The sequence below is a fragment of the Carex rostrata genome, chromosome 33 (genome assembly GCF_964058835.1).
Source record: "Carex rostrata chromosome 33, lpCarRost1.2, whole genome shotgun sequence".
NCBI classification, from domain to species: domain Eukaryota; kingdom Viridiplantae; phylum Streptophyta; class Magnoliopsida; order Poales; family Cyperaceae; genus Carex; species Carex rostrata.
Window position 1 is genome coordinate 5,311,555 of NC_135950.1, and position 70,161 is coordinate 5,381,715.

The window sequence follows — 70,161 nt, forward strand, 5'->3', positions numbered from 1 at the left end:
AATTGCCACATCAGCAAATAAATTACAAGAGAAAAGAATTTCAGCGAATTATTTGGCCACGTCAGAGTTTATAAACGGTTTCTTATTAAGAAACTTTGGAGCAAAGTTGCTAAATAAGAAACCCATCTGCATCCCTAAAACTGGTTTAGAAACTGCCACATAAGATTAGAAACTCAAAGAGTTTCAGGGATGTAGATGCTCTTGTATTAAACTTAGCAGTCCGGTATAGGGTATCGCCTCTATCTAATTCCTTATCTCAATTAATTTTTACTACCTTGTAATTTTTTATTTGTATTACTGTTTTCACTAACATTATATATTTTTAAATTGCATAGTACTTTCAAAATGCACTATAGGGCATGTCATTTTAAATAACAATTTCAATTTGAAGATGCATATGCTTACATGTTTTTCACATTATTTATTTTTCCCCAACGATATCAAACAAAGACACTTATTTTGTCTATCGGAGAAGAAACAATGGACGACAAGACAAAGTTCGTGGTTCGTTCTTAGATAATGGATGAGTGGTTCCTTATAACCCACATTTGCTTATGCGATATAATTGTCATATCAATGTTGAAGTTTGCTCGAGCATTCAAGCTGTTAGATATATTTTCAAATACATTTACAAGGGATATGATCGTGCAGCCGTGGCTGTTAAACCAGGAACTGAAGAGAACAAAGTTAATGCAATAGATGCAGAGATTATTGTTGGACAACATGCTGGGAAAATAATTTTTCTACCGAGAATTTTGATGTGTCCATCTGATGATGAGATGTTTCCTTTCAAGTTTACACAAAAGCAATTCCCTATTCGTCTGAGTTTTGCCATGACAATCAATAAAGCACAAGGACAAACAATTGCTAACGTCGATATCTATTTACCCGAGAATATTTTTTCGCATGGCTAGTTATATGTCGCATTGTCAAGATGTACATCACAACGTACAACAAAAGTCATGCTGAAATGGAAAGAGGAAATTGATGCTCCAAGAGTGTTTACAAAAAATATAGTTTATCGAGAGGTCTTGAGTGAGGAATAAGATATGAACCATATTAATTTAATATTTCTAATTTTATTATATGTTTTCAATTTGAGCAATTATAATATATTTTTCATATTTTATTTGTTCATTTTTAGAAATGTTGGACTACATAAAAAAAGATCATACTGGCAATGATACTTCAAAATTTTTGTTCATGTTATATTTAATCCGACGTTTTATTTGTTATTATTTCTTTTCATTATTATTATTTATTACTTGATCTTCGTTTTTTGATGTTATACTTCAAATTTTTTTTTACTTTACTTCCCTCCCAATTTGTTTTGCCAAATCATATGATATCTAGCTAGGGTTTTCATTTCCCGCCCAAATTACTTCCCTCTGAACGTCTTCCTCTCGAATATGGATCCCCTAAAATAACCCAAATTTGATTTTGTATCCGGACCGTCCATTCTGGTCTCACACGAATATTGAAGGGATCGGATTCTGATCGGACAGTCCAGATAAAAAGTCAAAATTTGGGTTACTTTCAAATTCTCCTTCCCTCTTTTCTCTTTTCTCTTTCAACTCCACCACCAAATACAAATCCCCCGTTCTGTTCTGTTCTCTCTCTCCCGAACGGACCGAGAAAACCACGAGCACCTCCTCCTCCTCCTCTCTACCTCTATCCGCCATACACCGCATTTTCCCCTTTTTTTCCTCGTCCAAACCTAACCCTAATCCTAATTTCACGGTAAGAGCTCCATTTTTTAGGATTTCATAAATTTTGTCAATTTTTCTCTGATTCAAACTGCAATTCTTTTGCAGTTCTCGTCTGTGAAAGACAAATTAGTTCTATAAAAGGAAGGCAGAACAGAGAAGACAACGTGTGGCTGCTGACAAGAGCAAGAGCAAGAGCAAGAGCAAGAGCTAACCATAGATTTGAATACCCCCTTCCTGGTACTGAATTTTCCTCCTTTTAATTTGTTTGGTTTCAGCCATTCATGTCTAGAAAACCACAAGCACAAGTAGAAGCTGATGTCCAGGAACCCAATCGGATAGCCCCACTTGGCTCAAACGACGACGAACTTGAGCGTGCTCAGGCGAGAGCCGCTGCCCGCCGACGCCGGTCTTCCCTCTCCGTATTGTACGCGCAAGCCGCGGCTGCTTGTCAAGCCAACGGAGAAGAGAATGCTAAGTCGGATGTGATGGATAGAGAGCAAATCTTGGACTTGTATCAGAACTGCATCCGATTAGCTTCAGAGAATGTTCGTACTCTCTCTCCCTCTCTCTCTCTTCAGAGAGAAAATACCTTCCCCAACTGTACTGTGCTATTTTTCTAGGAATCCTTTAAATTCTTTCGCTTTACCCATAAATTCCTGCAAATTCATCCTTTTTCTAGGAATCCTTTAAATTTTTGAAATTAACAAAGGAACTATACAATGAACGGGGATGAGGTTCTAAAGTTGTATGACCGTTGCCTGAAGCTTTACTCAGATAATGTCTGTACAGTTTCTCTTCTTCCCTATTACATTTTTCTTATTTTCTGGTTGGTTTTTTATTTTCTCTATCTTATACAGAAAATTAACCAAAAGAATACATGGGAACTTGGTCTAATCGACCACTTAAGCGAGGTTATCAAAGCAGATACAGAGCAAGATACTGAAACCAACTTTCAGAAGGTAACTTCTATTCTCTTAACTGTTCATTTCAAACTACATAGTGATCTTATACCATTTTTGCCAAAGAGATTCCAACATTTCTATATGTGGAACTGAGACTTGACATTTTCTGGGATGTTCTCAAATAACAGAAAACTGTTGAAATTTAAGTTAAATTCAAACAATATTAAAGTTGCCACTAGTTTCTTCATCTTTTTGTCAATAAAATTGCTTTCTAAAAGTACAGACTAAACATCTCAAAATAAATTTACTCTTTTTTCTAAAATTTGATTTATGGTACAACTGTGTTATAAGTAGGGGCAAAGAAGTCACCATTTTTTCAATAAATTGTTCCTTGTTACTCATCTAATTATTGGGTCTTACTTGCAAGAACTTCCAGAAATTTGTATCTCAGTTGCTAATGTCACAGTTCTGGTGCAACTTTTATAAGGGCCTTTATCATTTTTATTAGGCCCAATTGAGTTCAGAAGAACCAAAGTGAGAATAGCATATTCTATTCTAAGAAGTCATTTTATATTTTTTTGTTGTTTTTTTACTGCCCCTTGGACTGTGAGTTGTAAAATATAGAGACCAAAGATGGTATGAGTTGATTAAATGTGCATGTCATGTGAAGGCAAGCTGTACACTGGAGGCAGGCGTGAAGATATATTCATTAAGAGTTGATTCAGTTCATGCTGAGGCCTATAAGGTGCTTGGTGGCATCAATCGTGCAGGCAGAGATGATGACAAAGGTTAGAGTTTTACCTTGAACCTTAACACAAAGTAAAATTAAAGTTTAAAAAAATAAAGAATAACAAACATAAAAAAAAAAAATTAAACTTCAGGTTTGGACCAAAGAGGTCATTTAAAACCTTAATACTACGCTCGCATTGTTATTGAAACAAGAGCGAAACCAAATTACACCCTGGAGAAGATCCAACACTGATAATCATGGATTTTTAATCTGTTGTGATGTTTCGTAGGAAAATCTATGTATATATGAAAACCCTTTTTGGTTCTATTTTTGTGGATATGATTTTTTTTTTTTGACGGATTACACCAATTGAGATTTATTTTAGATCTGAAAGCAAATGAAGATAATGCTCCAACAGCAGGGGAAGAGGGTCCCTCAAAGAAGGAGACCGATAGGAAGGTATGCACTCCATGTATAGATAAATGAATGTACCCTAAACATTTCAATTTTCACTTGTACTTAATTCAATTTTTGGAAATTCCCATATTAGCCGCTAAGTTCCAAAAATTGACTATAATTGCGCAATTAGAATGCTCAGTAATCCTCAATTGTGCCTGTGCACCATCTAAGACCAAGTTAACCTCAATTTGACTTAGTCTAAGTTTGTGCCGATTTGTGCAGTCAGGTGTAGATAATCAGCAACAAACAATGGTGTTAGATATATATTTGTGTATCTACAAACAAGTTACATAATTATTTCATATCAAAGCAGGCATCTCCCATGTCAACTCTAGAGTCTTCATTTGAGGCCCTTAATGTGAAGAAATTTGATGGTACATTAACCTCATCCTTCTTGTATTTTGTTATCAATTTTATCTACAATTGTCCTGACTATGAAAAAATGATATCTGGGAAACACATATTGAGATTATTTGAATAATATTGTATGAGTGAGTCTATGGTACTATGCATATTACGATTTGTTACTGTGCTACAGCTCTATATTCGAGTTTTCAAATCCTAACGGTCGATCCGAACCGTTCATCTTGTTCTCCATATTAATGTGTTTGGAGACCAAATTTTACATTTTTTGAAATTCTTTTACTATTTTTTTAGATTTATTGAAAATCACTGTTTTTGGATGGTCCAGAATTTTCAGATCAAGTGATTTTCTAAATATCTAAAAAAATAGTAAAAAATTTTCAAAAAATGTAAAATTTGGTCTCCAAACACATATTAATATGGAGAACAAGATGAACGGTTCGGATCGACCGTTAGAATTTGAAAACTCGAATATAGAGCCGTAGCACGGTAACAACCCGTGATATGCATAGTACCATAGACTCACTCATATTGTATTATTCTCTGAAGATGTTAACCATATGTTCTCTAAACTTATTACTCTACTATCATTTTAATCATTATTTGTCTAATCTGTAACCCTAGTTGCATTCACGGTGGACCCGCTATACCACCAGACGACAGCTAAGTTTGATGAAGGTGGTGCCAAGGGTCTCCTCTTGTACAATTTGGGGGTATATGGTGGGTGTCGTGTGCTCTTTGATTCGTTTGAAGTACCTGAGAAGTGTGGGTTAACTGACACACCAAATTACAAGAATGCAACGATTGATCTATCATTTGCCAAAGGTATTGTCTTTTTGTTTCCTCCCCTTCAATTTCTCCTTCTCATTTTTATGATTTGATCACCTGAACAAATTCATTAAATATGTCCCATACCATTCATATATGTGAAGTCTCATTTCAAAATACGCTTCTCTATTTAGTATACCATTATTAAAGTAATATCTTTCTTTTAGATAAGGAAGTCCAGGCAATGTTTCTTATGCTTTTTCATGGCTATTTTTATCAGGTTTCCATTTACTTTTAAAACTATTTAGTTAGAAAACTCCAAGCCAACTCAAATCAAACGAAGGAAAAAAAAAAGAAATGCTCACTATCAGTAAACCATACTGGTACAAGTACAACAAGTGTAATGCATTTCATTACATCTCTGAAATTTCTCCTAATGCTTAATACTTGCCATCAAGCTTCAAATCTCACTATTTTGTTTGCGCAGATTCAATTGAGAAAATGATGCTTGACATGCCTAATGCAAAAGAGATATCTCCTACTCTGAGGCTTATTGTTGAACAGTTTGATGGAGAGAATCAAAGGGCACCCTCTGAGTCCATCTCTTCTTTGGATCAAGCCCCAGTTTTCACAGAGGAGACGATGGATGGAGATGCTAGTAATACAGATATGGGGTCTGGTGTCAGTGGAGGTGAATTTGCTGAGTGTGGGCCCTCTTGGAATTTTGATAACGAAAATGATAATTTTAACTATGATGATGATAGAGAGAGCGTGGTTGATGAGAGCACATTTCCTTCTAATGAAGAGGTGCTTTTGCCTCTGTTATGTTTCCTTTTTGTTGTTGTTTGAAGATCAGCAAAACTGTACAGTGACTTAATTAAGTTCTGCTCAATTGTAGGGAGATGGTGAGTACATGCATCGGGATATGTGTGAAGATGAAAAGTTGGAGAGAATTACTGATTTTTTGTCGCAAGGTTTAGGTTTTTCTTCAAAGAACAATGCTTGGGCGGGCCCTGACCATTGGAAGTTCCGTAAAATCAAAGGTATTAGAAAATTTTCTCTCACATTCACTTTTCAGTATTTTATGTGTAATTGTTGAAATAGACCATAATAAATAATATCCGATTCAGGATCAGAGTTGAATGCAGATTCGGCTGGCAATTCAGAAGAAGCACCAAAAAGGTCTAAGAGCAAAAGAGATCAACTGGATATCGATTTTACAAAACCTCTTGATAAGCAGGTTTTGGAATCTTTATTTGCACCCCCAAAAACCCAAAATCTTTGCTGCTTCCGGCCAATAGGGCTGCTTGTAGTAACAGGCTTCCAGAAGATTGCCATTACCGGCCTGATAGCCTTGTCAAGCTATTTCTCCTGCCTGATACAATGGTAATATCTCATCTTTACAACGTCAAACGTTCATTTCTTCTTGTATATTTGACTTGTCTTTAATTTGACAAATTTTGTTGTCATCTCTTTTAGTGCCTTGGGAGGAAGGGAAAGAAACCATCTGGTGAGTTAGCGTTCTTTTCTTCTTATCTTCTATTTTTGAACCTATTATTCGCTAATGTAAGTATGTGTTGAATATTGTATTGTGAATATAAGGGTAGTTAGGTAAAAGTGTGAATATAATATTTGTAGGGACTAAAGTGTAAGATGCAGTTTGTATATGTAGACAGACTATTGTTCAATGAAAAATACCGCAGTTTCTAAATACCGAAACCTTTATGGTATCAGAGCGGGATAGTGTCGCCTGAGCTCGCCGCTGCCGTCCGCCTCTGTGTGCGTTCGCCCAGAGCAAGTCCGGCGCCTCATCCAGCGTAGTCGCTAGAGTGTAGTTGCAGCACCGTCGCCAGTGCGTCGAGCACGCTGCCGCCAGGTCACGCGCCAGAGACGCCTCCGCCAGATCACGCGATTCAAAGCTGGGATCAAGCGCTTCGCCATTTTTGAATGAAGAATAGCTTTCGCTGAGTGCTGTTTTGAAGCCCTAAAACCCGTGTGTCTCCGTATTTCTCTCTTCTCACCTTTTTTTATCGAACCTTGCTCTCTCTCTTTGTCTGGATTCGCCTAATTTAAGTAATAGTCGTTGCTGTTAAAAAAAAAAAAAAAAAATGGCAGAAGACAGAAGCTTCTCTAAGTCGTCTCAAGTCATCTCAGTGAGATTAAATGGGGCTGAGAACTATCTGTTGTGGTCAAGGCAAATGCTTATGCACTTGAAGGGTCAGAGACTAATCGGGTATGTTACCGGTACAGCAAAGAAACCCGTAGCTGTGGGAGAGGAGAAAATAGAGGAAAAACCTGAGTTTCAGAAGTGGGAGGCAGACGATGGGCAGGTTATGTCGTGGCTGGTCAACTCGATGGAGATTAGACTGCAAAATCAGTTTATGATGTTAAACACCGCTCGACAAGTGTGGGATCGGGCGGCCGAGATGTACTCTCAAAAGGGTAACCATGGGCAGATCTATCACCTCCAGTCTAAGTCAGACAGTCTGGTACAGGGAGAAATGGGTGTGACCGAATATTTCTCAGAATTGAATAATATGTGGGAGCAAATGGATTTCTTTGATCCTTTGGCGATGACATGTTCAGCAGATGCACTAGCCTTTACAAACTGGTTGGAGAAAAGAATGACCTTTCGCTTCCTTGCTGGCCTCAACACTGAGTTCGAGCAGATCCGACAGAGTCTCTGGCAGAGGAATCCTCTACCTGCTCTTCGTGATGCCTTTGCAGTAGCAGTTCAAGAGGAAAGCAGGAGGAAGGCAATGGTATCTTTGCCAGTGCATGAGGGTTCGGCTATGTTCAGCCTGCCACACACAGTATCCTCCCAGGGTGACAAAGTCTGTGATTACTGTCACAGGAAGAATCACACTCGAGAGACTTGCTGGGATTTACACGGAAGACCAGCTAGAGGTCGAGGTCGTGATGGTGGCCGTGGCAGAGGACAAGGTAGAAGTCGTGGACCAGGACGTGGTGGAGGATACCAAAAGGCGCATATGGCTGACAGCACTAGTACACCGGGATCAGGCACTGATGATATGATGACTCAACTGGTGACTCAGCTTGCAGCTCGGTTCTTGTCCACTACCCCCGCTAGCAGTGCCTCATCTACTGCTGCTCCATCTGGGGCTGACGGTTACACTCTCTCCTCTCTTCTCACCACTGTAGTTAAACCTGTTGGCAATGTTATAAAAGCCCTAATAGCCGAGTCTAGTTCTGATCGATCTTGGATCGTAGACTCTGGGGCATCTAAGCATATGACCCCTGACCCTACAATGTTCAAAACCTATAAGCCTATGTCTGGGAGAGAAAAGGTACAAACAGCCGATGGCTCACTTTGTACGATTGCAGGAGTTGGGGATGTAACATGTACTCCAGACCTCCAGCTATCGTCGGTCTTTCATGTTCCTAACTTCACCAATAACCTCCTATCAGTTAGTCAACTGGTGGATGATCTTAACTGTGTTGTTTCTCTGTCTCCTACCCATGTTGTGTTGCAGGAGCTGAAGACAGGAAGAGTGATTGGTATTGGCAAGAGGAGTGAAGGCTGGTACCGACTCAAGCAAGGAGGGGAGGTTTTGGATCCACGAGCCTGTTTGGCAGAGACTCCAGAATTGGAGATGGTTTTGGTACATAGCCGTTTAGGGCATATATCTTTTACTGTGCTTGGCAGGTTGTATCCCAAATTGTACTCTAAGTGTTGCAAGACTAAACTAGTATGTGATGCGTGTGAGTTTGCTAAGCACACAAGAACAATGTATCCCTCTTTTGGTAATAGAAGTTTTTCTTGCTTTGATATTGTTCATTCTGATGTTTGGGGGCCCTCGAGAATTACTGCTTTATCTGGTTCAAGGTGGTTTGTCACCTTTATTGATTGTTATAGCCGAATGACTTGGCTGTACCTGTTGAAGAGTAAAGAGGGAGTTTTGGAGTGTTTCAAGACTTTTCACAAGATGGTGGAAACCCAATTTGAGAAGAAAATAAAGGTGTTACGCTCAGATAATGGCACAGAATACATCAACAGGGCAATGCAAAACTTCTTGCGAGATAATGGTATTATACATCAAACTACATGTGTGAATACACCTGAACAAAATGGTGTTGCAGAAAGGAAGAACAGGCACATCTTGGAAGTGACAAGGTGCCTTCTCTTTGCCATGAATGTTCCGAGGTACCTTTGGGGAGAAGCAGCGCAGACTGCTACATATTTGATCAACAGAATGCCTTTGAGAGCGGTGGACTTCAGTACACCACTTGAAATGCTCATAGGGACCACCTCATTTAAGGTACCTTCCAAAAAGTTTGGTTGTGTGTGTTTTGTTCATAACACAACTCCAGGCATTAGTAAACTGGATGTGAAGGCTCATAAATGTGTGTTTGTTGGGTATTCCAGTGGAAAAAAAGGGTATAAATGTTATGACCCTGTGAAAAGGAGGATGCTGGAAAGCATGGATGTGACATTCCGAGAAACAGAACCCTATTTTACTCTCTCCGATGCACAATCCAATACATCTTCAGTCCCATTTCATGATCTTCTTGAGGTGGTCGTCACCCATTCCTCAGACCGAGTTGGTCGAGAGGGGGAGAGTAAGGAATCTGACAACAGTATAGCCGATGATACTACGATCGGCCTGAGTCCAACAGAGACAGATCTGGACTCAAGCATGAACCAAAGCCTACCACCTCCTAATAGGCAGATCAACAAGGTTTACACTCGAAAACCTCGTCATGAGAACGTTGAGCAACCTCCTGTCCAAGGTCAATACCAATTACTTGCTCCTGTCGACGGCTCGCCCACACCACAACCTTCAGGTAACTCAGAGTTACCCTCAGGTACTCCTCTTTTCTCTGATCTCGATCTTCCTATTGCATTGCGCAAAGGAGCTCGGTCAACTGTCCTAAAGAAAGGGGAAGATGCCTCAACATCACATCCTATCTCTCACTATGTCTCATTTGAGACACTTTCCCCGACTTACAAAGCATTTGTAACCTCCTTACACTCTAACTCTGTTCCATGTGATTGGAGGAAAGCAATGCAGGACCCAAAGTGGAAGAAGGCAATGTTCGAGGAGATGAGAGCATTAGTCAAGAATGACACCTGGGATATGGTCCCTAGACCGTCCAACAAGAACACTGTAGGATGCAAGTGGGTATACTCGACAAAATATACTCCAGAGGGAAAGGTGGACAGATTCAAGGCCAGATTGGTGGCGAAGGGCTACACACAGACATATGGTGTGGATTATGAGGAGACCTTTGCTCCGGTGGCTAAAATGAATACTGTTAGAACCCTCATCTCGTGTGCGGTAAACTTTGGGTGGGATTTGTGCCAGCTGGATGTTAAAAATGCCTTTCTTCATGGTGACCTAAAGGAAGAGGTATACATGGAGATCCCACCTGGGTTTGAAAATGAACAACTGAAGGGTAAAGTGTGTCGTTTGAAGCGCTCCCTGTACGGGTTGAAACAGTCACCCCGAGCCTGGTTTGACAGGTTTTCTATGGCAATGAAAAAACTAGGCTATCAGCAAAGTAGTGCCGATCACACTATGTTCATCCAAAGAAAAGGAGGGAAGATTTGTATTCTGGTTGTGTATGTGGATGATATAGTGTTAACAGGTGATGATCCTGTTGAGATGAAGAGGCTTAAGGCCAGCTTAGCCACAGAGTTTGAGATGAAAGACTTGGGTGAATTGCGCTACTTTCTAGGCATTGAGGTTGCTCGTTCAACAAAAGGGGTAGTTCTCTCACAGCAAAAGTATGTTCTAGATCTGCTGAGAGACACAGGGATGCTTGGGTGTCGACCTGTCAATACACCCATAGACCCTAATAATAAGCTGAAGGGAGGAATAGGTGATCAAGTAGATAGAGGACAGTATCAGCGCCTAGTAGGCAGACTAATCTATTTGGCACATACTCGACCTGATATTGCATACGCTGTGAGCGTAGTGAGCAGATATATGCACGACCCTAGAGTTCCACATCATGAGGCCGTGTATCAGATCCTGAGGTATCTCAAGAGCTGCCCAGGAAAAGGTGTGCTATTCAGTAAGAATGGGCACACTAGAATTGAAGTATATACAGATGCCGATTGGGCAGGGTGTCTTGACGATAGAAAGTCAACTTCAGGCTACTGTTCATTTGTTGGGGGTAATCTAGTTTCCTGGCGAAGCAAGAAGCAGAATGTAGTTGCAAGGTCCACTGCAGAGGCTGAGTATAGAGCCATGGCCCAAGGTGTGAGTGAAGGGTTGTGGTTACGAAGATTGCTATCGGAATTGGGATTATTGGAGAACAAACCCATAATGTTGTATTGTGACAACAAGGCGGCTATAAACATAGCAAACAACCCAGTACAACATGATAGAACTAAACATGTGGAGATTGATCGACACTTTATCAAAGATAAACTTGACGAGAGCATTATATGTATGCCTTTCGTTCGGACCAAGGAGCAAATCGCTGATATTTTCACAAAAGGGTTGAGTGTCACGGACTTCTCCAATGTAATAGGCAAGATGAGCATGATCAATATCTATGCATCATCTTGAGGGGGAGTGTTGAATATTGTATTGTGAATATAAGGGTAGTTAGGTAAAAGTGTGAATATAATATTTGTAGGGACTAAAGTGTAAGATGCAGTTTGTATATGTAGACAGACTATTGTTCAATGAAAAATACCGCAGTTTCTAAATACCGAAACCTTTAGTATGGATAACACTCAGTACAGGTAATGAGTCGAAAAGGCATGGTACCGAAGTCCTTGACTGCACTGTAATTATAATCCAAGCAACCCGAGAGAAAGACACAAAATGAGAAAAGCTTGCAGTCAAAGAAACTAGATCTTAAAATCCATTTTAAAATTGAGTTTATTGAAATTGATTTGAAATATGAAACAGGTGAAGAGAGAGAATATGAGAATTATGATGACTTTGAATCACCGCCATCATCGTGGGATCATGATGATGTCATGAGTGATAATGGGCATGACTTTGGAAATAATTACAACATGGGCGAGCCTGGATTGCTGCTTCGTAAACCTCGCCAGGTTTTCTTTTTGTTTGTTCATCCTTTTTATAGTTTTGATTTAGCATCTCAACTTAGGGCCAAGTTTGGGTGGTGTCGATTGCTCAGGTTAAGAACTGGTTGCTCTACATTGGTTATTATATTAATCGTTCTTACTAGTAATTTGTATATCGGTTTCAGGTGAACAAGATAGATGTAAAGTACGACAAGGTGTCAAAGCAAGTGGATGTGCATGCCCTGAAGGACATGTTATGGGGCCACATACAACACTCTGTCGAAGATGTCCAAGCTGTGAGTTAACTTACATACTATAAACTATCAAACACTTTCCCTACGCTTGATATTTGAAGTCAAGACTAATATCTCCATTTGTTTATCTTGATAGGAAAATGAGGAGAAAAATGAGGACGAAGAGAAGGAAAAGGAGGCAACAGTGACACTATCCGGGGTTCTGCATCAATTCCTGAAAGAATCCCCAGATAGGGACATTTCGCCACATCTATTCTTCATTTGTCTTTTGCACTTGGCAAATGAGCACGGCTTGGCTTTGCATGATCGGCCAACATTAGATGAGATTGACATTGTCATTCCCTCTTCGTCTCCATCCGTTGTCATATGATCTTAAATTTCACTCGATTTTTTTGTATTTGGTTGTATTATGGGATAGAATGCCTGAATGGGTTGTGGTTCTATGATTGTTAGAACCTTGGAAATGGTGTGTATTATAAATATGTTAATGTCATGGTTGTTAAGTTTTAAGCTTTTGTTTTTTTTAAACTCTTAATTTGTACTAATTTTATCTTTATGTTAATGAATCTACATCTATTTCATCAAAGGAGATAGAGAAAGAAATTTTCAACTTGTACTAATTATACAACTCATTGCTGACGAGGCAGCCTTAAATTGATAACGCAATTGGCAAAGCAGGGCAGCAATCAATCAATCATTCTCATCTTCACGCCTCAATAGAAATAGAATAGCAGCCGTGGCCCAGTCAACTATATATTGGGATGGATTCTAATCATATTTGCAAACAAGTGAGAGAAAGAAAGTACCAAGTAGAGAGATGGGTCGAAGTAGAATGCAGCTGTTCGCCATCACACTAATCATATTTGTAGGTTTTGCTGCTCACCCTAGTGCCTAGTCCCACCTCATTTGTGCTTGCAAGACCCAACCCATCTTCCAAACAATTCCCTTCCTTAGGTAACTTTTTCTTAATTTAACAAAGAGATGTCTTTTGTCAATCCAGTATTTTTAATTTTCAATAATCTGACAAGATAAATTAATTTTTTATGAGAGATAATTCAAATTATTTTCAGGTGTTTGCAATCAAATTTGCTGCTGCCCGAGGATTCTTGGGGCAAGTCCTCCGCCGCCAGTTGACCTTGCCCGGACTGACCTTCCTCCAAACTGATTTTCATCTACCTATTTCTCCATTTAATGAACAATGGAACCTCAAGCTCAATCAATTAGCAAAGAATAGGGAACTAAACTTGTTTGTCTTGTTAGAACAAGCTATTCTCACAAAATGTTGGAACAAACTATTTTAATAAGACAAATGTCAATTTCACTATTCTTGCTATTCTAAAATTGCAACCAAACATACCATAATCCACGTCACAAAATTTTGATCAAATGATGCATGTAATTTTAGCAAACAAAATTCATCAACCAAAAGTATCATCTAAAGAACCTTTGTTTACAATAAACAACTTTATGTTCATAATTCGCTTCTACTTTTTCGTGTTTTACATAACTACAATAAGAAAAGAAAACGAAAAAACATAATTGGGAGCTATCCAGTAAATTTATACAACAATGGTAACAAGCTCAGTCAATTAGCAAAGATACATTTCATGGTGAAAGTAAGTACATATTTTCAGGGGAGTACATAATCCCTTGGGCCAAATATGGTGGATCCAACTCGTACATTTGTGCTTCCCATCTCAATCTGTGAAAGTTTTTTTAAAAGAGTAAAATTTCGGTCAGATTGCTAACTATGATCTTTTGATGGAAAGATCAACGAAATTAACTTCAAAAGTTGACCTTGCGATCACTTCTGTTAAGAAATGAAGATATCAAATACGCAATTTCACCGATTGCGAGGATATTAGATGGCACCAGTTCATGGAGAGACCTTTTTATCGTCATTTATTACTTTAACCAAAAACATTTTCTCCTATATGTATTAAATTGTCTAGCTCAGAAGAGTGAGGCTAAGAAATAAAGCTAAGAATTGAAAGCAGAGAGTAGGTCCCAATTTAGTTTAGTTTAGTTATATATTTCGATGTTGACGTACCGCTTGCTCAAAGTCACCGGACATGCCCATGGACAGCTCAAATTTCTCTATAGGCACTCCCAATGCATCACACACTTCATCTCTACATGTTGACAATGACTGCACACACAAAAATGCAAAGTAAAAAAACTACTGCTGCTACTAATATAAAATCTTTTAAATTATTTTTTCCTTTGTACAAATATGATTTCAACTTGTAGCTGAGATTAGTAAATGAATACCTAACGTACTTACTAAGTTATAGCACCTTGAGTGCTCCTTATATCATTGTTTTGTCTTCTATTCTCTGTTCTCTGTTATTTGTTTTAACATTCCAGTGTAATACTGGTACACAATGTCAATGCTTATACCAAAACTAGCCGTAATTATCTTACTTGGAAATTTTCCGGTTTTGATGTGTAATCACGCATGCCAATTGTCATTAGTCCTGAGAAAATGAGGTTAGGACATGCATGTCTCACATGCTTTGCCAGCTCCACACAATCCGATGGATTTATGCCTGATTTTGCTGCAAAAATATAAAATAAAAATAATAATAATCAGCTTGATAAACATATATACCTCTCACAAATACACAATGAATCAAATGTTCTCAAAAAGAAAGAAATCATTAATTAGATTTTAAAACCCACATTCTTCTCCACTAGTGTTTACTTGAACTAAAACTTTCAAAGGTTTGCGTCCCAAACCAGCAACTGCCTTATCCAAATAGTTTGCAATCTGAAGTTAAAAAAATGTGACAAATGTTACATATATACTGTACAACTACAAAGTGACCTCAAATTCCGAAATTTTTATTAATAGCATAAAAAAAAAAAACCAAAACATCCTTGTTTTGGGGGAATTCATAAATACCCAAGCGGCAGAGCCAGTCTATGGACCCAAATACTGGGTTTTGCACAGACAATCTGGGGCCCCAAACTGGATTCCGCAGAGCCAATTCAGAAAAAGTTGGGCCGCAGATTGCCCCAGTATTTGGGTCCGCATATTGGCTCTGCGGCCTGGGTAAATCTGAAATTCCCTAGAAACGAGGGTGTTTTTTTTTTTCTATGCTATAAATAAAAATTTCGGCCTCAAATTAGAAGTGTAGTGGTTATAGGTTGATTCACCTTCACGTTATCAACACTTTCGACCATGTAAAGATTGGGCACAGAAGCTGCATAACAGGAATTTAAATAGTATTGTCAGAAATTTATGGATAAGTGAGTAAGAAATATATATATTTTTTAAAAAAAGACAGAAAGAAAGAATACCTAAAAGAGATTTGGCTTTGTTGCTTTGCAGATGACCAATAAAATGCCACTGTATATCTGATGGAAGCTGCAAAAAGGTGAATTTGTTTCTGTTATTATTCTTTAGGGTAACAATTTAGGAAAGATACAATCTTTGAAAGAAATAATCGCAATTACCTGAGGGGCCTTTTCGGAAATCTCTTGCACATAATTCTCACCGAAGAATCTGTGACCAGCGTCGTACAGCTGACGTATGAGCGACACCGGCTTCGTTTTGCTTACGGCCACCACTCGCACCGCCTCAGGTCGCCGTCCAGAAATCTCGGCAGCCTGATGGGCTCGCCGGAGCACTGCTCTGAGAGCTGTGGAAGCCACAGTCGACACCCCCTCCGCCACTGCCGGAGTTGCCATGCGATGGGATGGAGGTGCGATCTCTTACCTTGTTCTTCTTGTTCTTCTTCTTCTTCTTTGTTTTTTGTTTATGTGTCATATGTGAGGTCGGTAAAAGGAGTTCCAGCATCCAACAGCTCTGAGCCGTCCGATTTAGCAGGTGAGTTTGACTGATGGGTTGGATGGACCCATCCAGGCCCTTCTGTCTCTGAATTCGCATGCTCTCAGATATCTCATATTTTGCGTGACCTTCTGGAAATCTCAACCGTTCAATTACGTTCTGCACGAATCTTAAAACTCAAATAATACTGGCCCCTACGGTATCCCCGAATAGGCACCGGACACGTTGGTCACGCAAAATATGAGATATCTCTTGGCCACAGCAATTCCCAAAAGGTGTGGCTCCGGATAAAACCAACTATATAAACTATAAATAAATCTCATTCTATAACCGAACGGAGAGTAGCGCATTTTAGAATTGAGATTGCTTGGCACAGTTACAAAATTAATTTGGAAAATCCACAATTTACTCTTAATTAGTTTCATATATTTCAATTATTTGATAGTTGATACACATTTATTCTTATTCTATATTGGGTATTACTCGATGTATTAAGAATAGAGACTATTCTACAATAAGAGCTATTCGGAATAGTTATAGTTAGAATAGTTGTTATTCTTGTAAATGTTGAAATAATTAATATTGGAAGTGTTAAGAGAGAAAAAAAAAGATTTCCTTCTCGAATTTCCACTAATACGGTCTTGAAATAACAAGTTGACTCCACTTCTACTATCTCCACACTGTAATAATTCATTTGAAATCTTACTTACCTCTCTTTCCTCTTACCTTATTAACACTATTTTTTTCTTGGCTACAACTATTCACTGTTCTAATCTACAATATAAACAACATTTTTACTAACCCGAATAGCACCGAATAGCACCATTTTCAGACTAATCTAAAAAATAACTATTTTTTCTCTATTCTCAATACTATTTTCACCTACTAACCCCAAATTTCACTATTCTAACTATTCTAGCTCTTAACTCCTCTCTATCATGTATCAATTATCATCCATTCTATTCTATAATGGTCAATGGATGGGTGAGCCAGATTAGTTGTAATAATCTGTAAATTCTAATCAAACAATGAATGGTTCAGAGGATGCACAAAAACACACTGGCTTTGCATCTGCATCACTATTAGGAGTTTAGGACTGATATCGTTATAAGAAAACCCTTTCTTTGACCCAACCACGCGGCAACAAATGAAAATGGGCCCAATCCCCTAAAGCAACCCAACTTTTGGAATACTTCACTGGATCTGAATTCCCCAATCCATCCAGGTGCAATTCAGATATTACACTTGCACTTACAGATGAGAAAGCAGAGAGGAGAAGAACAATATTAACTCTTTTTAGAGGTGCTCAAGTGCAAATATTTGTGCCTCCTAAACTAATTCAAGTCATATATACTTAACTAACTCCTCACTTCAAATGGAAGAACTAAATGCATTTCAGGCTGTCCTTTTTGATTTCCTTGATTTCTTCTCCCTCCTCTTACTTTCGTCTTGTGAGCTTGGATCCAAACAAATCCTTAATTTTCGGTCTATCGGCTTCATATCCTCTATTGTTGGCACTTTCATTTTATCCACCTACAAACACACACAAAATACAACAAATAACTTGTCTACCTTCTAATGTAAGCTCCTCAATAAAATAAATCAATACATGCCAATAAGCTACAAAGAGAGAAAAATAAAAGTAGCAATATAATGTTATAGTGGTATACCAAGTAATCAATTGACCTCAAAAAATCCAACAACTCAGAAACTGAATATTGTGAATTTTGCCGGGACAAGACACCATCCATATACCTGCTTAATAAAAATAGGTGTTAAATTTGATTAAATGATATAACCGAATGCATAAAAATTAGGTGTTAATCAGAACACCTCTCAAAATCAATGACACAGTGTACTTCATTAGACCTCCGCAAAGCAGCTAATGCCAACTGTCCACATAGTTATGAGAAACCAATATAAACAACATTGAAATAAAAAGGTTAAAAACATATTTCTTCAGCATATTAAAACTGATTAAAATATATACCTGTCCAGGTGGGTATAGGAGAGGTGCATCTGTTAGCATTATTTTGTTTGCCTCTTGTATAGCTGTCTCATGAAGATTCTATAAACAAAACTACCATTGATTCAAAGAATTTCATAGAGAAAAATAAAAGAAAAACAAGAGTAAAAGAAAATAAATTCTTTTTTTTGCTTCTTTTATTCTTTCCAGCATACCACGTAATTAGATAACTAGCTAGCAATACTAAACTCAACATCAGTTCTAACATATTATAAAGTTGTAATATGTAAATTCTTCGCCCTTCAAGATATACACACTTGGTACATATGCATATACATTATGTACTTTTGGAAAAACAATTTCATATAAAAGGAAGAAGAGAAATACTTGCAAGTGCTCTAGTTCACCATTTCTTATTTCACCAGATTCCTGCAAAATAAAATAAAAAATAAAAAAAAATAAAAACAAAGACAACACGATTTACACAAGAAAAGAAAAGAGAAAGAAAGAGGGCTCACTTCCAAGTCCTGAACAAAGCCATTGATTGACCGATATGGAGCATAAACTATAAGATCAAAATCTAAGCTCTGTGGTAAGAAAAAATTAAGCAAGGCTTTAGCTATGAATACAGAGTAAATAATTGAATTTGTTAAACAAAATATAATAATTTGAATATTTAAGTGAAATATATAGAGAAACATATAAGAGAGAAAAACCTGGAGAACAAGCATCTCATTATTTAAAATGGGTTTATGGTCTTGTTTGATGCCTTTGCCAAGCTCCTCTGCCGATACATGATTTTCTTCTACTTTACATGATGCATATATGCAAGTTAACCTACACCATTTTAATATCACATTTCATTACCTCAACCTAATAAAAAAAAAATTAAATAAAAAAACCATGTATTAGCTTACATGATACTTTTAGGGTGATGTTGCATGACCGACCACTGCAAGTAGAACCTCTTGAAATATATTAATGAAGTGGCCTACAAGATGCACATAATTAGTTTAATTTATTCAATATGATCCATGAAAGGATATAAATTAAAAGTGAAAGGGAAGCATAGCATACCTGAATTTTAATGGGGAATTGAAAGGCCTTACAAACTTCTTGTATCTTTTGTTCATAAAAGATGCGCATGTATTCCTCGTCTTGACAAGTGAGAGATTTTATGTTGGTATTTGGTTCGACTGAATTTGCAAAATAAAAAAATAATAATTAGGGGGGCTTTCGCAATTTCTTTCTTTTGCCAAAAAAGAAAGAATTTGAGAAATGGTTAGAAATGGTTACCAGTGGTATTGAGGTCAAATAGAGGTTCGGGATAAGATATGGATCCATCAACATTAACTTCGAGACGGGTGGTGCCACACTAAATAAAACAAATAAAAAAGTAAGTAAACCCTAATCTATTATCTATTATCTATTATCTATTATCTATTAGGGTTTGAGTGAATGAGAGAGAAGAATTAGAATTAGAATTAGAGGTACCTGGTCAAGCATTTTGAGTGCTGTATCATTGGCAGAAGCTCGCCTTTCCATCTGAAATTCAATTAGTAGATTAGATGTATGTATGTATGTATGTATTGTTAAAGAAAGGAGACACAAATTAAATAAGAAATTGGGTGAATTGAACTGGAGAAATAATTGAGCTAACGACTAACCAGATCCTCCAGGGTGAAGATCCACTTGGACCGGTGCGTCGATGTCTGAAAATCCGCCATTTCTACAATTCTACAATTCCACAATTCCGAGGAGAAAGAGAGGGAGAAAGAGAGATTGGGAGGCGGGGGCGGGGGGGGGCGAATAAAAGAGAGAAGAAAGGCCTACACTAATCTCAAAACCCATCGGACGGCTAAAAAAACGCATAGCACATTACCCCAGTACGACTGACATTCGGGTCCCACTTCCAGGAACAACCTAAAAAATCCTCCTCCTCTTGTCTACTCGTTTAGTACGATTTTTCAAAAACTGAGGCATCGTTTGAATTTAACAATCTATATTACTTTGAAAATAAAAAAATGTTCATTTTACAAATAGGTCCTTGTATGCACAGAAGCATTTGCCTTGGTTTTATGTCTCAGCAGTGGTCAATGAATCAGAAACTTTATATGTATCTTTTACCAAGAAACAACCTGACATGTTTTTTAGTGAATGTGGCACATTGAGTATTTTATCTCTAACTGGAGATAAAAATGTTGCCGGATTTGAATGCAAACCCAGTGGGGACCTTATTCTAACACTAACGGGCAAGTCAAATGCAAATGCAAATTCAAATTCGGATAGGGTTCTGGGCACGACCTCAATTTCACTTGATGAATTGACAGATCCCAACTCAAAGTTGTCAATGGTAAGCACATAATACATATCTAAACTTCAAATCAAACTCGTTTTAAGAAACTAACATCTGACCAACCAAAACAATCAAAAGATAACAGATTAAAAATGGTAGATAAGGGGACCTGGTCAATGGGTACTGGCACCAGTAACGTTATTTTTTCTTTTCTCTGGAAGGTTGCTACGGGGTTACAATCCATAGTTTTCTCTAATATTTTGCTCGTATTTGTCTAACTCCAGATTTAATTTCTAGTTGGGTTTGCATTATGTACAGTTGCATTTCCTTTATATACTTGCACGTATTTTTTAAATGGGCAGATAAAAATTTATTGGGAAAAAAGACTGGATTTTGAACAGAAATGTTGCAAAGGTCACAATGAGTATGGTGCCTTCATTACGGCTGTTGAATTCTCCAAGGAGTACCCTTATGGAAAAGCAATTGCACTACTCAATATGAAATCTAAACTTATTAAGGTACATAACAAGTCTTTCAACAAGATCAAAATCTTCTTCTGTGGAAATATAGTGATAGGAATCATAGGATTGACAAATTATCAGTTTTTATATATTATGTTTATGTCTATTAGAAATACATATGAACTAGCATATACCTATGAGACCTATGGACACGGTACCTAGTCCAGCTTGATACTGATAAAGGTAGTCTGTTTTTGTTGCAAGTAACTTTATAAACTCCCTGCCTAAAGACTCAAAACTAAAAGGCTACCAGAAGGATAAAAAGTAGTTAATTAAAAGGGTACAAAGAACAAGAAAATCTGAGATCTGGTATATAGCCAATTACAGTAATCTCACCAATAATAAACTAGACCAGTACATCATCTAGATCCTGCACTAATACTGCATTGCAATAATTGAGGTATCAGCCATTTTTATCCAAAAGTGCCATCCTTTGCCAGTAAACACCTACTTTGAGTTTTGTTAAGCAGACGCAGTCTAAACAGAATTTCTTTGTAATGTTTTTCTGATATCTTTATTTGTATCAGGTTAATGAAGAATGGTTTCTTTTACCATGGATAACCTTATCATTCATATTCATGGACATATTTGAAAAAGATATCAAGTCCACTCATCACTCAAGAAAGGTACCATGAAGGAATCAATTACAGAACACAAAGTGACAAATCCCCTTATTGCATCAGAAACTGTGCCAGTGAAAACCTCAAGTGGCGGCTGTGGGGGTGGTTGTGGTGGTGGGTGCAGTGGTAATGTACTTGTGCCGAGTGAGTCTGTACCTCTTAAAACCGCAACGGGTGGCTGTGGTGGTGGCTGTGGTGGAGGTTGTGGCATGGCACTTACAGCAAGTGAGTCTGTACTTGTAAAAACCTCAGGAGGTGGTTGTGGCAGCGGCTGTGGTGGTGGATGCAGTGGAGGTTGTGGCATGGCACTTGCTGTGAGCGAGTCTGTACCAGTAAACACCTCAGGAGGGGGTTGCGGGGGAGGCTGTGGGGGAGGGTGCGATAATGTTCTCATGGCGAGTGATTATGAACCGGTGAAAACCTCAAGTCGTGGGGACGGCGGTGGTTGTGGTGGCTGTGGAGGAGGGTGTGGTGGCGGCTGTGGTAATCATGTTGGTGCAAGGGAGGAGGATACTGCTTGAAGAAAGCAAAGGTTTTTACTCTTTTCTAGTGTGGGTTTTTTAAATAAAACTAAGCTCTTGCTTTGGTCTTTATCTTCAGTTCAGGACTATAACCTATGTAAATTATAACTAGTATCGTGCCCGTGCGTTGCAACGGGGACTATAATTTCATTTATCCTATTACATAATCATGTTTGATGCATATATTTGTATATTTTAGAGAGGTTTTGAAGTTAATCCCAAATATAACATATGCATCCAAGGCATAGAACAAAGTGGTGATAGTAGTGGATTTCCACTGGTACTAAAGTTACCTAATATCGTACCGGTCTATTGATTTCCAGTAACACAGTAACAACATGAGAGCACCGCAATTAATGCTAAAAATTCTTTTAGCCATGCAAATTGTTGGGAAAATAACCCATTTATACGTCACTTTAAAACATAAATAACCTAGAAATTACAAGTAAATTAAAATCAAATTATGTACAATTTCCCATCACTAACACTGATCAGAACACTCTAGTTGATGGAATTGAATTGATTTCAATTCAATGGTATTCAATAGAAATGATTGTCAATTGAATTTTGTTGATCGGAATGAAAATAAAAAAGAATTGATACCATTTCTTTTTTTTGATTGGAAAATCTATATAATAGAAGGAAATAATTTCACTCAAATGAAATTGACACTTTTCTCCTTTATCTTGCTTGAGTGTTTTTACTTAAGAGTAGACATGGTGATTCACAGTAGATGATATTGCAACTGGTACACTATCTTCTTACTTGGCCGATCAGCTATCTAAGCATCTCCCAGTACAAGTAAAGGTCCTCTGTGACATCTTCTTTTGCTGAGATTATAAAATAAATTAGACAGAGAATTATAACATGAGATATATCCAAATTGAGTTGCATGTCAATACTGATGAATTGTTAAAACTTAAAATAAGAAAATTAACCAAAATTAAGAAAGTGAGGATGTAATTTTTTGTTAAGAACATATTCATTACAGTTCGGACTTAAAGATTAAGGCTAATTGATAAAGGGTAAAAAATTTCAAAATCTAATATTATGCCTTCACCATTACACCTATATACCCCTAATTCTTTGATCCAAATATCACAGATGCTGAGTGTTAGTTGGAAAGTGGAAACAAATGTTGAGTACACATTTGAGTAAAACATTATACATAATTTACAATAATCTTATCATGATTTATTGCCCCTCGCATGATCAGTAGGAGACTTTTTGAATCTTTGATCGTTGCCATTTCAATAAATAAACACAGTAGATGCTTAAACATCAAGATGAGGCACATCTATTAAAAACACATGCACATAAAAATAATAAATAAAAAAAGAATACTGAAAACTTCCACAGAACCATACTGGCACACCATACTGACAAACCATACTGAAAATATATGTATATGCTCAAAAATTAAAAGCACCACTTTGACACACTGTACCTGCAGGGCCAACAGGATCAGCAGGCTTGGTACGCACTTTACACAAGAAGCTCCTCAGCGTCTTCTCCAACCTAAAATAATGTACCACATGGACATTATATTGTGAGAAACTTTTAAAATATGAACCTTCAAAGCACATAAATAAAAAAAAATATATATATATTTGAGTACTGGAGGAAAACTAAAAGGATTTTCAAGAATTATAATGACACTTGTGCCCTTTAACTTATTTTTGAGAAAAAAAAATGAATAAAAAGATTACAACATTTATTTTGAGTCAGTGCTTAGAGACTTCAGTGTTCACTTTTCACTACCTTCTTGAATACCAGCGCCTACTGGTACATGGTTAATTTGCAATTCGGCCCTTCACTTTCTTCATAATTTGTCTTGTTATAATTGTTCAAATTGAACACATATAATAAAATTAGAAATGTTAAACTAATATTTAAATGTGGCCAAACCCATCTTGAAATAATATCATTTCTGGTATTGGTTCAATTATTTAATATTTCACAAAAAGCTCCCTATCTAGGGACTGTTTTCTAAAAAAATTTTATTTTCTGTCACAGTTCAGTCCTTGAATACTGTCAGACACGAAATTTCTAAAAATAAAATTTTATGTTTAATGAAATTCTAAAAATAAAAATTCTATGTTTATTCCTGTGTGACTGATTTCTATGTTTAATGAAATTATAGAAATAAAAATTCTGTGCCTTTTCTCATGAAAAAAGAACTTTACACAAGTTTGATTGGTAAACAATAATTTTATAGACTTGTGGTACCATTTTTACAGATTATGCTCTTGAAGCTCTTGAAGGCAATATGGTACTTGATAAGAATAGTTATATAAGAAGCATGTACCTGATCAGGCATGTTTCTAAGAAAAGAAATGAGTTCGCCAGGATGGTCTTCACTGTCACTACCAGCTCTCATTTTATCAGGGGACGCATCAAGTACCCAGACCTTCATTCAAATTTGAGCATATAAGAGGGCTAAATTTCTTTTTTATTTTAAAATTATGTCAGATAGCTAGATAAGGAAAGCAAGTTGAATACTGGCAAATGCTAGAGGAATAAAATTTGAAATTTTTAATTAAGCTTGGTGAGATGCTTACCTGAACAGGTCGAGCAAGAGGTTTTGCAGCCTGTTCAACCATGCTTAATGCCACTAATCGACAAATGATAATGCGAGTTAGTCCAAGGAAATTAAGTCACTGGCTCGTCAGTAGCGGATTTGAAGTCGCTCGACCGAGTGCGGCAGGGAGAGGAGGGGCAGGCTGTTGGAGCAGGGGCTTCTACAGACACTTGTGCTATGAAGGGTCGAGTGATAGAGCAATAGAGCGAGAGAGAGAGAGAGAGAGCTGGGTGCGGGCTGAGGCGAGAGAGCGAGAGAGAGATGGCGGAGAGGCCTGAGACGATTATTTTTTTCCCTTTGAGAAGAAGGTATCGGGGATTAGGTTTTTTCTTCCTTTGGAAGAAGGGATCGCTGGGAGAGGCGCCTCCAGCGAATGGACGAGCGTTCCAGCGAAAAAATTTGCACATCCGAGATTTAATATGCACGATTTTTGATTCAAATCCAACGATGCAGAGCCAAAATGCGTGTGGTAATACGTATGTCTATACATGTGGCGGGTCCAATTTGAACTAAATATAGACTTTTACACATATAAAGAATGCATTTAATCAAAGGAATACAGATTATTTGACTGGAGGGTTCAGATTCAATCCAAATTTAAATCAATCAATCCCAATCGTTGGAGTTTCAGGACAGCCAATTCAAGTTAAGATGCATAATATAGAGGAGATACCTGTAATAAAGTGAGTGGTACCGGTTATGGAATAAAATTTGAATAAAATTTGGTTGCTGTTTTTAAAGATATTGTGTGAGAATTCACATCCTCTCCATTACCTGATAAGGGAATCTGGTACAATTATTAGATCTAGACCGTTCTTTTTAACTTGGCACAAATCTCAAAGCTCAAAAATACTGTCCCATCCACTATCCCGAATCCCAAACCGGTTGAGATTAAATTGAGATTTAATCTCAAACTGTAAAGTGAAGTTAATCCTCTACAATATCTGGGAGGATACGAATCCTCTTCGACTGTGGAGGTGGAGTTGGGAACTTTAATGCTTTGTCAATGGCTTTTTCTCATATAATCATCATTTCTTTTTGGTAAAATGCCCTGGGACTATAATAATAATAATAATAGATATTTTCGCCCATTGTTTATAATCGGAAGTTAAATAAATAAAATTTTGAAAATCATAAAAAAAAAAAAAAATTAAATATCTCGGATCATAGGCAAAACACTATAAACTAGCCATAACTATGATGTCCGCATTGGACGTCATAGTTTATGACATAACATTATGCTTGCAACCATCATAGTAATAAGATTCATCAATTATTCGGTTTTCCAAACTTTTCCAAATTATTCACAAATAAGTATGAAATTATAATTTTTTTTACTCTCTTATAAAACTAAGATCTCTGATCCGGACTCGATGTATAATTTCAAGTTATTCTCAAATCACAAATTTTTGACCCTAGTGAACCTTTTGTGAATCAATCATTTGTCACTATGCATATGATTAGAGATCTTAAAAAAAAAAGAATTCCAATTTAAAAATATATTTATTTTTATTTTTCTGATTAATAAAAAAAATCAGCATTTTTGCAATTCACTGCGAGCCAACCCTGCGACTGAAATCAATTATTATATTCATTTTGCGCACCTTCGAGCACAATCATCACAAGAATTATTAATTTTATTACAAGTTGTATTCAAACTGAAATCTAATATCTACAAAGAATTCGTGACAAAAATAAAGTTGATACAATGCGAATGTCATTATTCCACAATTGATCAATTTAAATTACAAAAAACAGGGGAGAAAAATATAAAAATTGTAACAACCGTGCAGTGCTAGGGGAACAATTACATAACCCTTGACAAAAATGCGCCAATACAAAACATGGCCTAAAATAAATAAAAAATAACCAATAGAATTTAAATGTTCCAGTGAAAACCCGTGTCTGTACAAACAAAATTTCTAATTGAAAGTATTTATATATTAATAAGTAATATCAATAGTGTGTCGTAAGAAAACGAGGCCGGTTTGTGAAGTGGCGACCATGTGCCTTCACAAAGGCAGTTATGCCCAATGTAAGCCCGGTCCATGCAATAGATTCCAGTAAATGGCGGGTACCGTTTCGTGCTGTTAACATAAAATATATAAATTTAAAAAAAAATACAGTTAATTGGTTGGTATCATTTCATGCATGGCAAAAATTACAGAAAATACTCCTTCCAATTATAATAAATACAGAAAAATAATCATAGTACTGACCTTGTCGAAGTGACATGAATGCAAACAGAAAACTGATGAAAATTAATGCAAATGCCACACGGAATGACTGCAAATAAGAAAGAAAACATTAAGTTGCAACAATTTATTGATTTTTTTTTATCTTTTTATAAGAAATAAAAGTTTATTAGTTAGGAGAGTACAGCATAGGTTTCGACAAGTCCCCGTTTGGTTGGAGGAGCCATTTCTCTACTCACTGATACTATATAATGCCCTTGAAGCAGATCAATCCCATCCTTTCAATAATAATAATTAAAAAAAAAACATTATGAATATATAGCAAGTACCAACCTATGTGTCAGTAAAGGAGAATAAATATATAATTATAAAGAATAAGCATGTACCTGTTTAGTACCATCAGCAAAATTATTGAAGTAATACCTAGCAAGTGCATACCATCCATCCTTTGCTATACCTTGGTAGGTTCTCTTACCAAACCTGACCACACATCAAAATAATGGAATATTACTATCTGGGTTTTTTCTATTTTTCAATTTGCAAATTTCTGAGCGAATATGGTACCGGGTAAAATCTCCCTTGAGCGCAGGAGTACCAGAATATTGAATGCTTATTTCATCCCCATGATTAGCCCACACTGAAAATAAAAAAATATATTAAACCAGTAATAACAAAATATAAAATAAATAAATTGAAAAAAAAAAAAACTCCCTGAACTCACAGATTTTGTAGCTAGTGTGGAAAGAAGAGAAATCAGAAATCTCTTGGTTTTCAGCAAGAACACCAAGTCTTTTGAGCTGGCTCTCCAACATCTTTCTTGCAATCATATTCTATACAATTAACCATTCAAGTAATTATCAAACTTTTGCTTCCAAAATTGAACTTTCCATGTAAACCCAACAGGTAGGTTACATACTTTGAAAGGTATGAATGTTTTGATTGTGCAAGTACCTGAGTGACATTGGTACGGTCCAGGCAGTCAACACAGTTAGTTCTAACAACACCAGTTTGTTCCCCCACTTTTTCTCCTTTTTCATTCGATAGAAAGTATCTAACAAAAAAGCAACAGAATCCTCAGATATTAAAAAATTACATTATGAATTAAATGTACAAAATGTGTGTGTGTGTGTGTGAGAGAGAGAGAGAGAGAGAGGTACCCGTTCTTTGAAAGGTAGTCCTTAATTTGATCATAGAGGAGAGAGAGGCGCTCAAAATGCACATGACCACATATCTTGTGGAAGTCAAAATGCAAGTATCTGTATGTAATACACGACATATATTACCTACTTTAAAATAAAATAACATATAAGATAAATTAGATAACAATAATGGAAGCATTATGAACCTGATGTCATCACTGAGAATGGGTCCCATTGAGGTGGCATATCTTTCCTGCAAACACCCCTCACTACCATGCTGAAACAACAAATTGGAAAACATTAACAAAATAAAACAAAATTATGTTACAAAACAGAGAAAAAACATGTAATATAACAAAGAAGAGTATTGTACTTTGTTGACAAGATCAACAGCCTGGACAGCTCCATATTTTTTATGCAAGTCGAGAAAGTGGCGCTCTACCACATGAGCCTAACAAATGGGTACAAGTAGTCAATAAATAAAATAATTAGTAAAAGAAATATAAAATAAATTAGAACAAAGATAACAAGATAATATAATATTGTACCGCATCCTCCTGCTTGACTATTTCAAAGCCAGGCTTGTATGTCAAATCAACAATTTGCTCCCAAATGAATGGTATAGAACCTCTCACCTACAAACACAAATTGATATGAACTGAACGACTAAATAATTAATCTAAAACTATGAATGAGTTTACAAAAAAGGAAACAAATAAAACATAAAGACAAAATACCTGCACAAAAGAGGCTGTACAACCATTTGACTCAACAATTTGTTCACTTTCAACAAAATTGGCTGCATATCCTTCCTTGTCAGCCCCCCTTCTCCACATCCTTGTACCTTTTTATTCAGAACCAAGTATGAACCAGACATCGGAGTTGTTTGAGAGAGAGAGAGAGAGAGAGAGAGATCAGGGAGAGAGGAGAGTTACCTGTCCTCCGAGTACATCTACGTGCAATTATGGTAACATTTACACTTTTGGAACCAATGTTTGCACTGAAGTTCTCAAAATCTGTTTTTTGGTTAAGGGGCTAATAAAGAAAAGGAGAAACAACCTGGTTCATTGACCACATTAGCAACTTTAAAAAAAACAAAAAGCACAAAGCAAAAAATATTCATGACAATGAGAAACAATGGATACATCCTTGGATTACAGGTATCAGGTATTGGTCCAGCTGAAAAGGAAAAAAGAAGAAGAAGATGGTTATAAGTAATTAAAGTGGTATAGCATTTACATAAATATAAAGAAGATAAGTAAGAAATTGTGTACTTTGTTCTCGATGAGTAATTCCATCAAATAATTGTTCCAGAGAAACCTTTGCTCTGCCTGAAAATATCAAAATCACATGTGAGTTTTGTTCCTGATGATAATTTGAATTACCTGCATATGGAGTTCATAATGGATCTAACTCACCTGTCTCCAAAGAGGAAGGGATTTAGATTCATTGCCCAAATCATGCAGCCTCTGTGAGCTGCGATAAACACAAAGAGATTTTAAGTAATATATAGTTGCCAAGAGAGAAAAGAAAAATGTAACAATGTATAAGAAAATGAAGAAAAGCTCAACCAAAGGGTTATGTTGACTTCATAAGATAAATATAGGCCTGACACCTTCTGTGAAGCTTTTAGCAAAGCTGTGAACTCTGCCTCCATCTTTTTCTGATATACTCAAAATTCAAATATTTAAAATAAGAAAGTTGTCTAAAAAAAAAAAAAAAACATATACCTTCGCACAGTTAGATAGCTAATGTGCTGAATCAAAACATGATATGGTCCTCTCTGAATTTCCTTTTGGTAGAGATAATACCAAAAAGATACAGCTATGTGGAGGACATTTTATGGTACCTGTAAGGGAATGTATGGCGTACATAAATTGCCCTTAAGAAATAAATAACTTTTAAAGAAAATCACATGCCTGTTCAGAAGAGGAGGCCTTAAGAGAATGGTCGCAAGGGAGGAGTTGAAGAGAAGAAATTTTGAAAATAGGATGACCTAGGTAAGTCCCCACATTTTCTCTCTCTTTTACTACTAAAACATATGACCCTGCATAGTATTATAATACCTATTATTTTGCCATTATTGCTTGGTACAAAACTGATACAATACCTAATAGTAACAACTTGCTACAGTTTCTAATTTCTGAAATTTAACCAGAAGTTAAATATGTAATGCCACATTAAGGCTGCAAGTGCAGTCACCAATATCCTCAAAAACAAAGTTCATTTATCAAGCCAAACAAAATTCTAGGGATAAAGCAAAACACCAAATAATTGATCAAAATTATATGCACATTTAATACTACAAATACTGACAAATACAGGTTTTATAGCACATATCAAGTACTGGTACCAGAATTTGAGGTCAATATGATTCTGGTTTGGATGATACTGTCTTGAAGTTGCAAAAGAAGTAACTAATAAGAAATAAATAAAATTGCACAAGTAGCCAGCAAATTAAATTAGCAGGTACTTACTGGTAGGTTGACAGTAAACTATGCATGCATAGGTGTGGCATTTAGTAGATATGGTATTGACATGAAAGTTGCATTATTTTACTGGTAAATTGGAAATTTATTATATGTCCATCTGGTTGTTAATATACTAGTAATATAATACAAAGAAAAACTAGCTTTCTATAGGGAAGATGTAAATTACCGATTAAGAGTCTAATCATTCCAACCACACCATACACAGTTCCCACTTTTGCATTTTGTGTGTGCTGTGGCATCTCTCCTGCACTCAAATTTTCTAAATGTCTTACAAACATTGGTGAACAAATAAATAATGTATAATACTAAGAATAAAAGCCCCGTAAAATGAATAGTACTGTATCTGTGTAGCTCCAGAATTCCATTATTTATTTGTTCAAGAGGAATAAAATTTTAAAATTATGTCAGATAGCTAGATAAGGAAAGCAAGTTGAATACTGGCAAATGCTAGAGGAATAAAATTTGAAATTTTTAATTAAGCTTGGTGAGATGCTTACCTGAACAGGTCGAGCAAGAGGTTTTGCAGCCTGTTCAACCATGCTTAATGCCACTAATCGACAAATGATAATGCGAGTTAGTCCAAGGAAATTAAGTCACTGGCTCGTCAGTAGCGGATTTGAAGTCGCTCGACCGAGTGCGGCAGGGAGAGGAGGGGCAGGCTGTTGGAGCAGGGGCTTCTACAGACACTTGTGCTATGAAGGGTCGAGTGATAGAGCAATAGAGCGAGAGAGAGAGAGAGAGAGCTGGGTGCGGGCTGAGGCGAGAGAGCGAGAGAGCGAGAGAGAGATGGCGGAGAGGCCTGAGACGATTATTTTTTTCCCTTTGAGAAGAAGGTATCGGGGATTAGGTTTTTTCTTCCTTTGGAAGAAGGGATCGCTGGGAGAGGCGCCTCCAGCGAATGGACGAGCGTTCCAGCGAAAAAATTTGCACATCCGAGATTTAATATGCACGATTTTTGATTCAAATCCAACGATGCAGAGCCAAAATGCGTGTGGTAATACGTATGTCTATACATGTGGCGGGTCCAATTTGAACTAAATATAGACTTTTACACATATAAAGAATGCATTTAATCAAAGGAATACAGATTATTTGACTGGAGGGTTCAGATTCAATCCAAATTTAAATCAATCAATCCCAATCGTTGGAGTTTCAGGACAGCCAATTCAAGTTAAGATGCATAATATAGAGGAGATACCTGTAATAAAGTGAGTGGTACCGGTTATGGAATAAAATTTGAATAAAATTTGGTTGCTGTTTTTAAAGATATTGTGTGAGAATTCACATCCTCTCCATTACCTGATAAGGGAATCTGGTACAATTATTAGATCTAGACCGTTCTTTTTAACTTGGCACAAATCTCAAAGCTCAAAAATACTGTCCCATCCACTATCCCGAATCCCAAACCGGTTGAGATTAAATTGAGATTTAATCTCAAACTGTAAAGTGAAGTTAATCCTCTACAATATCTGGGAGGATACGAATCCTCTTCGACTGTGGAGGTGGAGTTGGGAACTTTAATGCTTTGTCAATGGCTTTTTCTCATATAATCATCATTTCTTTTTGGTAAAATGCCCTGGGACTATAATAATAATAATAATAGATATTTTCGCCCATTGTTTATAATCGGAAGTTAAATAAATAAAATTTTGAAAATCATAAAAAAAAAAAAAAATTAAATATCTCGGATCATAGGCAAAACACTATAAACTAGCCATAACTATGATGTCCGCATTGGACGTCATAGTTTATGACATAACATTATGCTTGCAACCATCATAGTAATAAGATTCATCAATTATTCGGTTTTCCAAACTTTTCCAAATTATTCACAAATAAGTATGAAATTATAATTTTTTTTACTCTCTTATAAAACTAAGATCTCTGATCCGGACTCGATGTATAATTTCAAGTTATTCTCAAATCACAAATTTTTGACCCTAGTGAACCTTTTGTGAATCAATCATTTGTCACTATGCATATGATTAGAGATCTTAAAAAAAAAAGAATTCCAATTTAAAAATATATTTATTTTTATTTTTCTGATTAATAAAAAAAATCAGCATTTTTGCAATTCACTGCGAGCCAACCCTGCGACTGAAATCAATTATTATATTCATTTTGCGCACCTTCGAGCACAATCATCACAAGAATTATTAATTTTATTACAAGTTGTATTCAAACTGAAATCTAATATCTACAAAGAATTCGTGACAAAAATAAAGTTGATACAATGCGAATGTCATTATTCCACAATTGATCAATTTAAATTACAAAAAACAGGGGAGAAAAATATAAAAATTGTAACAACCGTGCAGTGCTAGGGGAACAATTACATAACCCTTGACAAAAATGCGCCAATACAAAACATGGCCTAAAATAAATAAAAAATAACCAATAGAATTTAAATGTTCCAGTGAAAACCCGTGTCTGTACAAACAAAATTTCTAATTGAAAGTATTTATATATTAATAAGTAATATCAATAGTGTGTCGTAAGAAAACGAGGCCGGTTTGTGAAGTGGCGACCATGTGCCTTCACAAAGGCAGTTATGCCCAATGTAAGCCCGGTCCATGCAATAGATTCCAGTAAATGGCGGGTACCGTTTCGTGCTGTTAACATAAAATATATAAATTTAAAAAAAAATACAGTTAATTGGTTGGTATCATTTCATGCATGGCAAAAATTACAGAAAATACTCCTTCCAATTATAATAAATACAGAAAAATAATCATAGTACTGACCTTGTCGAAGTGACATGAATGCAAACAGAAAACTGATGAAAATTAATGCAAATGCCACACGGAATGACTGCAAATAAGAAAGAAAACATTAAGTTGCAACAATTTATTGATTTTTTTTTATCTTTTTATAAGAAATAAAAGTTTATTAGTTAGGAGAGTACAGCATAGGTTTCGACAAGTCCCCGTTTGGTTGGAGGAGCCATTTCTCTACTCACTGATACTATATAATGCCCTTGAAGCAGATCAATCCCATCCTTTCAATAATAATAATTAAAAAAAAAACATTATGAATATATAGCAAGTACCAACCTATGTGTCAGTAAAGGAGAATAAATATATAATTATAAAGAATAAGCATGTACCTGTTTAGTACCATCAGCAAAATTATTGAAGTAATACCTAGCAAGTGCATACCATCCATCCTTTGCTATACCTTGGTAGGTTCTCTTACCAAACCTGACCACACATCAAAATAATGGAATATTACTATCTGGGTTTTTTCTATTTTTCAATTTGCAAATTTCTGAGCGAATATGGTACCGGGTAAAATCTCCCTTGAGCGCAGGAGTACCAGAATATTGAATGCTTATTTCATCCCCATGATTAGCCCACACTGAAAATAAAAAAATATATTAAACCAGTAATAACAAAATATAAAATAAATAAATTGAAAAAAAAAAAAACTCCCTGAACTCACAGATTTTGTAGCTAGTGTGGAAAGAAGAGAAATCAGAAATCTCTTGGTTTTCAGCAAGAACACCAAGTCTTTTGAGCTGGCTCTCCAACATCTTTCTTGCAATCATATTCTATACAATTAACCATTCAAGTAATTATCAAACTTTTGCTTCCAAAATTGAACTTTCCATGTAAACCCAACAGGTAGGTTACATACTTTGAAAGGTATGAATGTTTTGATTGTGCAAGTACCTGAGTGACATTGGTACGGTCCAGGCAGTCAACACAGTTAGTTCTAACAACACCAGTTTGTTCCCCCACTTTTTCTCCTTTTTCATTCGATAGAAAGTATCTAACAAAAAAGCAACAGAATCCTCAGATATTAAAAAATTACATTATGAATTAAATGTACAAAATGTGTGTGTGTGTGTGTGAGAGAGAGAGAGAGAGAGAGAGGTACCCGTTCTTTGAAAGGTAGTCCTTAATTTGATCATAGAGGAGAGAGAGGCGCTCAAAATGCACATGACCACATATCTTGTGGAAGTCAAAATGCAAGTATCTGTATGTAATACACGACATATATTACCTACTTTAAAATAAAATAACATATAAGATAAATTAGATAACAATAATGGAAGCATTATGAACCTGATGTCATCACTGAGAATGGGTCCCATTGAGGTGGCATATCTTTCCTGCAAACACCCCTCACTACCATGCTGAAACAACAAATTGGAAAACATTAACAAAATAAAACAAAATTATGTTACAAAACAGAGAAAAAACATGTAATATAACAAAGAAGAGTATTGTACTTTGTTGACAAGATCAACAGCCTGGACAGCTCCATATTTTTTATGCAAGTCGAGAAAGTGGCGCTCTACCACATGAGCCTAACAAATGGGTACAAGTAGTCAATAAATAAAATAATTAGTAAAAGAAATATAAAATAAATTAGAACAAAGATAACAAGATAATATAATATTGTACCGCATCCTCCTGCTTGACTATTTCAAAGCCAGGCTTGTATGTCAAATCAACAATTTGCTCCCAAATGAATGGTATAGAACCTCTCACCTACAAACACAAATTGATATGAACTGAACGACTAAATAATTAATCTAAAACTATGAATGAGTTTACAAAAAAGGAAACAAATAAAACATAAAGACAAAATACCTGCACAAAAGAGGCTGTACAACCATTTGACTCAACAATTTGTTCACTTTCAACAAAATTGGCTGCATATCCTTCCTTGTCAGCCCCCCTTCTCCACATCCTTGTACCTTTTTATTCAGAACCAAGTATGAACCAGACATCGGAGTTGTTTGAGAGAGAGAGAGAGAGAGAGAGAGATCAGGGAGAGAGGAGAGTTACCTGTCCTCCGAGTACATCTACGTGCAATTATGGTAACATTTACACTTTTGGAACCAATGTTTGCACTGAAGTTCTCAAAATCTGTTTTTTGGTTAAGGGGCTAATAAAGAAAAGGAGAAACAACCTGGTTCATTGACCACATTAGCAACTTTAAAAAAAACAAAAAGCACAAAGCAAAAAATATTCATGACAATGAGAAACAATGGATACATCCTTGGATTACAGGTATCAGGTATTGGTCCAGCTGAAAAGGAAAAAAGAAGAAGAAGATGGTTATAAGTAATTAAAGTGGTATAGCATTTACATAAATATAAAGAAGATAAGTAAGAAATTGTGTACTTTGTTCTCGATGAGTAATTCCATCAAATAATTGTTCCAGAGAAACCTTTGCTCTGCCTGAAAATATCAAAATCACATGTGAGTTTTGTTCCTGATGATAATTTGAATTACCTGCATATGGAGTTCATAATGGATCTAACTCACCTGTCTCCAAAGAGGAAGGGATTTAGATTCATTGCCCAAATCATGCAGCCTCTGTGAGCTGCGATAAACACAAAGAGATTTTAAGTAATATATAGTTGCCAAGAGAGAAAAGAAAAATGTAACAATGTATAAGAAAATGAAGAAAAGCTCAACCAAAGGGTTATGTTGACTTCATAAGATAAATATAGGCCTGACACCTTCTGTGAAGCTTTTAGCAAAGCTGTGAACTCTGCCTCCATCTTTTTCTGATATACTCAAAATTCAAATATTTAAAATAAGAAAGTTGTCTAAAAAAAAAAAAAAAACATATACCTTCGCACAGTTAGATAGCTAATGTGCTGAATCAAAACATGATATGGTCCTCTCTGAATTTCCTTTTGGTAGAGATAATACCAAAAAGATACAGCTATGTGGAGGACATTTTATGGTACCTGTAAGGGAATGTATGGCGTACATAAATTGCCCTTAAGAAATAAATAACTTTTAAAGAAAATCACATGCCTGTTCAGAAGAGGAGGCCTTAAGAGAATGGTCGCAAGGGAGGAGTTGAAGAGAAGAAATTTTGAAAATAGGATGACCTAGGTAAGTCCCCACATTTTCTCTCTCTTTTACTACTAAAACATATGACCCTGCATAGTATTATAATACCTATTATTTTGCCATTATTGCTTGGTACAAAACTGATACAATACCTAATAGTAACAACTTGCTACAGTTTCTAATTTCTGAAATTTAACCAGAAGTTAAATATGTAATGCCACATTAAGGCTGCAAGTGCAGTCACCAATATCCTCAAAAACAAAGTTCATTTATCAAGCCAAACAAAATTCTAGGGATAAAGCAAAACACCAAATAATTGATCAAAATTATATGCACATTTAATACTACAAATACTGACAAATACAGGTTTTATAGCACATATCAAGTACTGGTACCAGAATTTGAGGTCAATATGATTCTGGTTTGGATGATACTGTCTTGAAGTTGCAAAAGAAGTAACTAATAAGAAATAAATAAAATTGCACAAGTAGCCAGCAAATTAAATTAGCAGGTACTTACTGGTAGGTTGACAGTAAACTATGCATGCATAGGTGTGGCATTTAGTAGATATGGTATTGACATGAAAGTTGCATTATTTTACTGGTAAATTGGAAATTTATTATATGTCCATCTGGTTGTTAATATACTAGTAATATAATACAAAGAAAAACTAGCTTTCTATAGGGAAGATGTAAATTACCGATTAAGAGTCTAATCATTCCAACCACACCATACACAGTTCCCACTTTTGCATTTTGTGTGTGCTGTGGCATCTCTCCTGCACTCAAATTTTCTAAATGTCTTACAAACATTGGTGAACAAATAAATAATGTATAATACTAAGAATAAAAGCCCCGTAAAATGAATAGTACTGTATCTGTGTAGCTCCAGAATTCCATTATTTATTTCATATCTTGTGGGTAATGTGTACTTGGGGTTTCAGTTTAATGGCAGAATTGGTATGACATGATTTATAAAAGAAAAAAGAAGATACCTATGGTTTGCATGGATCCATCAGCTCGGTTAATTTGAAGAATAGAATCAGTGACACCATCAATGGGCTCAAAAATATATTTGTCTGGGTATTCCCATAGCCTTAGCTTGGAATGGAGCTTATGGGGAGATTCTTCCATTCTTCCAAAAGTTAAATCTGTTAAATTGAAATTAAGATATAGAATTTAATGGTTAATTGTGTTGTGGATTAAACCAAATAACCACCTAGAATCTAAAGTTTAAGTTTAGTACTTAAAAGGAGACATTTATAATGTTATTTGTAGTTAGCTACTGATTGATAGAGATTCTGATTTTGCATTCAAATTGGAAACCAATTTAGATTTCAATTTCATTCACTAGACAGCGGAAAGGGAAGGGGAAGTAGCATACCTTTTACCTTTCGATTCGATTCTTCTTTTTTTCAAAAGCCAGATCTCAATTCGATCTGCTCAAAGAGAGAGAGAGAGAGAGAGAGAGAGAGAGAGAGGAGAAGAATGGAAATCAAAAAGGTGTGTGTGAATTCGTGGCAAGTGGTATAATGGCAATTAATGGGAGAGCATAACATAATAACTGTCAATCATCCATTATTGGTTCTAATTTTGGGTTAAGACTCCACTACCACAAACCCAACCGACCGCAAATCCTCTCAGATATCTCATATTTTGTGTCACCCACGTGTCCGGTGCCTATTCGTGGATAGGCGGATAGCGCGGGGAGCAGTATTATTTGGGCTTTGAGATTCGTGTATAATGTATTTGAACGGTTGAGATTTTTCCAAAAGGTCACGCAAAATATGAGATATCTCAGAGGATGGGAATTCAGCTCAACACCCCATTGGAAATTTGGAATGGAGTCCGCATCGTCTGCATTAAATCAAAAGAGCATCTTTTGAGTTAATATATATTGACCGTCCGATTATAAGCGTAGCTCATCCGGCCTCCCCTAAAACATGAATTCGTGTCCTCTGAGATATCTCAAACTTTGCGTGACTTTATGGAAAATCTCAACCTATTAAATACGTTCTGCACAAATCTTGAAGCATACATAATATTGACCCCCTACATCACCCTCGAATAGGCAACGGACACGTCGGTCACGTAAAAGTTGAGATATCTCAGAGGATACGCACTCCTAAAACATAGGGGTCTTTAATATTAGTGCGGATCTAATCCGCACAAATTTTAAAGATGACAGACGGTCCAAATGCATTAACTCAAAATATTCCTTTTTAAGTTAATGCAGAGGATACGAACTTACTGGATGGAATCCGCTGCTATGGAGGAGGGAGCTTCACATGGATTAATCTCTATTCGATTAAAATCGGACGGTCTGAACTGCTATTACCTTACTCCCATTAGATTTAGATCCCATCTTTTACTTTTTCAATACGGATTGAAATATTAATGATTCGGAATATGATCACGGATCAAGAGATGGGCTACAGTGAGTTGCGAAGTAAAACGCGTTTCTACTTCACGCCGTATTTTTATTTTGAAAGTCCAAATTACCGATCCGAATCATTAGATATTTAATCCATATTGAAATGTGCTTGGAGACCAAATTTTACATTTTTTGGAATTTTTTTACTATTTATTAAGCATTTTTTAAAATTGAAGTTTTGCTGTAAACAGTAAAAAACAGTAAAATTTTCTGGACCATCAGATCAGTGACATTCAAAATTACTTAATAAATAGTAAACAAATTCCAAAAAATGTAAAATTTGGTCTCCAAGCACATTTCAATATGAATAACAAGATGAACGGTTCGGATCGACGTTTTGAACTTTAAAATCGCAAAATATGAGCGTGAAGTAAAATAGTCGATTTACTTCGCAACTCACCGTAGCCTAGCTCCACGGATCAAATAATAAACAAATATGGATATAATATAATAATGCAAATGTTAAATTAAAATCATCATATATTTATATTTAAAAAATACACACATTATTTATATATAAAATATTCAAATATTGAAAAGGGATAGGGATAGGGATAGGGATAGGGATGGCAAAAAAGCCCATTCGGCCCGACGGCCCGGTCATACCTGCCTGGCCCGCCCATTACCTGGTCGGCCCGGCACTGTGATGGGCCAGGTAAGGTCAGGCATAGAGACAGGCCAGGCCAGGGTTGGGATTTTATCATAGCCCAAAGGCTACCTGATGGGCCTCTCTTTTTATAATATATGTGACTTCTAAAATATTTAGCGCAGCCCAACCCAATTCCAAAAATTAGAAATTTTATGTCTCCCCGTCTCTAAACTCTGAGTATGACCTAAACCTAGCCGCTATTTCTCTCTTTCTAAAAATCAAAAACCATCTCATTCACCAGTTCCCACCTGCGCGGCTGCGCCTTCCTCTGAGACTCCAAGTTCCGAAAATCAAAAACTGCCGATCTGCGCCTTTCTCCGACAAGCTTCACCACCGATCTTCTTATTTACTTCCGAGAGCCACCGATCTGCCCCGCCTCCAGTCATGCCCAATCCCGACTAACTACTCCGCCTCAGCCACACTAGCAGTCGCCGGATAATAGGTGTGCTTTTTGTTTCTTTTTCTTTTGTTTTCAATTTTATGAATTTTCCTCCTGTTATTGTGTTTTCCTCTTCACTGAGGTTGTCAGATATGAAGGATGGGTTTTTTTACAAGGAGCCCCTCCACTCTTTCTTTGGTTCACATATCGACCAGAAGGATAGTTGTTTTTAGTGTAGGGGTATTTAGGAATTTCAGTGGTGTTTTTTAAATTTCATAACTTATGCTTTTATTTATTTCCCTTTGAAAGATTCTGTAATTGAAAAATTAGATGAAGCAATAGAAGATACTTTTTAATATTGCTTTGGTATGTACCAGTTAATACTGGTACGCAACTGTTTGGTCATATGCAAATGTTTGTTATGTATCAGTTAGTATGTTCTTTAGTTCAATTCTCTTTTTTTTTTCTTTTTTTTTTTCATAGATAAAGGAGTCTCTGATCTGTAACATCTGTTATTAGATCTTTATATGATGTGCATTGAGCATGTAGAATAAGTAATTTTAGAAGCTAATTCATGATTTTTATAATCCTTCTTCTAGTAAGTTTCATTTCTTTTTATTTTCATCACTTAATTAGTTAAGTTTCATTGCCTTTTATTTTCACCACTTAATTAGTTAGTAAGAATAGCATCTGCACTTCTTAGTAATAAAAATTTATAGAATTTTGATAACTATAGGGGCTTAACTGAATGCTTCCTGACATATTCTTGTCAGATCCAGTTCCTACTAATGAACAATAAAAATTGATAAAAAGACAAGGATATGAATCCCTTAATATAGTTCATCTTTTTTATAAAAAATAATAGCTTTTGTTCTTTCCCATTTTCAACAGTCTTGCTGTTCATTGATTAGGAGAATGCCCTTTATTTCCATGATGTGTCCAGATGTTTAAGAGAATGCCCTTTAATCAGATTGTATCCTGCCTTGTGTAATCATGGTGCATATCTGAAATTTTTTAGGTTGTTGCTCATCAGTTCTTTTATTATTATTTAGTCTAATTTAATTACACATAATATAATCTGATTAAATACTCTTATTTTAGTAGGTAAAATGGCAACCCCACAAGAACAAGAGGCACCGGATATTGTAATGGCAACCATGCAAGAACCCACTGATCAAGAGGACGCAGACACTTCCCCTAGAGAGGGCTCTGCTGCAACACCTGTAGCAAGTGTCGGGACAAATGCGACACCGACAACAAGTGAGACACCGACCTCAAGTGCCCCTAATCAGCCTACTGTTGTGGACACATCTAGGCTAAAATCTGATGTGTGGGGGCATATGACAAAGAAGTGTATTGATGGAAAATACAAGGCGGTATGTAATTATTGTGGTGACAAACTTGCAGCAAACTCAAATAGTGGTACACGACACCTCAAATTCCACATAGAATCTTGTTTAAGAAAAAAACAGCAAACATTCCCAGTAGCTTTCCAAAAAATGTTAGTTACTAAAAAACTAGAGGGGAAAACTACCATAGCAAATTACACTTTTGATCAAGAAGCATGTAGAAGAACACTTGTGGAGATGGTAGTGTTGCACGAGCACCCTCTCTCAATTGTTGACCAAGTGGGATTCAAGGCTTTTGTCAACACCTTGCAGCCATTATTCAATTGTCCAACCCGTAATACTGTGAGAAGCGATGTTTTAAAACTATACAAGGAACGAATGAAGAAGACTATGGCCTTATTGGAGAGCAATCAAGGGAGAGTGGCTATTACAACCGACATGTGGACGGCAGACAATCAAAAGAAGTCCTATATGGCGGTGACGGCACATTTTGTAGATGATTCATGGAATCTACAACAACGATTATTAAGGTACTGAAATTAAGTGCTTTTAAATTTGTTGAATTCGCTGCTGAATTGTTAGGTGCTGAATTAGCTATTGAATTATTAGGTGCTGAATTAGTTATTGAATTATTAGGTGCTGAATTGTTAGGTGCTAAATTAGCTATTGAATTGTTAGGTGCTGAATTGTTATGCATAGTTAGGTGCTGAATTTATGTGCTGAAATTTAATTGTAGGTTCCAACACTTACCTTCTCCCCACACCATAGATGTACTTGCGGAACAATTGATGAATGTTTTTTTAGATTGGAATATAGATAGTAAATTGTCTACAATAACTGTAGATAATTGTAGTACTAATGATGGAGTTATTGAAAGTTTAGTCCATAAACTAGACGTTCAACAGCTCTTGCTAGGTGGGTCAGTTTTGCACATGCGTTGTTGCGCACATATCTTGAACTTAATCGTAAAGGATGGGTTAGATGTAATTACTCCAAGTTTAGAAAAAATCCGTGCTAGTTGTGTATATTGGTCCTCTACTCCTAAAAAAATTGAAAAATTTGAAGAGGCGACGCGGCAATTGCGTATTATCAATACCAAAAAATTGTGTTATGATGTGAAAACACGATGGAATTCAACCTATAATATGTTACAAATAGCTTTAACATATAAGGATGTTTTCTCTCGTGTGAAAATACGTGATACGCAATACAAAACCGTGCCTTCTGAGGCTGATTGGGAGAATGCCAAGAATATTAGTGAAAAATTAAAGATTTTTTATACTACAACAGAATTATTTTCGGGGACAAAATACACAACAGCCAACCATTATTTTCCAAACATTTGTGAAATAAGATTAGCTTTGCGAACTTGGTTGCAAGATACTAACCCAACTATTGCGAATATGGCATCAAGAATGATTGAGAAATTTGATAAATATTGGAGTAACATACACGTTATCATGGGTGTTGCCGCACTTTTGGATCCAAGGTGTAAGATGGCTGTCATAATCTATTACTATAAGTTAATTTATGGTAATGATTTTGAGAGCGAAGTTGGAAAAGTTGTTGAAATGAGCCGTCAATTGTTTCGCGAGTATCAAAGAAGAGTTGAGAAACCCCAAGATGAGGAACCACAAATGGAAGGGAAACAAGGTGGCGACCTCCCAATTGGTTTTCAGAGATTTGCCCACACTATGAAGAAAATGAAATTTGATAATACCACAGAGTTGGAACTTTACTTGGAAGAAGCATTGCTTCCAAGTGGGCCAGCATCCTTTGACGTGCTAGCTTGGTGGAAGTCTAATGGAAACAAATTTCCAACTTTGGGAACAATTGCTAAAGACATATACGCGATACCTGTTTCAACTGTTGCCTCTGAATCAGCTTTTAGTATGGGCGGGCGAATAGTTAGTCCACAAAGAAATAGACTTCATCCTTCACTTGTTGAAGCTCTAGCATGTGCACAAAATTGGTTAAGGACTGAATTTGAAGGTATAAATATTGTAGTTTCATTTTGTAGTATTTTAATTATATATGTTCGTATTTTAACTCTTAGTCGTTGTTTTTTCAGATCTGAGTAATGGTAATCCATTTAAGACATATTGTGATGATTTAGATGAAGGTGAAGATGGATGTGAAAATGCAACCGAAAGTGAGAGCTCGGCTACGGATAATAATGTTGAGGTATATATTTTTCTCTATTTTTTGTATAGTATGATTTTGTAATTTTATAATGGATTATCAATTGATCAATTGCAGGTATAGGCTATCAGCTCTTGAAGTGAAGGTATCTGTTTTTGCTGCTGAATTAGTTGCTGAATTGGCTGTTATATTGGCTGCTATATTTGCTATATTTGCTATATTTGCTATATTTTGTAATTTGAATGTTATATTTGCTGAATTAGCTGTTATTGGCTGTTATATTTGCTATATTTGTTATATTTGCTGAATTGGGTGTTATATTTGCTATATATTTGTTGAATTAGGTGTTATATTTGCTAAATTGGGTGTTATATTTGCTATATTTGCTGAATTGGCTGTTAAATTTGCTGAATTGGCTGTTATAATCGATTGTTAAATTGCTGTTGTGAATATTTGAATGTTAAATTGTTGTTGGGGATATTTGGGGATATTAAATGAGACCAGGCATGGTTGGGCCAGGTCGGGTAAGGCAGCCCATGGGCTATGGCAGAGAACAGGTATGGTCGGGCCAGGCCGGGTAAGGCAGCCCATGGGCTGCGGCAGGCAGGCACAGGCAGGTGCAGGTTTGCAGAAAATGCCCACAGGCAGGCCGGGTATCAATTTCTAGGCTCATTATAATGGGCCAGGCAGGTCAGGTATAGAATTTTATCAGGCAGGCCGGGTATGGGATTGGTAAAATACCTGTGGGCTCGGCCCATTGCCATCCCTAGATAGGGATAGGGATGGCAGGTGCAATCAGCAAATTTAAGAAATATTTATTAGGTCTTGCAACTTGCATGAACAGAACAGGTGCACAATAATTAAAAACACTAGAAAAGTAAAGATATAAGATAAGATAGCATTTGTAACTTGTAACAGCTTTTGAATCTGATACATTCACCATGGATTCAAGCCTCAAAATAAAAATACCATTTCTAGTTACAGAATGATATTCTAAGATCCACATATTACAATACATACAATAACTAGCTAGGATGCATGGTTACAAACCATATACACACAACTCAAAAGATTCAAGCGCCAATTAGGTTTCATTCCCAATCAACTTGTTCCAAAAATACACAGTTAACAGCATCACTTAGTATGTTCGTGTTCCTGTTCCTGTTCCTGTTAGAAAATAATATCTTCAATCTACAAGGAACTATTGCTCTATTCCCTACAAAATAATTATACATTTTCATAGTCCTCTCAATAACTCAGCAATAGAAGAAGAATGTAGCAATTTCTGCATATGCACCTGCCAAAAAGTAGTAAATGTGTAAATACCAGTATACAATACATTTCCATGGTTGGTATGGTGTGCTGGTCAAATAAAATCAAGCTAGCACAACTAAAACCAGGTCTTATCTTTCTATTTGATGTCAAATTGCAATTTAGAGCCTTATTTTGCTATTTTTATGCCAAATTCATTCTTTAATTAATTAAGTTTCACATTATTTAAGCCTTTATCAATAAACATCAAATATGGAAAGAAGCCAAACAAACAAGATACCAGAAGGCATCTCACACATATGACCCGTACTAATGAACCATTTCAAATTTCAATGCTTAGTCACGTACCTAATTTGTCAACATTGGTACGTCCGCTTTGTTAGCACCATAACTACCATTTAGAGCACTAGTTCCAGGTGCATTTGCTGGTCCGCCCTCAACTTTCAAACCTAAAAAATATTTGAAAAAGACAGCAAAAATTACATTTCTGGACCAAAAGTAACTACAAATTAATATCCTGATGAAAATATTAGCAAGAACAACCAACCTTGATCCTCATCCCTTAACCAATCCTGAGCACAAATGAGGCCTTGTACTGTTACCGGGTCCATGGTACTCAAATAATCATTGAGAGTCCTGGCATCGCCATCAAGCGGTACAATGGAGACTGGTACACCAAGAACATCCCTTGCCATGAGAGACAACACTGGGTATTTTGGTGAAAATGCCTTCCACCATGCCAAAACATCAAAGCTTGCCTCATCCACCCTTCCCTCTTTATTTCTCAACACTGCTTCTTCCAAATACAAATCCAAATCTGACTTCACCGTCTGACCACATGATGTCTCCTCTAAGTACTGATCCAGACCTCGCTTTGCATCAGAAAGTGTGATACGTGAGAATGTTTTGTTGTGGGTCCCTGCCCCTCCTCCAGAGTAATCAACCCCTGAACCTGAACCTGTAACAGTTCCAGCACGCCCAGTGCCTTTATAGAAAACCGGCTCATTTTTTGATTGCCCAGCCGACTCAGCTGCATACTCATTGTACAACCTTATGAAACTGGTTTGTATGCTATCTATACGCGCCTTGGACTCGTAAGGATCTTTGTATAAAACCCTAAAAAAGTACTCAACCGACTTGGTTTTGTACCGGGGGTCCAAAATGGACGCAAATGCCATCACTATTTTGTTCACCTCCCAATACTGCTCGAATTTCTCTAGCATTTGTGCAGCCATGGTTGCAACCACTGGGTACCGGTTGGTACACCATTCTTTGAGTAACAAATGAATTGCACAAATTTCATTGAAGTAGAGGTTAGCAGTAGGGTTTTCTACTGTAGGTAGCTTTTCCATAGTATGGTAAAGCACATCTAGGCACTCGGTCAAGGCAGACACAGCTGGCCAATCATCAGCTGACACATAGGGACGGCACTCCGGATCCCACTCAAACAGCCTAGCAAAGGCCTTCTGGTAACGACACACTGACTCAAGCAAGACATACAAAGAAGCCCAATTGTTATTTACATTGTTTGAATTTGTGTCATGGGCCAAGAAAGTAGGTCTTGGGTCAAGTTGAAGGCTGCATTGCTTGGCAGCCTCTTCGAACCGCATGAACCGGACTTGAGACGACTTAACATATCCAATGCTTTCACGGACTCTGTCAGTCAGGTCACAAACTAGTTCTAAGCTCTCTTCTATTATAAGGTTTAGTATGTGTGCACAAGACCTGACATGAAACAATTCAAATTTGTTATGAAGCATTCTAAGAAGCTCAGGTCCCACCTCATCAGAGTACAGACAGTTATCCAATACCACACTCACAATTTTCTTCTCAATCCCCCATTCCCTGCATTTTTCCAATATAGTAGTTGTTATCTCAGAACTAGTGCTTGCCGAATCTACCTGAATGAAATTTAAAATCTTCTTTCTGAGCTCCCATTCCTCAGTAATATAATGGCATGTCAATGATAGGTAGTCAGTACTGGCCACTGCTGACCGCCACATGTCAGCTGAGAGGCTGACACGAGAAGGAAGGTTAGAGAGAGCAGCACGTAAGCTACAGCGAGCTGTGTCATGGATACGCATACAATCAGACTGCACAGATTCGCGATTAGGGATTCTAAAACCAGGTTGAAGATTAGTAACAAAAGTGCGAAAGCCCAAATCATCAACTATAGAGAAACGGTAACCATGGCGCACAATCATGCGTGCCAGGTCTTGGCGACTGGTTTCCTGGTCAAATGGATTTGGGTCATACCCGATACCAATAGGGGTGGAATCAGTGGCAAGTGGGTTTGCATTCTGATCAACTTGCCTTAAGAGGAGACGACGTACCACAAGTTTCCTGCGTCGGCCACGGGCTGGACGGATACCAGTAGAGAGACAGACAGCAAGATGGTTTTTCAAATGAGTAGTTCCACTTCTGCTGCTGGCTGTGAGTTGCTTGTGACAGTGGTGGCACACTGCAACACAAGTGCCGTCGGGCAGCCGCTCCTTTGAGAAGTCATTCCAAACTTTTGAACGAAGCCGCCGGGCCCGCGGGTTGTGCGGCACAGCCACTCCAACTATCCCTGCTGTTGCGTGGGAGTGGGAGTGGGACCCCTCTGCCAGTTGTTCCGACATTGGTTTACAGCTGAGACTGGGACCCCTACTACCAATATTAATTAATAATTAATTATCAGTAGATCGCCTGCGAAATTGGAAAAAAAAAGCAGCAGTTGGAACCTGTTGGTTAACAGTAGGAGAAGGGCGATCGATCTCGATCGATCTGGTGTGTGTTTTTGAGGAGAAGAGAAGGCCTAGACCTAGACCTAGAGGGAGATAAAACTGACAGGGTGGACCCACGTGGGGTGATCCGGCGGAGGAAGGGCTGATTAGGATTGGATTTGGGATCTGAATGCACCCGCCAACCCGTTCCAATCAAGCAAAGCAATCAATCTTATCCGATCCATTTCCAGTTCTTCAACCCTATACTGGAATTGGATATATAAAATTAAAATACTGCGTGTGCGTGGCCCTGGCGTACCAACATGGATAGAGAGACACGTATTGCCACGTGGCCTTCTTTTGCTGGTCAAATATCATCTCTTGGCCAATGCTAGTGGTTTGCTAACGGGTTACCCGTGACCCGTTCCGGATAACCCGTTAGGGGTAACGGGTAGGGCGGGTAGACGGGTAGGACGGGTACGGGTACAACCCGCAACGGGTAGACGGGTAGTTTTCCCAAAACCACTACCCTACCCGTTTATTACCCGTACCCGTTGCGGGTTGACGGGTACGGGTATCCCGGGTACGGGCGGGTTTTTTTTTTTTTTCCTTTCTGTTTTTTTCTGAATTTTTATGCTTTGAGATTCGTGCCAAGTTAAAGGACATCCCGGATGGAGTTTAGATATAGGGGTCCGTTTTGAGATTCATGCCAAATTAAAATTGATGACTCAGATCTCATTCTACAAAGTCAGGTATTGCACTGGATCTGAATTCTATATGGTGCCGCCAAAAAAATTTTGAAATTCAAATTTTGTAACGGGTCAGGTACGGGTACGGGTAGATGGGTACGGGTAGGCGGATACGGGTAGACGGGTACGGGTTGGCGGGTAGACGGGTACGGGTACAACGGGTTTTTTTCAAAATTATGTTGTCCGGTCCGTTTATTACCCGTACCCGTCTACCCGTCTACCCGTTTGTACCCGGGCAACGGGTACGGGTACCACGGGTAACGGGTACGGGCCGGGCAAAACGGGTTCAACCCCTAACGGGTTTAGCAAACCACTAGCCAATGCTCAGTCACAAACCCTGAGCTTTCCTGTGGCTGCCACGTTTCTAATTAATTTTACACCTAACTTAATTAAAATAATTGCATGAAGCTTCTCTGGAAAAACTAATTTACATGTTACCTAGCATTGCCGATTTTTTTAAAAATACTCATTTAATAAATAAATTAAATAAAAATGCCCAGATCTGAACAGAAATTTTAAAAATATCCAAATCGCGGATTTTTTTCGCGCTCCGGAATTTTTATTCCGGGCCTTGAAAAAAATTCACGCCCCGAAAAAAAAAAAAAAATTAATTTTTATTCGGGCATAATTTGAGAATGATAGAGTACAATAAGGAAGCAAAAAAAAATAAAAAATAAAAATTTCAAAAATTTCCAAAAAAAAAAATGACGTTTTTCTCGCGAAATAATTTGTGATTCGCATTTTTTTCGCGAATAAAACATATTATGCATTTTTTTTTGCTTTTTATTCGGAGTTCGGTTCGGAAACGTAAAAATTAAAAAACGAATTAAATGCGAATTAATCACAAATCTTGTTACTATGCTACCTAGAAATTAATTTCATTGGGCACCATTTAATTAATTTAATAATTTTACACCAATTTGATGCTGCCAAATTATCTAAAAGATAATTAAAATTAATAAATCTTATTTCACAATGAATTTAGCTTTAAAATTAAAATATTTTAACTTCAAATTTTTACAAAGGGCAGAACATAGAAAAATAAAAGTTGATAGATTAGACTTCTAAATTTTTATTTAAAAAGAAAACTTAAAGTCCGATTCAATTTTGTAAGTACACCAGCCTAAATTAAAATTTGATATAAACAAGAAAAGGAATTATTTAGTAGAAGGGCTGGGAGAATGTAAACAAGTGTTAATTTTCTAAGAAATGTTTGTTCAAAGATTTATATATAGATACATGAGTACAACTAGGGTGTTCTTAAGTTCTTCAAATTCCTTGGTGAACTCAAGTCTAAAATTCATCAAATTGGCTTCAAATGATGAATCCGAACTATTGAAACCCGCCTACCTTACAAGTGATGCGTCTACATGTGAAATTTTTAAACATTCGAGTTAATTTAGTACAAAGTCAATCGGTCAAAATTAGAAGGTTAATAAATTAATTTTAATGCATTCATTTTTTGAATGTTTTTTGACTGCTTGACTTTATATAAAATTAATTCGAATGTTTAAAATTTTCACATGTAGACACATCACTCATAAGGTAGGCGGGTTTCAACAGTTCGAATTCGTTATTTAAAGCCGATTTGATGAGTTCTAAACTTGAGTTGTCTCTTAGTGAACTTAAGAACACCATAATCTCCCCTCTATATTATGCATCTTAAATTGAATTGAATGACAGAAAGTCGTGTGTCTAGGATTTATTAATCTAAATTCGAATTGAATCGGAATCCTCCAATTAAATAATTTGTCCTCCTTTGATTAAATACATCATTTTTATATGTAGAAGTCTAAATTTAGTTCAAATTAGACCCGTTACATATATAGGCACACATCTTGTCACAAATAGCAGCAAATTTTCTCACTGATGCGAAATGTTTTTCTCCCAGCGAAATTTCATCCCCTCCCAGGCCTCCCCTGCGAAAAAAACCTAAGAGAGAGAGAGAGCGCGACGAACTCGCATAACCGATCGGAAGTTTTAGAAGTCGCGATCGGAAGTTTTAGAAGAGACGCGACAACCTTTCTCCTTCCCGTACGACCCTTGCTTCTACTTCTTGTTCGACGGCACGACTTCAGAATAATTTTTACTTCCATCCTTCTACTTCCTGTTGACGGTACGACAATACTTTTTAGACTTTCGCTTCTTATTTCTTTACATAATTCGCTTCTTATTTTTTACCATAATTTAGTTATCAACAAATCAATCAAGCCTATTGTACAATGGTGGCGTAAACTTGAAATGTCCAATTGAGAAAAGAAATAAATGATACCCTCAGTAATGGCCATTTGTCGGATGGCGCTTCCAATTTATTTTTTCAATTCCATAGTTCTAACAACTGATTTCTTCCTATTTGCAAAATTAAGATTTTTTAAATTCCTTCATTACTAGGTACTGCTATATGACAATCAAAGGTGTCATGAATGTTGATTTTGAATCTTGAGTGAATAAAGATGTCACTGATAGTAACCTATAATTCAATATTGTTGAGCCATCGGTCACAATTACTATAGGAGAAGATGAACCGAGTGGAGAAAAGGAACTTGCAACAGAAATTAAACTGGAGTAGGAAGAAAATGTGACCCTCTATGCTTCCTTATTAAATTGAAGCCTTTCTTCGGTAAATCCCTCTATGCTTCCTTATTTCTTTTTGCTTGTCTGTGGTGCCTTGTAAGGCTTGAAATCTGAACTCGTGTTGACTTAAATCTGTGCTGCTCGTGAAATTGATTATTGAATTGCTTGATGGCCTGTAGTTAGTTAAATCTCCCTGATGACACCTTTTCTTAAAATAAAGAAAATAAGTACATGTATGCAGTTAATTAGGGTAAGCAATTTATGCATATACCATCTCATCTTTCAACTTTGGTTCTAATACAAATCCCAGAAAATATTTGATATATGCATAAAAATGTGCAATTTTCAGATAAGAGTTCCTTTCTCATCATTTCGGCTCAAGCCAGATGATCTGCCCCTCAACTTTTTGTGCAATACACTAACCATTCAGTTTGAACCCAAGAGACAGGTATGGTTGTTGTATGCTATACTCCTTTTCTTAAAGATAGGAGTAATTATATTTTAAATATACTAATTATTGATTCATTCATGGTGCAGAATTAAACCAGGGGAAATAATTGAAAACAGGCAACAGGATCTAAGGAATTTCATGTTTGCTGTGAGTTTGCTGCTTCTCCTTGTCATCACTAACTTTCACTTTGTACAAGGTTTAGATTGATTGAGCTAGCTTCTAACCACAATTGTACTGAATTAATAAATAAGCATAATAAGAACAATAAAAATTAAAAAAGGGCAGTATGCACGAGTAGTGCAGAATCACTCAACAAGTAGGCAAAAGTTATCTTTATTTTTCTGGCATCACCACTTACATTCGGACTTGAAATCCTCATAATTTTTCACTTATTAATGTTTCTAATTATGTTTGCATCTTGTAAGTGGTGAAAAATTATGAGGATTTCAAGTCTGAAATTTTATATTTTATTAAAAAAATATTTAGCTTCCCTATACTCAGATCTCCGTTCTACTTCTGCACCTATAAATTTCCTTCGGTTCCAATTGTACTTTTACATTAACTATATATAGTGTAGTTTGTTCAATGTCACGAATGGGGTCGAGGTCGAGGTCGGGTCAGCCTGATTCATGAAAAATCGTGAAAATTTCAATTTGTTTGAATGAGATCATGCCATGTCTGCAAAAGCTCAGATTTCCCCGAGTATCGCACTGATCTATCTTACAAAATGTTCAAAATTCTGCATTTACTGATTGTTTGGATAATTTTTGAATTCAAACATATCTTGCTCGATGCATGCGTGAGTGATGCAGGTTTATGAAAAAAAAATATCATTTAATTTACTTGTAAATAATTAAAGATCAATGAATGTCTGAACCGATCGATAACTCGATCAAGCATGTCTGATGCTTTTCACATCTGCATTATAACAGAAGATATGTACTAATCGATATTGAGAATTTTATTTTATTTTTATTAAACATGCTTCTCTATTTTTGAAATACATCTTCTGATTTCTTTATTAAAATGGGTTCTGATAATTTGTTATATATGTACGTCTCACAAGCATGGTATCATGCCATTTCATACAATTTGATAGGCCTAAATTATATACATATTCGATCAGATTTTTATCATGAAATAACATCAAATATCTTGTATTTTGAATATAAAGTGAATAGAATGCACCTAGGATCAAGTTACTGCGTTTGTTTGGTTTTAATTTGTATAAAATGAAGAAAAACCGAAGAAAAATGCTCAGTGCGGATGCACGATTTACGATACGCCGCATTAAGTACTTAGATGGATTTCTGAACGCGCGCCAATTTAAAAAAAAGTATAATAAGCTATTCATCAAAATCCGTGCGGACGCACGGATATCGATGCAGATGAAATCTGGATGCACAAGAAAAATCCGAGCCCAATGTGGACGCACTGTAGCAGAACGCATAACTGGAGCCTGAACTTAAAATAGCCATAACTTTTGACTCGTAACTCCGTTTTGGGCATACGACCACTTTTTGAAAAGCTAGGAAGAAGATCTACAATATGAGAAACAAAAAAGGAAATCTGGAGTCAGTCGGACGCACTAAACTCGCAGACAGCCAAAATTACATGTTTTCAACACGGTTTCTATGTTTGGCGCACCAAGGACACGTTTTTACAGCCAAATGTGGACAAGACAATTCTGGAAAACAATCCAAATATAGCACCCACTAACTCCACTTCCTAACCTCTTAATTGGGCATAGTCCTTAGCTATAAAAGAGGAGGTTCATTCTCATTCAAAACAATAATCCATTATCTCATTCTCTCTCTCCACACACACAATATTTAGCGATAAATTCTGAAGTAAGGAAAGCTTTCAAGCAAGGAGAAGAGGGGTTTCCTGAGCAAGATTCGGCAAGATAGAGGTTTTGATTTGATAAAGGGTGTAATTACTTCTTTTATTTCATTTCTTCTTATCTTTGCCAACTTTTATAATGGATCTCTCCATGAGGGAGTAGATCTCTCTCTAGAGGTTTAGGTCAATGCATGAACTTGTTTAATTCTATTTTATTCGGTTATTTGTTTTTATTATGATTGTTTTATGGGATTTGATTGTTAATTTCTGTAATTTATCATTTGTGTTGATTATATAGTTTAGTACTTGAAATCGCGGTAGTCCCCCTTTGGAATCGCTTTGTTATGCAAAGGATCCAAAGAAATAGGATGAGAGGAGAGTACCAAATTATGAACACAGATATCTTAGGTTTTGGGCTAGAAGCGACCGTACTTTGATACCCATAATCGGAACTATAGAAATTAAGGGTTAGGGTTTGGTGAAGAACGACTGTGAAGTCAAATCCCTACTTAGGACACCTAGATTGATTAAGTATTGATACGTATTTTGTGTAAACATGATTGTTAAATATCCCTTTAGGATGGTGACAGCACCTAAAATTCGAGGAACATTAATCCAACCTACCAAAATAATTGTGTCAATAATTAGTCAATATAGGCTAACAAGAGCTCAATGGGTCTAGATAATTAGGGTGAAGAACGACCGTGAAGTCCGAAATTATCTAGGCACGTTATTAATTCATGACCGTGACTCTTTTTAACACTTTAGGTTAGAAACCTCATCAAATCATACATGAATTTTAACAAATACCGAATAGATAGAATTAGCAAGGAAATGTAGACCGAATACCCCTAGATCTCCTTAACTAGAAAGCAAACCAATTTTTCTTTCATTCATTTACTTTTATTGTTTTAAAACTCCTTTCTTCGGGTATTGAACCCAAAACTAGGAATTGTTAGAACAACCCCCCAATTTACTTTTATTGCACTTTACTCTATTTTATTTTCTGAAATTTATTACTAAAATTTAAGCATAGTAATTAAACACACTCCCTGTGGATTGATACCCGATAATATACTACACGATAGGATTGTATATTTACAATCTGAACCGAAAGTGTATTTAGGATTAAAAGGTACATCTCATTGTACCGAAGCTTTTTACCATACCCTTTGGACGTATCACAATTTTGGAAGCCGCTGGCACAAATGATGCATGATGGGACCAAGCCTATTTAATTAAGATTAATTAGTCTGTCATCATATTTCTTTCAATATATATATATATAATTAGTTTCTCTGTGTGCAAAATTAATTAAGATCGGAATTCCATATCAGATATTAATTAAGATATTTGATGAAACCAATAATATAATTTCTTAAACTCCAGTTTTATAAAATGTCAAGAATAAATCAAGTCCGACATGCATTCAAGGCAAATTAGAATATAATGTAATATTATTGGATTCACTTTTTACACAGTTAATAATAAAAATCAAAGTCTGTAAATCAGATTTTAAAACAATATTCTTCACTACACGGAAGACATGATACTTGTTTAAAATAAAAACAATCATGATCAGTAATCAGATTTCAAAAATATGATTTTTAATATACCCTGTTACTTAAGCTTTAAGTTGCTTGTCACTGTAAACTTGCATCAACTATCATTATTTTCATGGTATCGTATGCGTTTAATATGTATAATATTTCAAAAGTTGCATTTTAAAATTACAAGTTATTTAATGAATATAAAATGTTGTCAGTGAGTTTTCAATTTGGCATTATTAAAAGAAAATAGTTAAAATTAGAAAAGTGAGAAGGCTAAAATTGTTATTTATTACAATTTTTAAATATGATGTGTTGATTTAAAAATCAGCAAATTAGAGCATCGTGATTCTTCCCACAACAATCCGCAAATTAGCTTAGAATCATGGTGATCTTTTTTGAAGTTCCACAGTTTCCATTCATCACCTTTTTTGCACAAAATTACAGTTTCCATTCATCAACAATCCGCAGCAGACTATGCCAGTGACTATACAGAAGTTACACGCTATGATGTGTTTTCCACCAATTAATACAAATTAATTCAACTTTTCAACTTGTGATCAGAAAATGAAACAATATAATATAAATTTGTGGAGACACCAGAAAACTAGAGTACAATTAATGCAAGACCAATTGGAGATCAATAATCAATGTATACAATATCAATTTATTTATATGATATAATAAAATCTTCTGTTTTTGGAATAGCTTTAATTTTTATATAGTTTTATGGAAATACAAATAATGAACATTGCAGTATATTTATTTCTATTTTACATCTAATCTAGAAAATTAAACAATGTACAAGATACAGAAAAAAATTTAGATAAAATAACATATTTTTATATACTTAAATTTTAAGGAAAGAAAATTTTAATTTCCTTTTTTACCTTGTAGTTACAAGTAAATGAGGGCATTGACCCTTATTTTTTCACTTAGCGCATTTTGATAAATCTCAGCCACATAATTTTTGAGAGATTTGATTTTTAGAGATTTAGTTCTAATTTTTATTTTATTTAGTCTTGTCATCTGATTCTGCATAGATTTAGCATTAATATTTTATTAAGAAATCAATCCGCAGCACACCCTCAAGCAACCCCTCCTAGCGCTTTTTTTTCAAATTCCAAAATTTAGCATTAAATGGTAAGTGTACCAAGGCATGTACAAACGAACCTGAACCATAAAAGTATGGCATGTACTAAAGTATATGCACATTATCTACAGTATTTTTTAAGATATTCTTATAACATTAATGCTTATGGAGATGGCATATTGGAGGAGCTTTTACAGTTTAGTCCATGGACAATTGGTTATATTTTAGAGGTATCGAAAAAGATTGGGTTGTATTTGAAAATGGAAGTCCCTTGTATATATAATTGGATGACCCCTACATATTCTAGTTGTTTGTTTTTTTGTTTTTATTTGACAAAATGACGAAATTCAAGTGCCTAAATTGTATATATATAAATCATATGGCATAGGATTATATATGGATATTCTGAGACTGGAGTTGTATAAAATTAAACTAGAATCAAAGTGATCTGTTGCATATATATGACAGATGTCTGACATTGCATGCTCTAAATATTGGAGAGCACTGAGATGAGATTCATTCTTTTCATTTGTTCATTTGAGCTGACATCAATTTGGAGAAAGAAGTTAACTAAACATTGTCAGATTTGGTGTTCATTTGATATAAGACGATTGAGATTCGCTTACAATGTAAATCATGATCACAATTTAAATTCTTTTGTTTTTGAGATAAAGAGACCCTTTTGAGATAAAGAAGGTTTCCGGGGGTAGGCGGGTATGGGTTTGGGAAAAAATAAATTTGAATTAAAAAAAAAACGTTTTTTTTTAAAAAAAAATTTGAATTTTCGAGTACGGGTAGGCGGATAGTCGGGTACGGGCGAGTACGGGTAGGCGGGTAGGAGGGTTCGGTCCGGACAGGTTTGGGTAGGCGGTCCGGTCCAGTTCGGGCGGGTACGGGTTTGACACAGTCCGGATTATCACAGATTTTTTTTTCCAAAAAAGCAGTCCCGGTCCGTTTTAACCCCCACCTGGGTTACCCGTGTATTCGTTTCAAATCCGAGCATGGATCTGATCCAGTCCGATCGGGTACGGACAGCGGGCGAACCAATCTGGATTCGACCCCGGAGATAATTTCAATACACTACCTGGCATTGAACCTTCTCTTTCATTTACGTAGAAAGTTATGTTGCATGATAGTATTGGATACAATATATACATTTACGGTGATATGTCCTTGCATGAAATTAAATTATGTGCATCAATTATTGCATTGAATCGGTTAACAAATGATTTTATTTAGAACTTGTATTAGATGCGTAAGAGGTCTTTAAGATAAATATATATATAGTCCATGTCTCATTCTATCAGGTACCTGACCGACTACATCTGAATTTCGGAGTACTCCTAAATTGATCCTAAATTGATCGAATTGACCATTCTTAGTGCTCCTAAATTGATCGAAATTTTTTCATCAACTATATATAGCCTTGTTATTGTTAACAAAAGAAATATCACTATCTTAGCCCATAAACTGAACGCAACATCAATTTAAATGGCCCATTTTAAATTATCTGCTTTTTTTCATTTTTTGTTTTGTTTTTTTGTTGCGTTTATTCATACTACACTTGGTACCTATGTACACGTACGTATATGTAATAAAACTTTTCAGGATAATTTTATTTTTACATTGTATTTGTTGCTATAATTTTTTTACTCTTTTAGGAAGAGGTACCACTTGTTGTTTTGTACTTACAAGTGACTTATGTATATGTAATTTTACAACTTGTAATATACACACAAATTAATTAAATTGCTAATTAATTGAAAGTTACCTCTTCTTTTTGTTGTGTTAAAGAATAGCTTATCCAATAAAGTTGAATACTAATTAAGAGCGTATTGCACTGAAGCTGGTGGCATTGTAATTGAGGATCAATTCACAAAGATGAACATATGTAATGTTGTATCTACTGATGCTATATATATATATATATATATATATATATATATATATATGAGGTGGGCTACGGTGAGTTGTGAAGTAAAACGTGTTTCTACTTCATGCCGTATTTTTATTTTGGAAGTCCAAACGACTGATCCGAACCGTTAGATGTTTAATCCATATTGAATGTGCTTGGAGACCAAATTTACATTTTTTGAATTTTTTTTACTATTTATTAAGCATTTTTGAAAATTGCTGTTTTGCTGTGAACAGTAAAAAAACAGTAAAATTTTTTGGACCATCAGATCAGCGACTTTCAAAATTGCTTAATAAATAGTAAAAAAATTCCAAAAAATGTAAAATTTGGTCTCCAAGCACATTTCAATATGGAGAACAAGATGAATGGTTTGGATCGACGTTTTGAACTTTAAAATCGCAAAATATGAGCGTGAAGTAAAATAGTCGCTTTACTTCGCAACTCACCGTAGCACACCTCATATATATATATATATATGAATAGCACAGAGGCCTGGGATGCTATGGATAACATAGAGGCCTCTATGCTACGGCTCAATATTCAAGTTTTCAAAATCCAAACGGTCGATCCGAACCGTTCATCTTATTGTCCATATTAATATCTGCTTGGAGACCAAATTTTACATTTTTATGAATTTTTTTACTATTTATTAAGTATTTTACAAAATTGTTGATCCAACGGTGGCTGCACAAAACAGTAAAACCGTTGGATTAGCGATTTTCAAAGTGACTTAATAAATAGTAAAAAAATTCAGAAAATTATAAAATTTGGTCTCCAAGGAGATATTAATGTTGGGGTTCACGCGGTGCTGACCAAAACCCCTTTAGGCTTAAGGTGCGGAATGACCGTAGAACAAAAATTTCTACGGCCAACTTAAGCTCAGGATTAAATGGGGTATGTCAGGAAACTTTCCAAGGCGGTCCACCTTCAGTATTCCTTTGGCATCAAAACCCAATTTAATCATTTTACAGATCTACTCCATGATTGATTTCTAAAACTTTAATCCACTTACAAATTAAATAGATTAATATAACATATTTATACCTTGTTTCCAAATCACAGTTGGAATGCAGACCGAGCGAGTAGAGCCTCACCAGGGAAGGAATCGACTCGAAACGGAGCATCAGACGTCTGATGCCTCTATCGGTTATCCACCAGGACTAACCGGAGAGCGGTTTATTTCTTCTGCCAGAAATACCGTAAACCGCAGAATTCTGCAAAAAAACTATTCACGGGGAAAAGACGAAAACCCGTAAACACGAATTTTCAGTTGCTCAGTTTCATCAATATGCAAAGCTGACATACCGCGAAATTCGGTAAAATACTATTCATCGATCCCGTAAATATACTCCACAACAACCCGCAAGATTATACGTCAACTTCGTATAACTTTCTTTTCTCAACCGAAACACTATTTGGGAGAGAAACCGAGAAAGAGAGAAAATACCGATTCGTTTCTGCACGAAACGGTACGAGTGAATTGGTGAATTTCTCTCTACCCCTCCACCCCTATTTATAGTGTTTAGGGTCGGTTGCAAAAGACCAAAATGCCCTCCAAGTTCGGCCTATTTACAAGGTATGCCATTGACACCTCATCCTTTTATATGTGAAATGACCAAAATGCCCCTTCCACACCCTTCCACACTCTTCTCCATGTTTCTACACATGCAAGGTGGCATAGGTGTGAAATGACCATTTTGCCCTTGTGGATAGGATTGATGACATGCCATCTGGATAGGATCGATGACATGTCATACGGATAAGGACGAATCTGAAAAGACCCGAATGCCCTCGGCCCGAACACAAATAATATTCGTATAATTATTCTGAACAATTATATATATATTTTTCTTGCGGTTTGTTGTTTCGGTAATTTATACAACGTGTCCTGCACATTTATAAATTAACCGGTTAACTTTTGTACAGCGTGTCACACACGTTTATAAATTAACCAATGTTTTTGCTTGTTATTTTTACATAACATTTATAATTTAATTATAACACGTATAATTAATTATAACCATCTTACTATTGATCATAACCAATTTATAATCAATCACAATAAGATTCTCCGATTAACTCCTATATGGTGTGACCCAATAGGATCTGTGTTATGTTGGTAAATAGAGTTAAAACTGTTTTAACTTCTATAATTATGGGTGGCATCTGGCAACACATGATGACCATCCAATTACACAGATGATGCTATACTGTACAATATCACGATCCAGTAAACAATTTACTTGTGTCTGTTCTTCTGTCTCATAGCTATCAGATTAGTTTCAAGGTAGATGTGTGTCATCCTTGCTAACTGAATCTTTTCTTGATCTTGAGCAGATTATCAAATATAATTACTCTTGTAATTATACCGCTAGCAGATAATCTTACTCTATCAAGGGGCCCAGTGATGCTATAGCTCGTATAGAGATACGAGGGACAAATAGTATTCTTGGTAAACCATCACTACCTCAGCTAAGCCATGTATACCGAAGAGCTACCTTTACAACTTCATTTTACCGACAACGTTTGATAACAATCACACATATACATTTCTTAGTAGGAAAGATGAATACCTCATACTTTAGAACTTAACACTGAATGAAAACATTAATGACACGAACACAATTCTATTTAATGTTTCATTCGGGGTCTGTTGATGCGCGCAAAAGCGTATGCACAAAGTTTCAGTACAATGATGTACTTTTTAAACCTTTAACACACGTTTGAGTTAAATTGCAAGTGCACAATTCTATCAAAGTAGTATTTGAGGTGTCGAACCGCAGGGAGTACGATAAAAACTTAGTTTAAACTTTAGTAATAAATTTCAGAAATTAAAATAAAGTAAAGTGCAATAAAAGTAAATGGGGGGGGGGGGGGGTTGTGTTCTAACAATTCCTAAGGTTGGGTTCAATACCCAAAAGAAAGGAGTTTGAAACAATAATTGTAAATAAAAGTAAAAGAAAGGAATTGATTTGCTTTCAAGATTTAGAGATCTAGGGGTCTTTGGTCTACATTCCCTTGCTAACTATATCTATTCGGTATTTGTTTGAGTTCATGTATGATTTGATGAGGTTTCTAACCTAATATGTCATTAAGGGTCACTTTCGTGAATTAATAACATGCCTAGGTAACTCGAACTTCTCGATGAAGTCCCTCACCCTAGTTACCTAGACCCATTGAGCTCTTGTTAGTCTCTCATCTCCTCAAATATTGATATTTCACGATTAAGTTCTTCATACCAATACCCGATTCGATTTGAGATGTCCTAATTAGGGTTTGCCTTCACGGTTAGGTACTTCACCAAATTCCTAACCTTAATTTCTATAATTCCGGCTTAGATTACAAATTGGTTACAATCCTAATCTAAACCTAGGGTATTTGCATTCATAATTTGGTACTCTCCTCTCGTCCTAACTTCTTTGGATCCTTTGACAAAGAGATACCAAAGCGGGACTACTGCGATTTCAAGTACTAATTATGTAATTAACACAAATGATAAATCATAGAAATTAACATCAAATCCCAATAAACAATCATAACAAAGACAAATAACCGAATAAGATACAATTAAACAAGTTCATGCATTGACCTAAACCCCTAGAGAGAGAACTACTCCCTCATGGAGAGATCAATTACAAAAATTGGCAAAGTAAGAAGAAATGAAATAAAGAAATGATTACACCCTTTATTCGATCAAAGTCCTCAATCTTGCCGACTTCTTGCTCAGGAAACTCTTCTTCTCCTTCCTTGAAAGTTTTCCTTAGTTCAGAATTTATCGCTATGTGTGTAGAGAGAGAATGAGATAATGAATGGAGAATGAACACCCTATTTTATAGCCAAGGACCATGCCCAATTAAGAGGCTAGGAAGTGGAGTTAGTGGGTGCTATATTTGGATTGTTTCCCAGGATGTCTTGTCCATGTTTTGCTGTAAAAACGTGTCCATCATGCGCCAAAAATAGAAACCGTGTTGAAAACATGTATTTTCGGCTGTCTGCGAGTTTAGTGCGTCCAACTGACTCCAAATTTCCTTTTTTAGTTTCTCATGTTGTAGATCTTCTTCCTAGCTTTCCAAAAAGTGGTAGCAAGCTTAAATCGGAGTTACGAGTCAAAAGTTATGGCTATTTTAAGTTCAGGCTCCCGTTATGCTGACTGCTACAGTGCGTCCGCACTGCTACAGTACCATCCGCACTGGGATCCGCACTGCGGCTGCATCGAGATCCGCACTAGGCTCGGACTTATCATGTGCGACCAGAGTGCGGCTGCATCGAGATCCGTGCGTCCGCATCGATATCCGTGCATCCGCACGGATTTTGATGTATAACTTATTATACCTTTTTAAAATTGGCGCGCGTCCAAAAATCCATCTAAGTACTTATTGCAGCCATATCGCAAACTGTGTGTCCTCTTTGGGCATTTTTCCTCGACTTTCTTCATTTTTGTTCATTTCCTGCAAGTTAAAACAAAGCAAACGCAGTAACTTGATCCTAGGTGTATTCTATTCACTTTATATTCAAAATACAAGATATTTAGTGTTATTTCATGATAAAAATCAGATCGAATATGTATATAATTTAGGCTTATCATCTGTCAAATACCATGTTCCTAGAACATGTATCTATGTGATTAAAATGACATCTGGTGTCAGGTGGTTTGTAAAACTTAACCATCTTTTAATCCACATACTAACCTTATCGCGGTAATTAGTGTTCCTGCTAATTACCTTGGTCAGTGACATTTTAAGAGTATATATTATCTATATTATGGAGTTTCACAATTTCAGTCATGAACTCGAAATGATCCATAAATTCAATAATACTTAAGGCAACAAAATGATATTAATCATCCAATTCATGAACAAAGCTTTATGATAAATTATCGTATTATTGACTTCTAGATTATTACACTAACAATTAATGTGGAGAATAAGATGAACGGTTCGGATCGACCGTTTGGATTTTGAAAACTTGAATATTGAGCCGTAGCATAGAGGTCTCTATGCTATCCATAGCACCCCAGCCTTACTCATATATATATATAGAGTTAGGCTGGGGTGCTATGGATAGCATAATGGCCTCCCGTGCTACGGCTCAATATTCAAGTTTTTAAAATCCAAACGGTCGATCCGAACCGTTCATTGTTTAATCCATATTGAAATGTGCTTGGAGACCAAATTTTACATTTTTTGGAATTTTTTTGCTATTTATTAAAATGGTTTGAAATCGCTGTTTTCCAGTGGTGCAGAATTTTAATAAAAATAACGATTTTGAAACCATCTTAATAAATAGCAAAAAAATTCCAAAAAATGTAAAATTTGGTCTCCAAGCACATTTCAATATGGATTAAACAATGAACGGTTCGAATCGACCGTTTGGATTTTGAAAACTTGAATATTGAGCCGTAGCACGGGAGGCCACTATGCTATCCATAGCACCCCAGCCTAACTCTCTATATATATATATATATATATATATATGAAGTCTATACTTTGTGCAGTATGAAAACTATATATAAGTTATGTATGAGTAGGGTTAAAATGTACCACTGTTTTGTGTCTCACCTATATCCTATAATTCTATCTTTGTTTTTCAAATTTTCAATACGATATTCATATTAATATGTGCTTAGAGATCAAATTTTGTATTCTTTTTAGAACATTTTAACTATTTTTTTAGATAGGTACAAAATCATTGTATCTATCTAACAAAATAGTAAGAAATTTACAAAAATTAAAATTTAGTTTCTAAGCACATTTTAATATGGAAATCATATATATAAAACGGTTTTGATCGACTATTTAAAGTTAAACTTTAAGAATATAAATAAAGATGTGGGGCACAAAATTAATAATAGTGTATTAACCTGGCTACTCGTATAATATATATTACTTTTGACAATTGTAACAATTGTTGAATAATCAATAATAGAGTACAGCTAACGCGCTTCCTCTAGCATATGGGCCGAAATGCTTCCGGTGGAAAGTTGAAATTTTAAAATCCAAAAAGTCGATCTGAACCGTTCATCTTCTTCTCCATATTAATATCTGCTTGGAGACCAAATTTTACATTTTTCTGAAATTTTTTACTATTTATTAAGCTATTTTGAAAATCGCTGATCCAACGGTAGCTTCTGATTTTTACTGTTTGGTAAGCCACCGTTGGATCAGCAATTTTCAAAGTGGCTTAATAAATAGTAAAAAATTTCAGAAAAATGTAAAATTTGGTCTCCAAGCAGATATTAATATGGAGAAGAAGATGAACGGTTCAGATCGACCTTTTGGATTTTAAAATTTTAACTTTCCACCGGAAGCATTTCGGCCCATATGCTAGAGGAAGCGCGTTAGCCGTACTCATCAATAATATATTAATATTCCATCTCGGTCCTTCTAAACGTGTAACATAATTATTTGTTTTCTCTTCTCCATACATTTATTTTATTTTATTTTAGTGCATTAATTGAACCCAGCCCTGAAAATTCACACACATATATATAGAAAGAGAGAGAAATGGGCTACGGTGAGTTGCGAAATAAAACACGTTTCTACTTCACGCCGTATTTTTATTTTGAAAGTTCAAACGACCGATCCAAACTGTTAGATGTTTAATCCATATTGAAATGTTCTTGGAGACCAAATTTTATATTTTTTGGATTTTTTTTACTATTTATTAAGTATTTTTTAAAATTGCTGTTTTGCTGTGAACAGTAAAGAAAAGTAAAATTTTCTGGACCATCAGATCAACGACTTTCAAAATTGCTTAATAAATAGTAAACAAATTCCAAAAAATATAAAATTTGGTCTCCAAGCACATTTTAATATGGAGAACAAGATGAACGGTTCGGATTGACGTTTTGAACTTTAAAAATCACAAAATATGAGCATGAAGTAAAATAGTCGCTTTACTTCGCAACTCACCGTAGCCCATCTCTCTCTATATATATATATATGTTTGTTAAATTAAATAATATACTTCACATTTTAGCACAAAAAAAAATATTCATGATTTAATAATGATAATGTACAACAACTGCAACCACAACTATAGAACTACTACTAATTCTAAATTTCTAATGCATATTTAAAAACGAATAGAATGACATCAAGTTATATCAACAATATAAGAGTGAAATCTTCTATGGCAGGTACGAGTGAAATCTTTCGGTGTGATGGGTTGCAACTTTATTAACTTACAATTAAGTTATATATATATATATAGAGTACGGCTAACGCGCTTCCTCTAGCATATGGGCCGAAATGCTTCCGGTGGAAATTTGAAATTTCAAAATCTAAAAAGTCGATCTGAACCGTTCATCTCCTTCTCCATATTAATATTTGCTTGGAGACCAAATTTTACATTTTTTTGAAATATTTTACTATTTATTAAGCCACTTTGAAAATCGCTGATCCAACGGTGGCTTAACAAAACAGTAAAACCATTGGATCAGCGATTTTCAAAGTGACTTAATAAATAGTAAAAAAATTCAGAAAAATGTAAAATTTGGTCTCCAAACAGATATTAATATGGAGAAGAAAATGAACGGTTCAGATTGACTTTTTGGATTTTGAAATTTCAAATTTCCACCGGAAGCATTTCGGCCCATATGCTAGAGGAAGCGCGTTAGCCGTACTATATATATATATATATATATATATATATATTTTGTTTTTTGATAAATCGGAGAAGATGAATTAACTTGAAAATTAATATGTATGCCCTTCTTAGTTATCTTTGCAGCTCTAGCTATTCTCATCCTATGAACCTAAATTTATGTGCATCAAGTACCTTTGATCTTACTTGTAAAATTAATGTCTAAGCTGTAGCCAAATCAATCAATCGAAACAAGTATCATTATGAATTATGATACTAACTAGCTAGGTTGTATCACAGTACGTGCAGGTGCAGCGAACCGGTTAACAAATAATAACAATTAATTAATTAATTAATTAATTAATATTTAGTAATGATACTTGGAATTTCACATATTAATTAGGTCTCGCAGAGTCTTTCTTTAATTGAAGGGATTATATACCGGCGAGACACAGGGAGAGTCCCATCTCGGGTCACCATCTTCATGTCTCTTGTGCTTAGTGGTTTAATTATATTTGTGTATTCCGTACGCTTTTTCAGGATCAATTCACATTTAATAATTTATATAAGTAAATATGCTATTTGCTCTAGTGATTTTTGGCTAACATAATAATTAAATGTAAGTTGCTAAAATATTTTTTTCAAGAGTAAACTGTCAATAAATTTGTAGAGCCGGAAGAAATTATCAACATATATAATTAATGCTGATATACTTTCGTAATATAATAAAATATTTCCTCTTGTAATATCTTTGAAAATCTCAAAGATCTAACGTAATACAAAAAATGAATATTGCAGAATATTTATTTATTTTACATCTGACTTTGAAGAATCATTTTAGAATGCAAGAGATAAAAACAAATTTCAAACAAAATAACATATTTATAGCATTAAAAGTAACATTTAAGAAAAAAAAATATATACGATAACATAGGAGAGAGCAGCATTTAAATGATATAATAAATAAAAGATAAAATTGACTATTTATTAGAAGTTTTTATATAATATCATGTTGATAAAAAAAAAGCGGTGCAAATATCGTGAACCATTTTTGGATTGAAATCCCGCAGTCCTCTCTAAAGGAAAAAAAAATGTCTTTCTCATCTTGAAAAGAAAACAAATTAATTAAAGATTAATGGAGATTTGAACTGATAACTTGATGAAGCGTGTCTAATTCTTTTCCCATAAGCTATATACACCAAAATATGTACTAAAATTCGATATTAAGAATTTTATTTTTATTTTCGCACTTGCACATTTCGATAGATCCAAGCTATATTATTTATTATCTTATTGACTTTAAAGATTTACTTTTGAATTTTTTGTTTGTTTAGTTATGTCGCCCTATAATATAAAAATATAATTTTAAATACTACTAATCAAATCAAACAAAGAAATAGATTATCTAAAGTTGATTTTAGAGATTTAGTTTTGATTTTTTTGCTTGTTTAATTATGTCGTACGATTATGTAAAGATATAGTTTTAAATAATACTAATTAAATTAAATCAAACAAAAAATATCATTTAGAAATAATAACAAAGAGAATAAAACTTTTTCACCGCACTACCACAGAATTTTGCGTGTTAAGGAAGTAATCTCAATAAAAGATAACGTTCGTAGAAAAAAGAAAATATAGCACTTCAAGTATCACCGCACCGCCTTGGGTAAAATCGCAGAAATAGTAACAAAAAAATTTGTCCGTATCTTCACCGCACCGTCACAGTCACGGGTGCGTATCCTCTGAGATATCTCAACTTTTGCGTGACCGACGTGTCCGGTGCCTATTCGGGGGTGATGTAGGGTCAGTATTATGTGTGCTTTGAGATTCGTGCATAGAGTATTTAAACGGTTGGGATTTTCAAAAAAGTCACGCAAAGTTTGAGATATCTCAGAGGATACGAATTCCACAGTCACAGGACTAAACCTTCACTAAACCAGCGCACCGTATCTAAACCCGCTCACCTTCTCTTACCTCACTAAAAATTAGTCTCCTCCTCCATTCCACCCCAAGCTCCTCTTGGAGAGAGAAAAAGACAGCGTGAGAAGAGAGAGCAGAGAGATAAGAGCTCGTGCGCGCACGGGAGAGAGAGAGGAGGGATCGTGAGGAGAGAAATCGCGGGAGAGGTGAAGGAGAAAGGAGAAAGGGAGCGAAGGAGAAGAGATCGTGAGGATCGAAATCGCAGGAGAGGTGAAGGAGAAATGAGAAAAGGAAGGAAGACGGAGATGCAACCGATCGAGCGTCAGGAGGAGGAGCCGGCCTTTCAGACCTCTCACAGGAAGATTTCTGGTTCTAATTTCTTCATTTTTGGCAAATACGAAATTAGCCCCACACAAAACTAATAATCCTCAATTGTCAACTGAGCCTCTGTAAGGGATAATTAATCATTGGAAATCCTCAATTAAGCCCCCGTTGAACTTACATCTATCCAAAACTTTGATTTCAGTCTTGATAAAACTAAGCGAAACACAATATTAGGTATGGTTCTCCTTTGATCAGGCTTCATGTTGCTTTACTCATCTCACGATCTGAAGAACTCTTTGTTTTCTCCACTATCTTTCAGGACACAAAGGATTGCTTCAAGGAGATGATGTTAATAGAAGAAACAATAGACACATTGTTAATATTGGAAATGGAATCTCAATCTGAACAAATCAATCTGTGAATGTCGTAAAGGAGTGCATGCTTTCAATTTTCAGATCAGGTATGCATAATCTAATTTTTTGGTATGAAATTTCGTGTTTGATACAGCTGATTAAGACTCAAAGGACCCATGGTGTAATTATCATGCTATACCAGTAAATTGAACTCAAAGATGATACCCTCTTTATTTAATATAGATTCTTGAATTCAAATACAGATAAAGTATACCAGGGCATTTTTATATTGCATGAAGGTACAGTCAGATTTCATGTCTATTATGGTCCGTGTTGGAAGTGTATGGCAAGCTCACCAGTCCATAGTACTCTTTTGAATGTACCAAGCTCAATGTCAGCTCCAATCAAAATTTGGCCCTTCTTGGCACTTCCATGGTTACAAGCAATGGAATTATTACCCCTTACATCTCAGGTTAAAATTTCTATGACAAGTTCCATGTTCTGGTTCTTTTTTTTGTGATGTTGGATTGGCACAGAATAGAGGGTGGGACATTCAACTTTGACAACAATTTACTAAGGTTTCCTAGGTAGAAGCACACTAATCTTAATGAAATTTTTTTTATTGCCTCCACAACATTTTTTTATGCAAGTTTGCAATTAATAGTAGTAAGGCTTTATCTAATTAATGTATCATTCATGAACAATTTGGCAAAGAAAACTTTGTTTTAACATTTTACATGGTTATTATTTTGTTCTATCAACAATATATGGTGGGAAGAAAAATGATGCTAGACTAAGCGAAGGTATGCGTAAATCAATTTTTCCAGAAAAAAAACATTTCTTTATCTTAATCTCCGTTCCCATAGTTATTATAATATCTTAAAGTTCAATGGGATGTTACGTCAGCAATGAACAGTGTAACCACCTCTTTGTACCGTATGATGTGATTTCCGTGGGTGAGATTGTTTTAAGGTGACGACACCTCCCGTCATCTTCAGACCACCGACAACAGCCTCTACAGATCCCGCGATTTTGCTCAAGATAGCACAACAAATGCCGCTGCTCGCAATATGACCCATCTCTGCGATCGCCACGTCGTAAGCTACCCTGGTACGTGTCTCTCTTCCCTCGCTCGGCGCCTCCTCCTCTTCTCTTTGGTCGGTGTTTTCCCCTTTACCTTATCGATTGTTCTCTTCTCATTTAACAACAGTTGCTAATCTGTATTCTATTTCCTTTGCCTCATCTTTCTCCCCCGCTATTCTGCACCGCTGCTACACCCCCGTCCAGACTGTCAAATAGCGAGGTCGTTTTGCATCGGCCGATCGGGATGGAAGTGGGGCCAACCATTGTGCATCTGGACCAACTTGAAGTACACTCGGGTAATTTACAATCCTTTGCTTTTCTTGATTTTTTGGTTTCTTAATTCTCTGTTTAGGGTTTCCTTGGCATGAGGGCTTCGAGGGGGGTTCAAATTATAAGAATTGATAATTTCTTTGGCTTTAATTGAAGTGAGCTACTGAGCTGTTCCGTTCGATCCAAGCAGTGCATTGTTGCATAGGATGACTCATTAATTGTCGAGAAAGGTTTGGATTTAATCTCTTATTTTTTATCTTTCCTTTTAAATTCTTTTTTGCTGAGTAGGTTGTTCCGAATTTTTTATTAATAGAAATAAAATAAAATAAATATCGAAATTCGAGATTACTGTTGAGTTTTTTCGAAAAATAGGTAGGATGGGTTGTGTTAACCCGTCCCACCGGACGGGTCTAATTAACCCGTCCCGGTTACATCCCCTAATTACCTCCTTCATCTTAATCAAATTCGCGCAAAAAAAAAAAAAATTCCGGCCGGTTTTGTTAAACCCGTCCCGGCGGAAAAAAAAAAAAAATCCGGACAAAACTCTAAAGCTTTTCACACACTCAAGTTATTTTTTTTCTCTTTCTAATTGTTTGCGTCGATTTACCAAAACTCTAAAGCTTTTCACTTGTAATGGAGAAACAAATTAAATAATAACTTGTGAAATACAAAATGTGGGAAAGAAGATCTTCCACAGAAATGAAGCAACTCTAGAAATGAATCAACATTCAGCATTCTTTTGTAATAAGACATGAACAAACCAAAAAAAAAAAAAGGAAAATAATAAACCTAGCTACATACCTGTTGTAGATAGTCCTCCAGGGTAGCTGCTTCAGAAGGAAAAACATCTTCAAAGGTTGTCTACAAAAGTTAACATAAAAAACATTATGCAAGCTGCTCAAAGGACGGGTTTAGTTACCCTTAAGCTCAAAGGACTTGAGATCTCTTGCAAGCTGCTCTGCATTTATCCCTTCCCGTGCAAGCAATTTGACCAAATTCAAAATTGAGACTGTTTATACTATATGAAACCATCAAAATGACAAATGTGCACCTTATTTATTCTTTTGGGGACAAAAGCTAAACCTAATTTCAAGACTTGAGACAATCTCGTCCTTCAGGAAGAGAAAAAACCTAGTAGCAGAGATAGATTGCGATGGGACGGGTTTAACAAATCTGGATTTTAGAGATAGATTGCGATGGGACAAAAGCTACAAATCCGGGTTTTTTTTTCTGCCGGGACGGGTTTAACAAAACCGACCAGAATTTTTTTTTTTTTTTTTTTTTTTTTAGTTCGGGATGGGTCCTGTAAACCCATCCGGGTTTTTTTTTTTTTTTTGCGCGAATTTGATTAAGATGAAAGAGGTAATTAGGGGACGTAACCGGGACGGGT

The 70,161-nt window shown here is 35.9% G+C and overlaps 6 protein-coding genes, 3 long non-coding RNA genes and 1 pseudogene across 14 annotated transcripts in view; 4 read left to right on the forward strand and 6 right to left on the reverse strand.

Annotated features, from left to right (window-relative positions):
* The first annotated feature begins 1,654 nt into the window (after positions 1 to 1,654).
* Positions 1,655 to 12,785, forward strand: LOC144548677 (condensin complex subunit 2-like; annotated as a pseudogene). The gene is made up of 14 exons (XR_013509422.1): positions 1,655 to 1,740; positions 1,815 to 2,254; positions 2,567 to 2,668; positions 3,282 to 3,399; positions 3,727 to 3,800; positions 4,114 to 4,174; positions 4,788 to 4,988; positions 5,419 to 5,738; positions 5,830 to 5,974; positions 6,062 to 6,317; positions 6,411 to 6,441; positions 11,819 to 11,967; positions 12,126 to 12,236; positions 12,331 to 12,785. The product of XR_013509422.1 is annotated as a condensin complex subunit 2-like (transcript).
* Positions 12,786 to 13,608: 823 nt separating this feature from the next.
* Positions 13,609 to 15,982, reverse strand: LOC144548495 (uncharacterized). The gene is made up of 7 exons (XM_078297181.1): positions 15,654 to 15,982; positions 15,498 to 15,564; positions 15,354 to 15,400; positions 14,877 to 14,964; positions 14,619 to 14,752; positions 14,245 to 14,343; positions 13,609 to 13,896 (listed from the first exon to the last, which is right to left on the reverse strand). Exons 1-7 carry the CDS (start codon positions 15,885 to 15,887, stop codon positions 13,825 to 13,827), a joined length of 741 nt encoding a protein of 246 aa, XP_078153307.1. The 5' UTR covers positions 15,888 to 15,982; the 3' UTR covers positions 13,609 to 13,824.
* A 1,277-nt stretch (positions 15,983 to 17,259) lies between these two features.
* On the reverse strand, positions 17,260 to 19,747 carry CYCH;1 (cyclin H;1). Its single transcript, XM_078297180.1, has 12 exons — positions 19,621 to 19,747; positions 19,448 to 19,498; positions 19,250 to 19,328; positions 19,031 to 19,149; positions 18,871 to 18,944; positions 18,670 to 18,790; positions 18,472 to 18,540; positions 18,341 to 18,382; positions 17,978 to 18,055; positions 17,821 to 17,879; positions 17,658 to 17,742; positions 17,260 to 17,520 (listed from the first exon to the last, which is right to left on the reverse strand). Exons 1-12 carry the CDS (start codon positions 19,678 to 19,680, stop codon positions 17,383 to 17,385), a joined length of 975 nt encoding a protein of 324 aa, XP_078153306.1. The 5' UTR covers positions 19,681 to 19,747; the 3' UTR covers positions 17,260 to 17,382.
* A 561-nt stretch (positions 19,748 to 20,308) lies between these two features.
* Positions 20,309 to 22,013, forward strand: LOC144548524 (uncharacterized). The gene is made up of 2 exons (XM_078297214.1): positions 20,309 to 20,767; positions 21,298 to 22,013. Exon 2 carries the CDS (start codon positions 21,402 to 21,404, stop codon positions 21,909 to 21,911), a length of 510 nt encoding a protein of 169 aa, XP_078153340.1. The 5' UTR covers positions 20,309 to 20,767; positions 21,298 to 21,401; the 3' UTR covers positions 21,912 to 22,013.
* Positions 22,014 to 22,252: 239 nt separating this feature from the next.
* LOC144548667 (uncharacterized) lies at positions 22,253 to 24,845 on the reverse strand. The gene is made up of 4 exons (XR_013509419.1): positions 24,473 to 24,845; positions 24,220 to 24,321; positions 23,359 to 23,429; positions 22,253 to 22,741 (listed from the first exon to the last, which is right to left on the reverse strand). It is a non-coding gene; the product is annotated as an uncharacterized LOC144548667 (long non-coding RNA).
* A 1,297-nt stretch (positions 24,846 to 26,142) lies between these two features.
* LOC144548492 (phosphoinositide phosphatase SAC7-like) lies at positions 26,143 to 30,562 on the reverse strand. 2 transcript variants are annotated; one of them, XM_078297178.1, is made up of 19 exons: positions 30,485 to 30,562; positions 29,746 to 29,873; positions 29,398 to 29,489; positions 29,245 to 29,302; positions 29,101 to 29,157; positions 28,972 to 29,005; positions 28,762 to 28,842; positions 28,564 to 28,670; positions 28,375 to 28,461; positions 28,200 to 28,277; positions 28,033 to 28,103; positions 27,845 to 27,943; positions 27,639 to 27,738; positions 27,409 to 27,517; positions 27,252 to 27,324; positions 27,074 to 27,167; positions 26,873 to 26,965; positions 26,712 to 26,778; positions 26,143 to 26,579 (listed from the first exon to the last, which is right to left on the reverse strand). In XM_078297178.1, exons 1-19 carry the CDS (start codon positions 30,555 to 30,557, stop codon positions 26,449 to 26,451), a joined length of 1,632 nt encoding a protein of 543 aa, XP_078153304.1. In that variant the 5' UTR covers positions 30,558 to 30,562; the 3' UTR covers positions 26,143 to 26,448. The 2 variants fall into 2 exon arrangements, with proteins under 2 accessions (XP_078153304.1, XP_078153305.1); XM_078297179.1 differs by having other exon boundaries at positions 29,101 to 29,153; positions 29,241 to 29,302.
* Positions 30,563 to 32,546: 1,984 nt separating this feature from the next.
* Positions 32,547 to 37,728, reverse strand: LOC144548248 (phosphoinositide phosphatase SAC7-like). 3 transcript variants are annotated; one of them, XM_078296933.1, is made up of 21 exons: positions 37,521 to 37,728; positions 37,132 to 37,287; positions 36,838 to 36,915; positions 36,099 to 36,226; positions 35,751 to 35,842; positions 35,598 to 35,655; positions 35,454 to 35,510; positions 35,325 to 35,358; positions 35,115 to 35,195; positions 34,917 to 35,023; positions 34,728 to 34,814; positions 34,553 to 34,630; positions 34,386 to 34,456; positions 34,198 to 34,296; positions 33,990 to 34,089; positions 33,760 to 33,868; positions 33,603 to 33,675; positions 33,425 to 33,518; positions 33,224 to 33,316; positions 33,063 to 33,129; positions 32,547 to 32,930 (listed from the first exon to the last, which is right to left on the reverse strand). In XM_078296933.1, exons 2-21 carry the CDS (start codon positions 37,268 to 37,270, stop codon positions 32,800 to 32,802), a joined length of 1,776 nt encoding a protein of 591 aa, XP_078153059.1. In that variant the 5' UTR covers positions 37,271 to 37,287; positions 37,521 to 37,728; the 3' UTR covers positions 32,547 to 32,799. The 3 variants fall into 3 exon arrangements, with proteins under 3 accessions (XP_078153059.1, XP_078153060.1, XP_078153061.1); XM_078296934.1 differs by having other exon boundaries at positions 37,528 to 37,725; XM_078296935.1 differs by having other exon boundaries at positions 35,454 to 35,506; positions 35,594 to 35,655; positions 37,521 to 37,719.
* A 6,431-nt stretch (positions 37,729 to 44,159) lies between these two features.
* Positions 44,160 to 47,033, reverse strand: LOC144548482 (zinc finger BED domain-containing protein RICESLEEPER 2-like). 2 transcript variants are annotated; one of them, XM_078297169.1, is made up of 3 exons: positions 44,909 to 47,033; positions 44,710 to 44,810; positions 44,160 to 44,305 (listed from the first exon to the last, which is right to left on the reverse strand). In XM_078297169.1, the coding sequence occupies exons 1-2, from the start codon at positions 46,980 to 46,982 to the stop codon at positions 44,710 to 44,712; spliced, it is 2,175 nt and encodes a 724-aa protein (XP_078153295.1). In that variant the 5' UTR covers positions 46,983 to 47,033; the 3' UTR covers positions 44,160 to 44,305. The 2 variants fall into 2 exon arrangements, with proteins under 2 accessions (XP_078153295.1, XP_078153294.1); XM_078297168.1 differs by having other exon boundaries at positions 44,160 to 44,386; positions 44,909 to 47,029.
* Positions 47,034 to 49,746: 2,713 nt separating this feature from the next.
* Positions 49,747 to 51,256, forward strand: LOC144548747 (uncharacterized). The gene is made up of 4 exons (XR_013509454.1): positions 49,747 to 49,931; positions 50,207 to 50,435; positions 50,739 to 50,837; positions 50,927 to 51,256. It is a non-coding gene; the product is annotated as an uncharacterized LOC144548747 (long non-coding RNA).
* Positions 51,257 to 66,817: 15,561 nt separating this feature from the next.
* Positions 66,818 to 70,161, forward strand: part of LOC144548259 (uncharacterized) — a 7,576-nt gene continuing 4,232 nt past the window's right edge. Inside the window, exons 1-5 of the long non-coding RNA XR_013509317.1 lie at positions 66,818 to 67,110; positions 67,385 to 68,221; positions 68,325 to 68,528; positions 68,706 to 68,797; positions 68,928 to 69,059. This is a non-coding gene — a long non-coding RNA (uncharacterized LOC144548259). The remainder of the gene's footprint in view (positions 67,111 to 67,384; positions 68,222 to 68,324; positions 68,529 to 68,705; positions 68,798 to 68,927; positions 69,060 to 70,161) is intronic.

Coding starts and splice junctions, on each gene's coding strand:
- LOC144548492 (XM_078297178.1), bottom strand. CDS start 30,557: ATGCCACAGCACACACAAAATGCAAAAGTGGGAACTGTGTATGGTGTG. Junction 28,843..28,971: donor GATACCTGTAATCCAAGGAT/GTATCCATTGTT, acceptor ACCAAAAAACAG/ATTTTGAGAACTTCAGTGCA. Junction 26,779..26,872: donor GACTTGTCGAAACCTATGCT/GTACTCTCCTAA, acceptor TCTTATTTGCAG/TCATTCCGTGTGGCATTTGC.
- LOC144548495 (XM_078297181.1), bottom strand. CDS start 15,887: ATGGCAACTCCGGCAGTGGCGGAGGGGGTGTCGACTGTGGCTTCCACA. Junction 14,965..15,353: donor AAAGTGTTGATAACGTGAAG/GTGAATCAACCT, acceptor TTTTAACTTCAG/ATTGCAAACTATTTGGATAA. Junction 14,753..14,876: donor AAACACTAGTGGAGAAGAAT/GTGGGTTTTAAA, acceptor ATATTTTTGCAG/CAAAATCAGGCATAAATCCA.
- LOC144548524 (XM_078297214.1), top strand. CDS start 21,402: ATGAAGGAATCAATTACAGAACACAAAGTGACAAATCCCCTTATTGCA.
- LOC144548482 (XM_078297169.1), bottom strand. CDS start 46,982: ATGTCGGAACAACTGGCAGAGGGGTCCCACTCCCACTCCCACGCAACA. Junction 44,811..44,908: donor GTTAAGGGATGAGGATCAAG/GTTGGTTGTTCT, acceptor AATATTTTTTAG/GTTTGAAAGTTGAGGGCGGA.
- LOC144548248 (XM_078296933.1), bottom strand. CDS start 37,270: ATGGAAGAATCTCCCCATAAGCTCCATTCCAAGCTAAGGCTATGGGAA. Junction 35,024..35,114: donor TAGATGTACTCGGAGGACAG/GTAACTCTCCTC, acceptor CTGAATAAAAAG/GTACAAGGATGTGGAGAAGG. Junction 34,090..34,197: donor GACTACCTTTCAAAGAACGG/GTACCTCTCTCT, acceptor CTTTTTTGTTAG/ATACTTTCTATCGAATGAAA.